The 72,089-nt window shown below is 37.5% G+C and overlaps 5 protein-coding genes, 1 long non-coding RNA gene and 2 pseudogenes across 9 annotated transcripts; 4 read left to right on the top strand and 4 right to left on the bottom strand.

The window, feature by feature from the left end:
• Positions 1-496: 496 nt before the first annotated feature.
• Positions 497-6,185, bottom strand: LOC148295595 (alpha-glucosidase-like; annotated as a pseudogene). The gene is made up of 5 exons (XR_015834541.1): positions 6,063-6,185; positions 2,976-3,538; positions 2,401-2,631; positions 1,675-2,318; positions 497-1,490 (listed from the first exon to the last, which is right to left on the bottom strand). The product of XR_015834541.1 is annotated as an alpha-glucosidase-like (transcript).
• Positions 6,055-7,665, top strand: LOC110745683 (mitogen-activated protein kinase kinase kinase 20-like). Its single transcript, XM_021945802.2, has one exon. It carries the CDS (start codon positions 6,336-6,338, stop codon positions 7,515-7,517), a length of 1,182 nt encoding a protein of 393 aa, XP_021801494.2. The 5' UTR covers positions 6,055-6,335; the 3' UTR covers positions 7,518-7,665.
• A 3,203-nt stretch (positions 7,666-10,868) lies between these two features.
• On the top strand, positions 10,869-12,308 carry LOC110746510 (uncharacterized). The gene has a single exon (XM_088250971.1). It carries the CDS (start codon positions 10,948-10,950, stop codon positions 12,262-12,264), a length of 1,317 nt encoding a protein of 438 aa, XP_088107097.1. The 5' UTR covers positions 10,869-10,947; the 3' UTR covers positions 12,265-12,308.
• Positions 12,309-27,388: 15,080 nt separating this feature from the next.
• Positions 27,389-34,051, top strand: LOC148295594 (mitogen-activated protein kinase kinase kinase 20-like). Its single transcript, XM_088251207.1, has 2 exons — positions 27,389-27,939; positions 32,982-34,051. Exons 1-2 carry the CDS (start codon positions 27,703-27,705, stop codon positions 33,924-33,926), a joined length of 1,182 nt encoding a protein of 393 aa, XP_088107333.1. The 5' UTR covers positions 27,389-27,702; the 3' UTR covers positions 33,927-34,051.
• Positions 34,052-39,783: 5,732 nt separating this feature from the next.
• On the top strand, positions 39,784-44,848 carry LOC110757932 (uncharacterized). 3 transcript variants are annotated; one of them, XR_015834589.1, is made up of 5 exons: positions 39,784-39,995; positions 40,569-41,641; positions 42,697-42,804; positions 43,150-43,333; positions 44,493-44,848. It is a non-coding gene; the product is annotated as an uncharacterized LOC110757932 (long non-coding RNA). The 3 variants fall into 3 exon arrangements; XR_015834588.1 differs by having other exon boundaries at positions 40,328-41,641; positions 42,697-42,786; XR_015834587.1 differs by having other exon boundaries at positions 40,328-41,641.
• Positions 44,849-44,974: 126 nt separating this feature from the next.
• Positions 44,975-46,375, bottom strand: LOC110757933 (F-box/kelch-repeat protein At3g23880). The gene has a single exon (XM_021959681.2). The coding sequence runs from the start codon at positions 46,287-46,289 to the stop codon at positions 45,168-45,170; it is 1,122 nt and encodes a 373-aa protein (XP_021815373.2). The 5' UTR covers positions 46,290-46,375; the 3' UTR covers positions 44,975-45,167.
• A 6,007-nt stretch (positions 46,376-52,382) lies between these two features.
• On the bottom strand, positions 52,383-53,319 carry LOC110757939 (antimicrobial ginkbilobin-2-like protein pseudogene; annotated as a pseudogene).
• A 5,411-nt stretch (positions 53,320-58,730) lies between these two features.
• Positions 58,731-59,656, bottom strand: LOC110757940 (antimicrobial ginkbilobin-2-like protein). Its single transcript, XM_021959688.2, has one exon. The coding sequence runs from the start codon at positions 59,624-59,626 to the stop codon at positions 58,901-58,903; it is 726 nt and encodes a 241-aa protein (XP_021815380.1). The 5' UTR covers positions 59,627-59,656; the 3' UTR covers positions 58,731-58,900.
• Between the last annotated feature and the right edge of the window lie 12,433 nt (positions 59,657-72,089).

The raw sequence follows: 72,089 nt of genomic DNA, 5'->3' as shown, positions 1-72,089 counted from the left end.
TTTATCTATAGATCTGGAAATTTGGATTACTACTACCTACTGCTACATGCATGTCGTGTGTCAGTTCTAAGTTTAAGCTGCTGTATTATTCAGAATTTATGTTTATTCAGTGTTCTAAATTTTTTTTATTTTTTTGTGGATGATCTTGAATGACTCTGCTTTTCTGTTCAGGTTGATATTTGTCTGAGTATACTGAACACTTCATCATTCTGGTTCAACAAATTTCTTTTATACTGTTGCATTTCCCCCTCCAGATTTCTTCCCTGCACTTTCAGTTTTTGGCAATTTGATAATATCTTATGTCATATTTCTGATAATATAATAAATTGATTTGTTGAATAGATAAAATGATGAAGGCCAGTAAAAATGTACTGGTTTTGGGTTTTTGGAGTTGACATCAATATGAGTGGTTTGCTGTATTGGTTTTTGGTTCAGTGTTTGGGTTGGGGTAACTGGTTGAAGTGCAATCCAACAAGTGTATGTCATTTCATTTTTGACTGTGTTTGGGTACAGGTGATGTATAAAACATGTCTTCCAGGGGAGCCATAAATCTGAATGGGATGTAACTTATTGTTCTCTCTAGAAGAGTGTTAATTTTCACTAGTATCAATACTTCAGCTCCAAGTTAAAATCTGCTCCTATAAGAATGGATAATCTGGAAATCTCTACCGTGACAAATCGCTTATTGCTGTCAAAGCTGGCCCTGATATCTGAGTGTCCCCCCTTCAAGTTTGCTCCCTTAGTAATGTTCAATGCATACCCTTCCAATCCATCAACCTTGTCCAACCCAATGATGGTAACTTTATCAATGACCCATTTTTGGCTTAAAGCAAATCCTCCATTGACAACCGTTGATCTTACAGATACACTTCCATTTCCTGTTCCACCGTAAAATCTCACTAAACTCCACTTGCCTCCCTCTCCTCCCATTTCCACTTCCTCTCCATCATCCAAGAAAACTTCTCCGGTACTCTGTCCACTGCTGCTAACAACCAAAAGTTCGAACTCAGTCTTTCGGGCTGCTTCTGTTGTCAAGGCCTTTCCTTGTAAGGCCAAAATGTTTCCTTCGCAGACATGTACATTGATATGATCAGGTGGTGCTTCCAGTGTAACATGCTCTCCCGATTTTACGCTTACTGAGTTTGAGTAGTTGAAGAGATCAAACCAGTTTCCTGCAGGAAAATATGCATCAACTGAAATTACTCCTGGCTTCAACACAGGTGACACCATTACACCTCTGCCAATCAGAAACTGAGTGTTGATCTCATAAGTTCTGATATCTTGAGGAAATGAGAAGAAAAGGGGTCTTGCAGTGGGGGTCCCCTTTTTATGTGCCTCATACATTGATGTGTAAAACAAGGGGAGCAACCGATAGCGCAGGCCAAGCACCTTCCTTGCAGTTGCCGCCACCGAGTCCCAAAGATAGAGCTCTTGACGGATTGTAAACTTCTCTGAGTGATCTCTTGCAAAAGGGTAAAAGGCCCCTAGCTACATAGAGACATAGCATCGTTAAGTTAGTTGCACATGTTCTGATGATTATAATTGACAGCATAGCAAAGTTCTAGGTAAAACAAGATGTATAATGTGATCTAGTTTTTGTGGAAGTGTTCAATTTGAAGGCTTATAAGTTACCTGAATCCACCGCCTGCAGAGTTCTTCATTTGTATCTCCTATGAATCCACCGCCTGCAGAGTTCTTCATTTGTATCTCCTATGAATCCACATATATCAGCTCCAACCATCGGAACTCCAAAGAGGCCAAAATTCAGAATTGCTGGAATTGTGTATGCCAGATCACTCTATTCTGCAGAATTGTCTCCAGTCCAGTGTGCTGTGTACGTACCAGAGCTTACAAAAGTGGATCTAGAAAGTATAAATGGTCTTTTACCAGTCACATTGACTAAGGCCTTGTTTGTTGCTTTGGATTCCAAGAGTCCATATAAGTTATGAGCATCATATTCTGTGATGTTACCGAAGTGTAGTGCTGATGCCGAACAGTAATGTTATTGATGGGACGCAGGACCCCGGCATTGTTAATCTTGTAAGGAGGGTCATCAAGTGTAGAAGATGGAGTGGGAGGGGACGTGATGAAATTGGATAGCTCATTCAAATCAAGCCAAAGACCATCGAAAGGCAGAGCATCTTGAAATATTTTTATCTCATTAGCCCAAAAATTTTCACTTTGTGGATGTGCAAAATCAGGGAAATAGACAGGGCCAGGCCAAACACTTCCCAGGTAAGGAATTCCGCCACGTTTTATAAATATATCTGCTTTCAGCCCTCTGTTGTAGGTTCCATAGCTCTCATTCACACTGATACCTGTGAGAGTCATAATACTATCATTTTCTGCCTCATCAGAAAAACTGCATGTAACATCAATTTTGCTGCAGAGTGAACATACCAGGGTCCAAGATGAGCACATATTTCTGATCATTTTGGTGAAGGGTGTTGACAAATTTCTTCATCTTATCCAATGGGAAGTTGATGGGATCAAGAGTAAAATCCTTGTATGCATCCATGTAATCAATGTCTGTCCACAGAACTTCAAGGGGGATAGCGGCTTTTGCATAGCCAGCAACCACACCCTCAAGATCGGAAACATTCTTGTAACCCCATCGACACTGGTGGAATCCTTCAGCAGAGAATAAGTGAACAAAGTCAATGTGATTCCAAAATAAGATGAAAATTGCAAGCATATTATGCTAGTAGGAAGGACATTTTTGGACCATGCTAATATCAAACAAGGACTATGTATGCACATTTCAATTAAAGAATTCGACTGGTCATGTGACATAGCGCTTGTCTACTAATAAGTGCCGATACAAAAACATGATTAGTTGAGATGGTACAAATGATATATACTCTTAGTCATAATAATTGATGTCACATGTGAAATGCGATTTGAGAAATGTGATAATATATAGTACCTGCCTAAGAAAAGTGGAATTTACAATATTTGAGTGCAAACAAACTTACCAAAAGACCAATAGGGCATAGGGGCAGGGCGACCAATGAGCTCTGTATACTGCTCCACCACCAACTCCGGAGTTGGCCCAGAAAAGAAATACAAATCCACAATTCCACCAATGGCCTTATAAGTAATTCTATCACCGCCGTATGTTATGTCCATGCCATTGCTATTCAGCAGCAACACTTCCGGCGCCGTTGGCCTTACCATCTGGAGAAGCTGACCTGACGTCCAGGTAGAAGGGGTGGGACCCGTAGAGGTTGATGTCAGCATTGGCGCTGGCAATGTCAGCGTTCCAGAGTGTCAAGGTCTGGTTGGGGGTGAGCTTGAAGGAGGACTTGGTGTGCTCGCCGAGGCCGAAAAGGGAGGACCTGGCTTTTGGGAGGGAGGAGGAGAGCTGGATGTATTGGTTCTTGAAGACCAAGAAGGTGTCGGGGTTTGATGGGTTCGGGGAGGCGTCGAAAATGACGTCGTTGGAGGATTGGCGGGTGACGGTGAAGCCGAATGGGGTGGTGTTGTGGAGAGTGAAGACAAGGTCGTTGGAGATGCTGTTAGGCTTTAATCTCTGTATCTATCTTCGCAATTGTTGTTTTAGTTCTTCGTTTTGATCATTTGGTACAATGAAATTCTCATTTTTTGTTGGGTCATATATTATATTGCTGTTCGTATGAAAGAGATAGAGCATATTATTGTTTCTTTAGCAGTAATTATGCTTAAGAACAAAATAAAAATCATAGGTTTCTTTCAGTCCGATTTAAATCAGTCAGTTGTGGATTCTGGAACAATATGATTTCAGGGTTCTATAAATAAGAATAGCTGTTTGCACAGATGTGAAAGAAGAGTGACTTCCAGCATTTTAACTGTTTGAAGTTTTCTATTATTGCTTAAGTTGTTGTCATAAGACTAGGGCATGGCATTTGTCCAAATGTCAGAAGTATGTGAACTTTGAGTTCATATCATTTGTTGTGGTGGAAATTCCTGTAATAGAATGGACAAATGCCAGAAGTATGTAAACTTTTTTTGTCAAAACCCCTGCTCTTAAGAATTAGGTTGCATTTCTACCCTTAAATTTCCTCGTGCACTCATTTGTGTGTTTGTAAATCAAATTTAAATTGTGCATTTTCATCGTTTCTTTGTTTCCATCAGGGTTTCTCTTAGATTTTGAAACCTAAAACAGAACAGGGAAAAAGCCATCGCAATTGTCATGGCAGGCCATGGTCAATTCCAGTCTCATGAAGGGGACAGCTTTCTTCATTCAAATAGTTTTGGATGAGAAATCAATGAAGCCCAAGTTTAAGGACATAAAAGGAACACACACGCACACACACACACACAATTATATTATCACAATTAATTCTTCTTGATAATCAGTCTAATGACAGAATTATATTATCACAATTTTGAAACGTACAAGTGTTCAAATTGAAAAGACCGTTATTACCAAACAATTTAGTTAAAAATTCAAGATAATAAATTGAAATTAACTCAATTTTTTATTTATTTACGGGTTAGAAAGTAAAGCTGGATTAACAATTTTTAGATAAAATGGATAAAGATAAGGTTTTAAGTTAATAAAGATGGTCAATGTCACTGATTTTCAGTCCATTAGGCAAAGCTGAAAAAGAGAAAAAACGACTTAAAGGGAGTAGCGACAAAAAAAAAACACTTTATTTCTTTAGAATTGAAATTATTAATTAAATGAGGATAATATGGTAAATTCACATTTTTTTTTCATATTAAAAAAATTAAAATTAAAAACAAAATCAGATAATAGATTCTACTTTTATGGAACATAACTACCCATGTTATCTTTTCTTAATTCTAAAAAGGAAAAAAAAAGAAAAAAAGAAAAACCAATTTCCAAGGGGCTAGTTACAAATAAAATAGAAACAAAAATGCATTGTATTGGTGCTATAAGTTTACAGCTTGTAATACTTATTGATTAGAGTAGCTTCAGATTTACGAAGCCATTTCAAATTTGGGCATCCCTAAACCCTAAATCCTAAACGGTGAATAGGACTTAGTGCATCCATGCACCAGGTTCACTGTAGAATTTTCATAGGTTTTGACGGGTTGAGAATTTTCTTTTAACCTACTTAGCAGGTTTTCAGGTTATCCCATTCAATGGTGTAGATTTGCCCATGAAATTTTAGTGAAATCTAACGTTCAATAGGATCTGGCGAATTCATGCACCAGGTCCACCGTAGAATTTTCGATGGAGGCGTATCTATTATTTTCAGTCTTGTATTTTTCTTTTTTCAAAAGAGGGTACAATTATAAGCCCGACACAATTGTTCTATACCACATCAGTTTTCAGTTCAACAGGAAATTATTATCTGCAAATAAAAAAAAAATATATGGTGCCTGTCCTCATGCCCATCAGTTATTACCATCATGTCATAGAAATGGGAAAGCTAAGAAAAATTTGAGTGGATGAAGAATCGAACAGCTTGGCTACCTTCCATGTGTCTCATTTTTAATGGACCAGTGCTTAATCAAATATCGCACGACATGTCGTCTTCATTTGGCGGGTTCATGGTTTAGGTTGTGTGAGTTGAAAATGGTTGAAACTGGAAATTGGTTTTGACTTTTCGCCTGTGCTTGCAAAGCCTCAAGCTTTCTTGTTCGAGAATGGTGTGGGTCTCATTTAACGGAAATATCAGATTCGGTATTTTCAGATATCTTATTTATCAGAGTCGGATTTTTTTTGGAAATATTCAGATCAAAATCGGTTAGAATTGAATTTTCCAATCTGACTTACACCCCTAATTCTAAAGTTTAATTAGGGATAAAAGAGAGTTTCCTAATAGTCCAATTTTTTTTAAAACGAATTAAAAACAATTTTTAGATAAAATGGATAATGTTTAGGTTTTAAGTTCATAAATACAATAACGACAAAATCTAAAAAGATTTAAATTACAAATAAGTTCACAGCTGTAATACTGATGAGAGTGACTTCAGATTTACGAAGCTATTTCAAATTTGACTTCAAAAACGAGAAAAATAATATATTTTATTGGATTATTAATTACATCGCAATAAATGGCCGCGGCGAAAGTAAAAGAAACAAATGACCGTTGGAAAGTTATATATACCCAATTTCCCAACGCAACTAGGAAAGGGAAACTTGGATTTCGAAAAACCCCAACAGCGTCAAGAATACCCAGATCTTTCGTAAAGCCTAAAGGGTTTCTTTCAATTCCAACTCTCTTCTTCATCATCGACTTGTTTGTTCATCAATCGATCTGCGATCTGCTTCCCCTGCTTCTTCTACAACCCACAAGTTCTGCTCTTCTTCTACAACCCAGAATCTTTGTATCTTCGGAAAAAGCTTTGTTCTTCACTTTTGAACAAAGTGTACAAAAGCAATGGCGGGTCTCAAGAGAAAAAGAGCAACCCATGATGAGATAATAGTTGCAGACGATTTTGCAGATCATGCAGATCATTACTTGACAGTTTCACTAAGTGGCTGCGAGTGGGTTCGAGGGCCGATGCTCGGCCAAGGCGGATTCGGGTCGGTTTATTTGGGTTTCGTGAAAAAACCCAGGTTGTGTTTGAAGGGTGTGCCGAGGATTGTGGCCGTGAAATCGACATTGGCCTCTCAGGCGCATGATCTGATGGGGGAAGATATTCTTCTTTACATTTTTCGTCGCTGCCCTTTTGTTATCAACTGCTATGGAGAGGATGAGACGATTGGCGCTGATGGCCGTCATTTATTCAATGTGTTCTTGGAGTACGCGGATGGAGGAACAATGGCGGATTTGATTGAGAAATCAAGGGGTTTTGGGTTGCGTGAATTCCAAGTCAGAAAGTATACTGAGTCGATTTTGAAAGGGATTAAGTACATCCACGAAAGGGGTTTTGTGCATTGTGATCTCAAGCCTGAGAATATTCTGCTTGTGTCTGAGACCGCTGGTTCCTCTGGTGGTGCTCGTTTTGTGCCGAAAATTGGAGACTTGGGGCTCACAAAGAAGGCAAATCAGAAGTGGGAGAAGCCTTCCTTTGGAGGCACACCAATGTATTTGTCTCCAGAAGCTGTGGTTTATGGAATTCAACAGCAGCCTTCTGATATTTGGGCGTTAGGTTGTGTCGTGCTGCAAATGCTAACTGGGAGGCATCCATGGGATTTCACACCTGGCGCCGTATTTGACGTTCGGGACCTGTTAACTGCCCTGCTTGGTTCAAGAATTCCTGCCATTCCTGGTTGGTTATCAAAAGAGGCTAAAGATTTCTTGCAATGTTGCTTTATGTGGAACACTTCAGAGAGGTTTACTGCTGCTATGCTCTTGAACCACCCATTTGTGACTAAACTGGATAATGGGGTTGGAGACGTTAAACCAATTAAGCAAGTGTCTTCTGCAGTGGCTTCCTCTGTTCCGGATTGTCCTAGCTTCATACCCCTTGGAAGTTGGAAGTCTGAAGATGCAGAGGAGATAGCTCAAGAAAATGTTGGTTTTTCTGAGCAGGAGATTCTTCCTCTGAAGCTCATGTCAAGGCATGTGGTTCCAAGCCCAAAACCATCAACTTTTGCTATAATGGGTGCAGCTTAGCTTAGGTTTATTGTTTACATATGAAACTCAATTGTATTTTATGAAAGCCTTTTTCATGAACTGGTGTAAATTGTAATACTTCATTATTCTATTGATTTTTTTGTACTCATAGAGAGCTAATAATGGAAATATGCCACTTTGATCTCTATTTTTGGGATCCTTTTCAGTTTTGTCTTGCTGTTTCACTGATGTACTTTATCGCACTATATTGGCAAGTTTGAAATCCTTTTTCATGAACTGGCGTTAGGTTTCTCTCTTTTTTCACTCTGCAAGTTGAAGTAGGGTTACATTTCTGCAGGTAATTCCCTTACTTCCAAGTCCTCTTTCACTGTTTTATGCTGTTAGGCTTTAATCTCTGTATCTATCTTCGCAATTGTGTTTTAGTTCTTCGTTTTGATCATTTGGTACAATGAAATTCTCATTTTTTGTTGGGTCATATATTACATGGCTGTTCGTATGAAAGAGATATAGCATATCATTGTTTCTTTAGCAGTAATTATGCTTAAGAACAAAATAAAAATCTTAGGTTTCTTTCAGTCCGATTTTAATCAGTCAGTTGTGGATTCTGGAACAATATGATTTCAGGGTTCTATAAATAAGAATAGCTGTTTGCACAGATGTGAAAGAAGAGTGACTTCCAGCATTTTAACTGTTTGAAGTTTTCTATTATTGCTTAAGTTGTTGTCATAAGACCAGGGCATGGCATTTGTCCAAATGCCAGAAGTATGTGAACTTTGAGTTCATATCATTTGTTGTGGTGGAAATTCCTGTAATAGAATGGATAAATGCCAGAAGTACGCAAACTTTTTTTGTCAAAACCCCTGCTCTTAAGAATTAGGTTGCATTTCTACTCTTATTAGAATGGAGGTTTGAGTTTCATTCAAGGGAAGGGCAAGGTTTCATGTGTCACATTACCTACAATTTAGGCTCATCCCCTTGATTATGTTGCAAATGGAGCATTTTTGTGCTATGTTTATGTAGAAGTAGTCTGTAGGCATAATTTATTTTTCCATGATCTGTGTCTTATTTGTAAACTAGTTCTTTTATCATAGAGTCACTGCTACAGGGGACTAATTCTAGGCCATTGTCGAAAAGAGTGTTGAGATACTGAGAAAATTGGGAAAGAGTGAATTGGTTGAATGGTAATGCGATTGGTCCTCTGCATAATTTGTTTGGACTATTGATTTTTTTATATAGGATACGTACTCTTTTTCATGTTAATGATATTTATGCAGTAGTGAAGCAATTGATGGTGCTTTGGTATTGTGGTTAAGGTTGGATGGTCATTGTTGATATTTTCCATTTCAAGTGGTGATTAGGGAAAGGGTAATTCCTTCAGAGGGATTACTTACTCTGCACTGTTGTTCGTATCAAAGAAATATGGCATATCATTGTTTCTTCTTTCAGATGTAATATGTACCCCCACCCCACATACTCCTTTCAAACTGGAGAACCAAACTTCCTCCAAACTTATAACATAAATAAGCATGCCACATATTGAAACAAGATGCTACTTCATGATCAATTTCCTACTTCTAGCACTAGCATTCACGCGAACGAAATCAAAGGACAATAGTTAAATGAATCTATTTAATGTACAGTAAATAGCTAGGAGATTGTACAGCTGAGAACAAGTAGGTCTAGAAGGTAAGACAAACCAAAATTTAAAAGAAAGGACAACCATAAAGAACCGAACATACCAATATAGTGAGAACCTCCTTAACAACAACACCTGCTATTGTTACAGTTGCAGCACTTGTTACTGAGACAAGAATGAATTCTGTTAATACCTGCAGCAAAAGGGCATCTTTGTCAGTTTAAATCAAGATTGTTGCATATAAATGGATATCTATATGTGTATGTATGCACGTCCATAACTATTATCTCCTAAGATCCTTAAATGAGGACCTGTTTTATAACCATTCGATCATATATGAAAAGTGGAGATAAATTGAACGCATCGCACCCCCTTTGCATCTCCGCCATCCATATCCAATATTGTAACCGCTATAGAAAAGAAAATCTTTATTTAAGGACCTTATTAGAGAACAAATATACACAGGCACACACACTGGGGTCACATATATCATCAAAGTAAGTGGATTATATTAAACCTAGAACAATTGAACAGAATTATTGTAAGAGTAAGTTACGCAAACTTACAGCATCTATACACTCCAATATTTGAAAATATAAGATTGTCAGAAACTGTCCTGATTGAGAACAAATTGTTCATATATACATCTATATACCACAGCTTTTCTAGGGCATCAAATTTCATATTTTAGTCATCATGAAATTGACATAAAGAAATTAGCCAGGTATAAACTGCATGTAACTGGACCGGATGCATAGCTATAACTTGAATTCACCAGTAACATGCTTCAGACAACCCAAATGATGGAAACAAGTTGATTACCATCTTTTAGCATCTTGAAAACGAAAGGGCAAGAGAAAGCATGACAAAAATGAATCCCCAAAAGTCAAATTCAGTATTCTTAGCAAACCAATAGCCACAAGGGCTAGTAGCATAACAGGCAACAACAATGGTAAGGGCTTGAATTGAGGTTTCAGTTGGAATCTTTTAATCACAAAAAACCTTTATATGTTTAAGCATTAGCAAACAATCTGCTAAACTGAAAAAACAATGAATTTTAAAAAATGCCCACAAGTTCAAGGCCCCTTTGCTATTTCCATCAATAACGGCAGACATTTTGATGAAGAAGGGAAAAACCAGATTTTAGGATAGAGTTACTTCAACAAAGAGATGGCAAAAAAGCCTAAAGATAAGTTCATGAAGATTAGAGGTACAAAATGTCCGGTTCAAGTTCCTTTCACTACGAGAATTGAAAAAAATATACACATATGAAAAAGAAATGAAACAAAATTAGATCTTAATACCTGTTAATAGTATTCCAATCTTCCAAGCAGAAGATTTGCATTGCCCGGAAGAACAAGAGGTCACAATCATAGAGAAAATGAAAATGACTTTAGAAACCCTAAAGTATTGTTGCTTACTTGCGCTCTAATTAATTCAAAGATATTTTAATTAATTATTATTCTGAAATCTAATAAAAGACTCTCAAGCCACTGTGATTACAGCTGGAATAAATAATTAAATTTAAAAATGGATAAGGCCTTGAAAGAATACGACAGTTTAGTATTAGTTGTTCCAAAAGCATCACGCAATCAAATAACAAGATTTGCAACGGTAACAAACCAGAACCTGGGCTTAGTGATATCATATGGGCCACGTGAAGAAAGCCAACTCAGCATCATTCCCTTCCTACGCTATATATACGCGCATCCCCCTAGTCAGAATTCCACACTTCACTTTCTTTGATCGATACTTCGTACTCGTTCTCATCTCAGTAGCCCTAAACTTTTTTTCTTTTCTTTTCTCTTCTCTTTGTTTGATCAATTCGTTGCCATGGCGCCTAATAATATTCCTATGGGTTTCAAGTTTCGTCCAAGTGATGAAGAATTGTTGGGATATTATCTTCCTAACAAGGTTCGTGGCTCATCGTTCAAGTATGAAAATGTTATTCCGGAATTTGATCTTTATGGTCAAATAGAGCCGTGGGATATATGGAACCAATTCGGCGGAAACAAATTAGAAGATGGTGAAGACCTTTATTTCTTCACCAAATTGAAGAGCTCCAGTGCCAAGAATACCCGCATGGCTCGCACCATAGGATCTGGGTCATGGAAAGCTGAGAACTCGGGAAAAAAGGTCCCCGATCCAAAGGATAAGAAGAACGATTTAGGTATGTGGAAAAGGTTACATTATGAAAACCCTAAATCGGATCAAAACGGTTGCTGGATCATGCACGAGTACAGTCTTCGCCCTTCATTGGTGAAGCCCAAACCAAACTCAACTCATCAGTTTGTGGTCTGCCGGATTCGAAAGAACCACTCGAGGAAGAGAAAGTTTAAGTCGACAGCTGCAAATGGCATTCCATCTCTACAATCTCAAAATAAGAAGCAAAGGCAACAAGAGACTAGCTTTGACGAATATTTAATTGGAAGCTCCACTCCCATGTCTCAGGCTATTGGAGGAGGGCCCACTCAAAGTCAATCTCAGCAAGACTGCCCTTTTGCATACCCAATAACCATGGTTGATGATGCCATCCAATTTCATGGTGATTTTCTAATGGGAGGTTTCTCACCTTCGGTGGACAGCGCACAATCATTCACGGAACAAGCAGAGTTCGGATCGTATAACCAAGAGAGGATGGAATGTATTGAATTTGATGAGCCTCATGCTACTCAACTAGGCCTCACCGACAACAATATTGGAGCTGCGGCAACAGAAGAATCAGGCTGTCAATTTGGTAGTGAAAACAGCCAGCCTGACAATGTCGACTTCTCGATTGATTATGGTTGGCTCCACCACTTGATCCAGGTTGATGATGATGATGTTACTACAGCCACACCATCGGGATCACAAAGCATCCACCAGTCTGCAGTTGATGATGAAGAGAGGCCTGCATCTGGTCTTTCCTCCCAATCACTCACCACTGAGTCTGCACTTGAATTTGGGATGTCATCATCAGAAAATCATACTGGTGCTCAACTTGGAGTTGGTACTGAAAGTGCTCAAGTCAATGCGTCAGAGTTCCAGGTTCACAATGAAGATATGCTCGATTTCCTGAACACTGCTAGTTTTGATCAACTTGTGGACATGTTCCAGTTTCATGATGATGATGAAGTGCAAGCTTTCACCACACAGTCATCAGTCATCTAGATTTAGCAGTTAATTTCCACGTTTGTGAGATCAATGTAACTGTTTTTTGCTACATGGATATATATATATATATACACACCTAATTAGACAGTTAGAAACTTCCTAGCTTGTGAAATTTCCACGTTTGTGAGATCAATGTAACTCTGTAACTCTTTCAGTTAACTGAACCTAAATCACTGTTAGTCAATTTCCTGTTAGGTAAATTTCATTGTCAATGAAAACCAAGAAACATTAGTTTCATTAACAGCATAAAACTTATATGAATGATTTTGAGCAGTGTGTGCAGCTTCTTGTTAGTCAACTTAGAAGCTAAAAGAACCATATTGAACATTACCTAATGACAACAAAATGGTTAAGAGAGATTTTTGTTAAAAATGGAAAGAATAATTTAAGAAAGCCTAACCAGAAATTTTAAGCTTCAATCAGTTTTCATGACAACTTTTGACCAAATTAAACTTCCATTCAGCAAACAAGTGATAACTTTTAACACTAGAACACTTCTAACATGTTACATACATGCATTCAGTTGATAAAGACAAATTGATGCACATTATCATGAACCGCATTTACAATAGATAAAACAAACCAGTACTTGATAAGTTGGTAAACATTCATTGAGCAGTGATACTCAACAAACTACTTTTCAAATATGATGAGAAATAGTAATGCATGTAAGAGAATGAAATGTTATAAATGAGGAAGAGTCAAAGAGTGGTACCTTTTCTGCATGTACTCAATTTCGGCAAACAAGAGCTAGCTTCTTGGATCACAAAAATCCATCATAAATATACAAGAGATACCTTCTCGGATCTGATTCTGCTGATTCCTTTCTCTAGTTCACTCTTCTCCTGGTTCTTCAGGTCCTTCATGTTCATAAAACTCAATGACTCGCCCATCATATGCCTGTCAAAGAAAAGGCTGCCAATTTGAAAATCTAGGATATGGGAAAGCTTTTGGTAACTAGGGTTGAACTTGATCCCTTTAAGATTACCTACTTGAGTTCTGCAAATTCGCTATCTGAGCGAGCAGTTTCGCAGCTTCTTGTTGGTAGTACTGAGATTTACATCCATAAATCAATGGTTAAAACATCTCATTAAAAACATATTCAAAATCAGTAAACACTGCTTTACTAGTTATGATGCATTAAAAATTCATTCTTAATTAGTGTTTTACCAATTATATATTCCACATAAGTTTGTGTGTGTATATATGTAATATATACAATTAGTATAAATTAGGGCTCCAGATATCTATTCATAAATTACAAGATATAAAATGTAAACCTTGACGGAGTTTCAATAAATTAATTTGTTTGCATGAGCTATATATGTCTTTAACCAGCTCCTATATATACAGCAATTCCATCAACTAATATATTAACTTCTTACCAATCTATTCAACTAAAAGCTCTAGCTTTACCGGTATTTTTGGTTGTAATACGAATGAACAGAACAACTCGATTTATATGGCTCACCCAAATTCCAGGATTGATATTGGCAATGATTATGATGAGACTAAAGAGATCCAAAAATATAAAAGGAAAACAAGACTTGTCTTAGTCATGGATTGGTTTTGTTCAAGATGTACGTATATAACTGAAATCAATTTCTAATAAGTAGTTCAATATTCACACCCTTAGAGAAAAAAGTATATGATAATGAAATCCAAAGACCAGAAAGAAGTAATCTCAATTTTAAAATCATTCCAAAATTATGAACTTTTCTGTCAAGTATCTGTCATCAGGGTAAATAATACCTGAGTACTAGCTTCGGAAACAGATCCGATATTTGTAGACTCTGCGCAGGCCTTCTTGTACCTCTAAATTGTTGCTTTAACACTCTATGGTATGCAAACATAGCATTAATATACTAAGACTCTAGAAAGTAATAATACACAACACTACTAGTTACCACAAAAGAATGGCATCTATTGCTACATAGATATACATATACACCTAATTAGACATTTAGTCCAACCAATTAATATGCATGAGACTAGTGCTCAAGGAAGAACACCAAGTTAAATATGTACCAAATCCTCTAAGTGGGCTACATCTATAGCATTGCTTAAACATATCAAACACGTACTTAAATAATCTCCAGAAATAATATGAAAAGTTTTCAGATAATGCATTCAAACTCAAAAGCGAAGTGTATAAGATGAACTTTAATAGACAAAGAATTTGTTTTGGAGTGAAAACTTTCTAAAATATGACCTTGTAATTTCTCGGAATCGTTATGATAGTTTGAACATAATGAAAAGGCTTACCTAGCAAAGGATTGTTTCTATTTCTGTGGCTTATTTCATCAAACTTTCAACAACAAGGCTTACCTCACTAGTTTCTTCCTAAAGAGAAACTACGGAATTAAAGACCAAAATATTAAGGAAAGGAATCATTTTTAATAAACTTTTAATGAAAGCATATAGGGGACATAAAATTCTAAAACTTTATGAACATGGTGTGGGAGCCTATGGTTGCTGTGATGAATTGATTATCTAGTTAGTGACTTTAATTACCTGGGAATAATATATGAACCATCATGATGCCACTAGTTCTTTTCTAAACCATAAGATATTACCATTTTCTGTTGCCTTAAGTAGTAATCTTCCTTCAAGTAATGGATATTTTACATTCTCTTTTTCAAATTTGAAATATTTGCTTTACCCCTTTTTTTTATTTTTTTTATTTATAATAGAAACTTTATAAATTCAAAGAGATAAACAAAGAAACAAGCAAGTGGTTAAGGAATCCACAAGAGCAAAACAAAAGAAAACAACAACCTCAAGACCAAAACAAACAAAGGAAATGAGGACAATAGCAAACAAAAAGGCCACCCAGGAAGAAAGAAAAGAGCAACACATCACTTCACAACCGCTAACAAATCTCACCTAATAGAAGAGACAGCCAAATCCTTAAAAACAAGGGTAACCGAAGCCCATAATGCTGCCCAAAACTTCACTCTATCCCACATATATCAGCCATATTTGCTTTAACCCCTTAAATAATAGGAGTAATTGGCTTAAGATATTTCTCAACTATTTAACATCCTGTAGAAATATAAGAAGAAACTTCCTAGCTGTGCTCATCCAAAGTAATGGATTATGGATAGATGCATGCTTATATCCAAATATGGTGTTTGCAATTAATTGTGGAGGGGGTTTACAAGTCCAACCACAGCTAAATTTACTGAAAACATATCATGTAGAGGGGGTTTCCAACCACAGCCAAATTTAATTTCCTGTGTTGGGAAAAGAGAGAGACACATACAGACAGACACAGAGAGACAGATATTCATATATAAAATTCTCTCAAAAAAATAAAATCAGAATATAAAATTAAATATATTATTATGAGAACACAACCTAAGATTTCACTTTATCCTATGCCTCTGATACCTTAAAATCCTCGACCTTGTGATTGGTTGCCTGTGCCACGATGGCGCAGCTCCCCAATATTACAGGCCATCAGTCTTGCCACTCATTACACAAGGGACATTGGCCTCAAGTTTACCTTATTACCCACCTCGAGTAATTCACAAACAATTAAAAATTCTGGTTTATTTATACTCTAAACAAGTGAGAGTAAATATATTAATATAAAATTTGGTCTTTTCTGTCTGAAACTCTGAGAACATCAAAAGCCGTCTATTTTATTGTCTCTGCTCACTTATATCCCTCCCACACTAAAAACTTGCATAAATATATCTTTGCAAGATCTTGAGCAAATGCAAAGCCCATTCTCCAATGCCCAGCAGTAACATATTCATGATGACCCGCTTGAGCTATGATCTCATATATACTCTCTTTCACTTCAAGAGCAATAATTTGGAAATATAATTCATAAAAGAATTTACCTTTGTGATAAAACCCAGGTAGGAAACCAGAAAGGTTAAAATTTAAGGGTTACCCACTAAAAGATTTTGGACAAATTGATTACCCAATGTAGTTCCTAATGAACCCTAATTTGGTTATGTTGAATATTCCACGAAAAGAAAGTGATATTTGGGAAATTTTAGAGGGGTTAGGGGAAAACTCTTCTGGGTATGAGTGGTTGTGACCTGATTTGGGTGTACAAGGGAGATTGTAAGATATTTCAAGCAAAACCCATCTGGGTGTATTGGAACCCTAATATGTGCTTTTTTTCAGAGAAGGTCTTGTCATTTTTATTTTATATATTGAATTCTACTTTTTCTTTCCTGACGTCTATAACTGACGAAGTGTCAAGGAGATTGGAGGTTGGGCTAATGGGAGTATGACAGCTTGTGTGTTGTAGGCCTTCTTAGCCTCATAGATGACATAGAGTCATGCAGAGAAAGAAAGAGGAGAGAGAGAGAGAGAGAGAGAGAGAGAGAGAGAGAGGGAGGGGGGAACAGAAAATTAACAACAATGGAGGGAGGTAAGGAGCTGATTTCAGAGGCCTTACTTCCATGATATGCTTCTTTTCCTATCTATTAGACCAGATCTATGTTTGCACCAAACCAAGAGCTAAGAAAATGATCATAAACAGAAAAGAAAAATAAATAAGAATACCCATTAAAAGCACACACAAGAAAAAAAACAAAAGATAAGAAAGAAAGACAAGTGAATCGTATAATTAAGTTAGAGAGATAGAGAGAGAAAGAACTCAATCTCAACTCAACTGAGTACCATTACAATGATTATGTTTTCCTGCTTAAATCCACCCAAAGATCTACTGCAGAAGCACAAATCTTGAACACAGAAACACCAACAAATTTTGCAAACAAAAAACTTTTAAGAGGAACTTTAAAGCAATACCTGTTGTTTGGCATACTCATAAAGAGACGACTATGAGAGCAACCTCTGCATCACAGAGTAGAGAGAGTTCATAGGGCCTTCTTGAGCAACCCATTGCGCCTTTTGCAGAAGGTGACTTGACGGTTTGTTGTGTCTTCGATCCGCTTGACCTCGATCTTTCCCCAAACCAATTTTCGTTGGGGAGAGTCCAGATACATGGATTTGTTTTCATAGGCCATAGTTGCATGCTGAATCAAGCACAAAGAGATCAATCAAGGAGCTAATTAATTAGTTAAAGACCCAGTACTTGAGTTACTCTCTATCTGCTTGATCATGAACAAAAAAGTTGAAGCAAGAAACATATGAAATGAAAACTTGGTGCAATACTACTAGTCTACTACTACAACAACAACTAGCTAGCTCTAGCTAGGTAGCTAGCTAGTTAAGCTCATGGATGATGATAATTAAGGCCAGAAACAGAGGTTTCTACCCTTTGGGTTTTCTTAGCTTTTTCTTTCTCACAAATCCAGACAAGGAGATATGCAGAAAATGGAAGCGAGGTGAGCTGCGAGGTAGGTCTCTACCCTTTGGGTCTTCTTAGGTCGGACCTTACTACTGTTGACTAGTGATAGTGATGTAAATAAACCATACACTATTTAATTTTTATAAACAAACCCAAAAAAAATTCCAAAAAAGACAACTTGCCATGTTGAATTTAATGTTGATTATTAAATTACTAAACTCGGTGGAATACAATACAAATATTTGTATAGAGGATGAGTCATTGAGATGTGGTAGCTATCAAAAGCATCGCACAACACCCCACAAAATTCTACACTTTCTTTGCATCTTTGCATTTTCAACTTCTAATTTGTCAACCTTTTTGAGCAAATCACGTATCACCATCTTTGAATGCAAGGGCGGAACTAGAAATTTTTCAACGGGTGGGCTAGCTAAAGTTATTAGCTTAAAGTTTAATGATCATTTTTTTTTGTACTTACAATTTCTATAGTCTTTCTAGAAATAAAAGTAAACATTAAATCATATAAATCATGCTAGTTCATAACTCCATAGACTAATTTTCAATAAGTTTTAACATTCTTTGAATGCAAGGGTAAAACCAGGAATTTTTCAATGGGTGGGCTAGCTAAAGTTATTAGCTTAAAATTTAATGATCATTTTTTTTTTGTACTTACAATTTCTATAGTCTTTCTAGAAATAAAAGTAAACATTAAATCATATAAACCATGCTAGTTCATAGCTCCATATACTAATTTTCACTAAGTTTTAACATAAACCAAATAGGGTTTAAAACCATAGTGGATTGAACATCTAAGGCTTTTTACCTAGATTGACCTTAGGTTCCTTCATGCATTCATATCATACATGAAAAATTATTTTATGTAAAAATATTGACTAAGTATGAAAAATGGGTTTTCGGAATAATCATTTTCTCAAAATAATTTTTGGCGGCTTTTATTCCTCACACATCAAATAAGAAAACTTGATTTTATGGGATTTTAGTATGAAGTATATATTGACTTAATGAGCCATCATTTTTAGCCTAAATCGTATTTTGCACTAAAATCGATTTTTCATAATTTGATTTTCTAGTGTTTTTATTTGAATCCAAATGGGGGGTACTCCCTTATTTACATTGTAAACTTAACTAAATGGAGTAATATAAAAATAAATAAAAGTAAAATGACAAAGACAGCCCACTGTAGCCCTTGGTGTGGTTCCGCCCTTGTTTGAATGCTCACACATTTCACCATCAACCTACTTAAAAAAACCCACATCCTCTTTCACCTCTTCCTTACAAACCAACAAAGAAAGAAAATTTTCAATTCTCATGCCCAACACAATCACACACAAGGTTGGAGATTACATGCTTACCTTTGCCTTTGGACACACTAGAAATCTGCGTCATAGGTTTAGATTTTTCCATGAAGTTTGAAACCGAGCAACATTGCCAAAGTGACAACGTTGTAATTAATTCAAATAGAGAGATTCAACTAGTGAACACGAGCAACCAATTCTATCAATTTATACAAATAGTGAACACTAGTAGTAAGTAAGAGCTATGAGAAGTCAATTTAAGAACTTTGACAATTAAATGAAGTCTACTAGGCCAGTGGCTATGGCTATGAGATTTTTTTTTGGGGGGGGGGGGGGGGGGGGGGTGCGGGGAAGGATGGCAATGGGTCGAAGAAAAATCAATAAAAAAAAACTACTTTGTTGAACGATAAAAAAACACTATAAGCGCAAACATATGTATCAATTCAATTGTTATTAACTAAAAATCTAGACTATATAAAAAAATTAATACATATCAAAATTACTTGTCGATACAGGTAGTGATCACACATCTCAATCGCACAAAGTGATGTTTTCAACTTCTTCAGTGTATGATCATTGGCACAAATAAAACAAAATATAAATTTTACAATCATGTAGAGTAGGATATTAAACATCACTATTAATTATATAATATAATTCGTATTTTACCTCATTCTCAACATCATTATCAGATGTGCAGCCCTAGGACAATGTTGTAGAGTTTGAACCTATTCACAATAAACATAAAAATTAGAAAATACTAAGTAACAATTTAATTTAATAGTAAATTTATATAACATATTTTCAATATCTTTTATCTCATTCCATAGCCAATCTCGAGCACACATCAAGGCCTCCACAGTTTTTGAATGAAGCTGATTATGATGGGGGCTTACAATTCTTCCACTAGTGCTAAATGCCGACTCCGAAGCAACTGTAGGCACATGAATGGCCAATAAATCTCTAGCAATATCATGCAAAGTAGGATATTTGATGCATATAGTAAAAGAGACTCTTCCAAATAATGGTCCAGCTCTAATTTAATGGGCTCAAGATTAGTTGAATTAGAAAGAAAAGATTCAAACTTGTGCATATAGTTCCCAACTCCAACTTGATATGCCATCGATGAAGAGGTAGAAATTGAAGATTGACAAAATTCATGAGTAACACTTGAATTAGACTTGGACTAATACTCTTTGACAATATCATAAGCCAATTTGCATATCCTCTCAATTTCCAAGGAAGATTTCTCTTTATACATAAGAGGAAAATAAAACTCAATCAATTTCATCTTAAACCTTGGATCCAAAATAATTGCCAATCCCATCATGTCATGCATTGTATCCCAATATTTTTCAAACTTTGTTACCATATTTTAGGCCATCAATTTCACTTCATCTTGGTCAGACAAGAGCCAATCATAATTTGCGAACCTAATCTCACAAATGTGTGGAAAATAAAGGTTTGATGTAGGATACTTGGTCCCAGAAAATAATTCAGTCACAGTATAACAAATTTGCAATTTGTTAGCAATGATACTTGCCTTCGTCCAATCTTGCTCACTAGGAATAATTTTATCTAGGGACTCATGTTGTCTCATGCGAGGAAAAATATTTTTGTATATCATTGTCGTCTTAAAAGCATCAAATAGGTAGAGTTCCACCTAGTTTTGCAATCTAGCTCTAATTTCGTAGTGCTCTCAATTTTCAATTGAAGGTTCGCCTCAATAAATTTTTCCACTCTCTTTGGAGTGGTTGTCCAAAATGCAACACTAGAACGAATTTTCTCAATGCTAGTGTTGATAACATCCAAGCCATCCTTAACAATCAAGTTCAATATATGTGCACAACAATGCATGTGAAACAAACTTCCATCCAACAACAATGAGCTAGAAATTTTTTATAACAGTGTTTCAATCATGGAATCATTACTTGTGCAATTATCTACAGTGAAAGTGGATAACTTACGATCAATGTTCCAATCTAGCAAACAATCCATCAAAGCACTAGCAAGAGTCTTAGTTGCATGTGGACATGGCACATATATAAATCTAGTACCAAAGAAAAAGTACACAAACTATAATATGCATTTCCAAGTTACAATGAAAAATATGTTAAAAGTTTTATTTCAAAACTAAATAAATTACCTCAAAAGTCGACTTTGCAAGTTCCAAGATTCATCAATGAAATGAGATATGATGGCCATATATAAATCCTCTCTTTTGGTTATTTGAGGTCCACATATTAGTTGTAATTGCAATTCTACTTTGATTTGTCTCCAATAACTTCATTGTTCTTTCTGTAACATCCCATATCGACCAACGGAGAGGGGGTGATGTGCCTTATATGTACATGCCCGCCTCCATCTAGCATGAGGCCTTTTGGGAGCTCACTGGCTTCGGAGTCATGGGAACTTTGAAGTTAAGCGAGTTGGGGCTAGAGCAATCCCAGGATGGGTGATCCACTAGGAAGTTGCTCGTGAGTTCCCAAAAACAAAACTGTGAGGGCAGAGAGGGGGGCCCAAAGTGGACAATATCGTGCTACGGCGGAGCCGATCCTGGGATGTGACAATTTGATATCAGAACCACTCTGCCGTGTGGTGCGAGTGTGCCAACGAGGACGTCAGGGCCTTAAGGGGGGTGGATTGTAATATCCCACATCGACCAACGGAGAGGGGGTGATGTGCCTTATATGTACATGCCCGCCTCCATCTAGCACGAGGCCTTTAGGGAGCTCACTGGTTTCAGAGTCATGGGAACTCTGAAGTTAAGCGAGTTGGGGCTAGAGCAATCCCATGATGGGTGACCCATTGGGAAGTTACTCGTGAGTTCTCAGAAACAAAACTGTGAGGGCAGAGAGGGGGGCCCAAAGCGGACAATATCGTTCTACGGCGGAGCCGATCCCGGGATGTGACACTTTCCCTCTCAAACTCAAATATTTTAAAGATGTCACTCTTAATTGTGTTTCGAGAAACCATCTTAAACAAGGGTTGCAAAGCCATTGAATATCTTCTAAAACCGACATGTTCAACCATGGACATCGGGTACTCATGAAAAGTAATCATACAAGCAAGCTCCAACCTTGCATTTTGTTGATCAAAATTACACGTACCAAGCTTGACACTCCCATCATTTGATTTAGTAGGATGCAACAAAGACTGCTTTATATCTCTTTGCTTCCTCTAGGGACATATTTTGAAATGATCATGCAAATGTGTAGTTCCCTTTTTGCTTCTAGCCGATAGCTTTTTCCCACAATTATTACACACTGCTTTCCACACATGTCCAATCTTTTGTTTTTAAAAATGATTCCAAACAACTGATCTTAACTTTATCTTATTTTGATTGTTATCATCACACCCACCAAAATCTTGGTTTGGGTCTTCATCAGTTCTCATCCTAATTCTCAACTCTTATTGAGCATTCAATTGGTGTCTCCACATTTGAAGAATCTTGTTGTTGAGTACCACCGTCAAAGTCCAATACGTTCTCAAAATAAATGTCCATATATTAATAGGTAAATATAATGAATAATGTCTAAGCATAAACTTGGTAATTCTTATTTCAACTAACAAATTTAGTAATATATTAATATATGTTTTTACCTACAGTAGTCATGTTAGATAATATGAAAACTAAAAATAGAACAAAAAAATATTATCAATGGTTAAAAGTTGGAATCGAGTACCTAGGATAGTGGTGCTTGCTGTATGTTGATAATCTACTTCTCTGACTTTGAAAGAAGGAAGGGTGCAAGTGGTCCAAGCCTATGTGGGAGAGAGCCTTAGATGTCGACTGTAAGATTTATAAACAACAACACTAGGGCAATATAATGAATATACTTATATATCTTATAAGAATGTTTGCAAAAATTACATATTGGTTGGAGGTGTGGCTTAAGATTCGTATGATAAAGTAAATAAATATAGAATATAATAATAGGAAACTTCAAACTTGGCCGGCTCGCACAATCTCTTTAATAATATATTTATATATAATAAATAAATATTCTTAACGGGTCGGGTTCGGGTCGGGGATTAAAATATCATCCCTGCCCCTCCCCGAACACCATACCCGATAATTTCCTTATACCCCTTTTTTGTCCTTCATACCCGAAAATTTCCATCCCTAAGGAAGGGGGGGAATGCGGGAAGGGAATTTGGGAAAAGTTAGGAAACCTAACCTAACTTCATTTTCGTGGCAAAGCACCCTTAATGGGTCCAGAAGGGTTAAATGAAATAAACATCCAAGTATCATTCTACATGGCGTCTACATCACCACTTAACGACTCATTCCACAAAATAGACAGAATGAGGTAACGTGACTCACAATAATAAAGTTAATGGGGTATATGTGTTGATTTTAAAGTTCACGAACCAAATTGAGACAAAATTAAAAGCACATGGGGCATTTTGAAAAAAAAGCCTTTATTAAATAATAACAAACAACTAAAAAATAAGCCTTAATTAAATAATAACAAATTGAATCAGAAGCCACAGGTTTCCAAGCCTCCAGCAGCCTGAAAGGTATACTCCTCCCCACGACAATCTTAGAATCGACACTTGGTTTGGCAACAATGTTGAGCTAGTTAATTTCAATGACAATGAAAGGAGGGAAGTATTTTTCATATTTTACTACTTTTATCTTCTTTTTTTTTTCTACAAAATATTTTATTTTTTAAAATATATAATTATTTCTTATCAGTCATTAAAAAAAAAACCCTTAAAAGAAAAGTCACGTGCTTGTCATGTGACGATTTTAACAGAATTTTTAATTGAAGTTAGTGGAGGCGGCATATTAGCACTAAGAGTGACGTTTGGGTGGCAAATTGATAAAACTTTTTCTTTAGGTGATATATGTGCAAAATTCCCTGACAATTATATGGTTGAATTTTCAGTTTGTGATTACAATGCAATTCGATCCTTCTCTAATTCAATACTCTGTCATATTCTTGGGATATGGTAAACTTGTGTCAAAATCTCTAATATGACATCTCTAGATTATATGATTCAATTTGATGAAAATGCAAACGTTCTTGTTTCAATTTCCATCCAATACTTTGGCCAAAGATTCACGAATCATATCTTTAGAGTATTCTCTCTTCTTACTAAGAGCAGAGATTCCTTGTTGTACATTCACTTGTCTCTGCGTACATGCTGAGAATCCTGAGGAACACCTTTAAGTCACATTATTTTGATACGACTGTATAGTGCTCTCAAAGAGAAACAACATATACACAAGACAACTGTAATGTCTCAGGTCTAAGGATTAATTTGCATTATCACAACTTAGAATTTTTTGTTTGACACCTGTGACTAAGACTTCCATACAAGAATTCTAGAGTTGATCGTGTTTAGTGGACTCCATCTTCTACAGAGCACCTACACATCTGTTTCAGTGTTTCTACACGAATGACTTGAGACTAGTCATCCTCCCAATTGAGCAGACATAGTGTGTACCAGTCTTTGCGGGTCACCATTGTCCAATTGGTGATCCTATGACTAGGAACATTTTAGGATACGATATTCATATGTATGGAAAGGTCTCGTGCACCTAACTTCTTTAGACCACTTTCCATTTATATATTAATCCCTGGACTTGTTACTTTGTGTACATTATGTATCTAAAGTAACGTTCTTGCCCCTTTGATTATTATATATTATTTACTTAGAATTATCCATTTTTATATTGGCTTCTAGGGCATATATCTAACAATCTCCCACTTGCACATAAAGCCAATCAGCCACACAATGTGTTTGACCTTGAGACGCTTATCAAGCCATAACTGATGTGTTCTAGGCTTTTGCGATCTTTGCTATATCAACTTTCTTTTGCAACTTAGAGACGATTGACGTCATGAGTATACAACCAACATTTTCTCCGAATTTTGGATGCCTTATGAGACTTGAGTTCCTCGGCTTGAGCTATTGCCCCATGAGAATTTCTCTTACTACAAGAGCATTAATCTTTCATGGTAGGAAATACTCCTATACATGATATTTTTCTTTTCATCCAAAAGGTGTTGACGTATCAACTTCTCTTGCATAGATATGTATTGCTTTTGGTCATGAACTATGTTACAACATCCAAGATTATCTAGAACAGCTTTCTAGAGTTTGTTTCCTATAATATAGGAATTAGGATCTGACCAGAGTCACTCAGGTGTACACTTCCACTCTGATGCTCTAATACTATTCTCTTCGCATATTTCGCCTTTCGTCTTATTTATGTTTTTCTAACATAAAAGACATACTTATTAGTTGTCCAGGTTCTGATCCTAGGGTGTCATCTTGTTGTCCTTAATATACTCTTCCATTAAGTGCAACTTGCTATAGTATCACAACCCCATACGATGAACTGCTTCCTTATTCCAAAATACTTGTGTGAGGACATACAACAGCAATTGGCTAAATATTATTGGGGTGACCAAAATGATAAAAAAACGAATTCATTAGTTAAGTTGGAATAAACTGTGCGCACCAAAGCGGGAAGGTGGTTTAGGTTTTCGAAACCTCTATGCTTTTAATTTGGCCCTCCTGGCTAAATAGTTATGGTGCTTGCATCACAACCCCCACTCTCTGGTTGCTAGGCTCCTTAAAGCTCCCTATTATAAACATTGTTCTATGTGGGATGCATCTGAGGGCTATTCCCCCTCATATGTATGGCGCAGTTTATACTCGACTCATATGGTTATTGAACGAGGAAGCTGGTGGCGTATTGGCACTGGAGATATGGTTCGAGTTTGGTAGGATCGCTGGCTCCCTCTGCTTGACTCTTTCCAGGTGTTTTCTCCCCCTGTGCATGCTCATGAAGAGGTGTCTGAGCCAATTAATTGACAATTGTACTATGCAATGGCGTGAGGAGTGTTTGGGGGAGTGGTTCTCTCCTGTGGAAGCTGACCTTGTTTGAAGCATCCCATTAAGCTGGCGGCGGCCTTCTGACTGTCTTATCTGGCACTTTGAGTGACATGGTACCTATTCTGTACGCAGTGGATATGAAGTTGCTCGTCGGCTTTTGGTTTTGTAGGACGATGCAAGCTCCTCAAGTGGTGAATGGTTTCAAGGAGTTCATACCCGTGTATGGAAGAAAATCTGGCAGATGAATGGGCCCCCCAAGGTTCAGATGCTAGTCTGGAGAGCTTTGTTGAATATTCTGCCCATGTAGCAAAATCTAGCATAGTAGTGTGTCCATAAGGCCTCTGGGGGTTGTGTTTTTTTGTGGTGAGTTGGAAACGGTTGGGCATGCTCTGGTTTGGTGTCCTCAGGCCCAACGATTTTGGCATCTTTTTCCTTTTCCTATCTCTGCCCAAGTTGAAGTGGAGAGTGACATCAAGGAGTGGTTCCAAGTTTTGGCTGCTAAAAGGTCTAGCTCCCAACTTGAATAGATCATGGTTGGTATCCGGTCATTATGGCATGCGAGAAACCTTCTTGTCTAGAATGGGCAACGTCGTAGCTCGGAGGAATCACTCAACAGTACTATGCTTACCCGCGTGACTTTTACGAACATAATGGTCTACCCAAACTTGCTGTTTCATGAGCGAAAGCCCATTGGCAACGCTCTCCGCTGGGAGCCATCAAAATCAACATTGATGGTGCTTTCCGAGCGACTGGGAGTTTGGGTGGTTTTGGCCTAGTGGCACGCAATCACAATGAAGGTTTTCTAGGATGCAAGATGGGTGGTTTTCGTGGTATGTCAAATCCTATGCATGCAGAGCTACTGGCGTTACGTGAGGGTCTGCATTTTGCGGCAAAATGGCAAGGGCTCCGCATTTGTCTTTAGAGTGATGCACAGGGGATGATCAACTCGGTTCTCCATCGCGGGGTGGATCGCTCTCCCCTTGGTTGCTTGATTGAAGACTGTAAAGAGCTTTTGCTTGCTGCAGGTCAGTGTTGAGCATGCTTTACGTGAGGCGAATAGTGTGGCTGACCGCCTAGCTCACTATGCTCTATCGTCCCCTGCACCTGATGTTGAAGCTGAATGGTTGGAATCTCCCCCTGTTTGGCTCTCTGAAACTCTTATTCAGGATTTTGCTTGAGTTGTGAATTGATGTATTATTGGCATGCGTGTTACCCTTTCCTACTCTGAAATTTTATCCCCTTGGGTTTTCCTCAGGAAGATTTTAACGAGGCCACTCTAAACATGTCCCGTTGTGTGTAAGCCATTTTCTACTTGAATACAATTCGATGGCTTTCTTTAAAAAACATAAAATTGAAATTGACCAAATTTGGTTTTTTTTTTTTTTTTTAATAAACGAATTAGAAACAATTTTTAGATAAAAATGGATAATGTTTAGGTTTTAAGTTCATAAATACAATAGCGACAAAATCTAAAAAGATTTAAATTACAAATAAGTTCACAGCTGTAATAATGATGAGACTAGCTTCAGATTTACGAAGCTATTTCAAATTTGACTTCGAAAAAGAGAAAAATAATATATTTTATTCGATTATTAATTACACCGCAATAATGGCCGCCGCGAAAATAAAAAAAAGACCGTTGGAAAGTTATATATACCCGATTTCCCAAAGCAACTAGGAAAGGGAAACTTGGATTTCGAAAAACCCCAACAGAGTCAAGAATACGCAGATCTTTCGTAAAGCCTAAAGGGTTTCTTTCAATTCCAACTCTCTTCTTCATATCATCATCATCAACGACTTGTTCGTTCATCAATCGATCTGCGATCTGCTTCCCCTGCTTCTTCTACAACCCACAAGTTCTGCTCTTGTTCTCCGTCGTCTCTTTTGTTTTTGTTAGCCCACAAGTTCTGCTCTTCTTCTACAACCCAGAATCTTTGTGTCTTCTGGAAAAGCTTTGTTCTTCACTTTTGAACAAAGTGTACAAAGGCAATGGCGGGTCTCAAGAGAAAAAGAGCAACCCATGATGAGATAATAGTTGTAGACGATTTTGCAGATCATGCAGACCATTACTTGACAGTTTCACTAAGTGGCTGCGAGTGGGTTCGAGGGCCGATGCTCGGCCAAGGCGGATTCGGGTCGGTTTATTTGGGTTTCGTGAAAAAACCCAGGTTGTGTTTGAAGGGTGTGCCGAGGATTGTGGCCGTGAAATCGACATTGGCCTCTCAGGTGTTAATGATGTAGTCAATTAACATGTGTTAATTATGTAGTCAATTAATGTTTGGCACCTACTATGTTTGGCACCTACAATATTTGGGGGGCTTGACTAGGTTGGTTGCCTAACTAGGTTGGTTGCCTAACTTGGTGGGCTTAGGAACTTGTATATATATGTGTTGATTGTAAGTAATGAAAGACATAAGAAAGAATTCTAAACCAGAAAATCTTTACACAAATCTCTACACTTTGTTTGGCATGGTATCAGAGCAATCGATTTTGGTTGCCTCTGCATAACCTTGTTCTTACCTTGTTCTTGCCTTGTTCTACCTTGTTCTTACCTTGTTCTTACCTTGTTCTACCTTGTTCTTACCTTATTCTTGCCTTACCTTGCCTCTACTTAATCTTGCCTTTACTTCTTTGCTCCTATATTGTTCCAACACAAAACTTGTGTTGAGTTCCCTTGGTTGTTTTATCCTTCCGCTGCATATACTTATCCCGACTTATCTCATGGGTGACGCCTCCGACTCCTCCAAGGCTAACTCCTCTACTCCACCAGTCCGCTCCTCTCACGACTACCCTTCTCAAATCACTCCAGATAAGTTGGATGGGTCCAACTACTCTGCATGGTCTCGTAGTGTTCGTTTGGCCATAACAAGTCGGCGTATGGCTGGTTTCATTAATGGTAAAAAATCTGCCCCTGCCATTGATGACCCCAGCTATGACACTTGGGATGAAGACAATTGTTTGGTGCAGTCATGGCTCCTCAACTCCATGACCAAGAATGTTCGTGCCTTATTTGATCACTGCCCAACAGCTTGTAAGGTGTGGGAAGCAGCTCAGAAAACCTATACTGTTACTCAGAATAGCTCTAAGTTGTACCAGCTCCGCCGTCAGTCAGTCACCACCTCTCAGAATGGTGAGCCTGTGAGTGTTTTCTATGAAAAATTGCATCTAATTTGGCAGGAAATCGACGTCCTTCGTCCTTGTAAGCACACCAATCCTGATGGTGTGGCGCTTCACCAACAAGCACTCGATGCCGATCGAGTGTACGATTTCTTGGGAGGACTCGATCCTCAATATGATTCAGTCCGTAGCCGGATCCTTGCTATGAACCCAATACCACCTGTCCTTGAAGCTTATGCACTTGTGATGGAGGAAGATAGTCGCCAATCCTCCATGATTGGAAGTAGCAGTGCCATGGCAGTCAAGCCCTATCGGGCACCCCACCGTGCATCCTCTGGGCTGCCCCCTCGTGGCCTTAAACCTGATGATGCAAAAGGAACTCGAAAATGTACCCATTGTGGTGGTGATCACCTTGTCGAAAAATGCTTTAAACTTCATGGTTATCCTGAGTGGTGGGATACACACAAGACCCGCAATATGACACCCAAAGCTGCTTGTGTCATGACTACCGATGCATCCCCGTCTCCTGCCTTGCTCTCTAACTCCAACCCCAACTCAGGTACGCATCCCACTACATGGATAATTGATACTGGTGCCACTGATCATATGACTTTTGACTCTAACCTTTTTTCTAAACTGTCTACTCAGTCCCGCCATCCTTACATTACTAGTGCCAATGGGGTCCCTTCTAATGTTGCTGGAGAAGGGACCATATCACTTTCCCCTTCTCTAGTTTTACCCCATACACTCTTAGTTCCGTCTATTAATTGCAATTTATTATCAGTTGGAAAATTACTTGATTCACATAATTGTTATGCCACCTTTTATCCTTCTCATTGTACATTTCAGGATCTTTTGACTCACGAGACGATTGGGCATGGTAAACGGAGAGGGGGGTTGTATTCTTTGACAGTCTCACCACCGCCACCACCACGTGCCGCTCATACTCATGTTCCAAACTCACATGCTCACCAACAGATTTGGCTCTGGCATCGTCGCTTAGGACATCCATCTTTTGCTTATCTTCGCCGGTTGTTTCCATCTTTATTTCGAGGTCTAGTTGATCAAAAATTTCAGTGTGAAACGTGTGTATTGGCCAAAAGCCATCGTGCCGTATTTCCCACAAGTGATAATAAAACAGAATTTCCTTTTGAGTTGGTTCACTCTGATGTTTGGGGTCCTGCTAAAATCTCTTCTAATGGCAAAAGATGGTTTGTTACATTTATAGATGACTGCACCCGCATGACATGGGTGTACTTGCTCGCCCATAAAAGTGATGTTACTACCACAATCCGGGAATTCCATGCTATGATCACCACTCAGTTCCAAGCATCCATCAAAGTGTTCCGGTCCGACAATGGTGGGGAGTATGTAAATGGTGCCTTAGCTCAATTCTTCAAGGACCAAGGCATCATCCATCAAACCTCCACACCCTTCACTCCACAACAAAATGGTGTCGCCGAACGGAAGAATCGCCAATTACTTGAAGTTGCCCGTGCCTACATGCTTGATAAATCAGTTCCTCACCACTTATGGGGTCATGCTCTTCTCTCTGCAGTCTATGTGATTAATCGAGTGCCTAGTAGTGTTCTGGATTTCCGAACTCCACTAGATACCTTGGCTCATCACATCTCTCTTCCTACCATCCTTAAGTTGCCTCCTCGTGTGTTCGGTTGTGTTGTTTATGCTCATGTTCCTTCTCATCAACGGAGTAAGCTGGATCCGTGTGCCCTCCGATGTGTGTTTGTTGGATATGGCTTGAATCAAAAAGGATACAAGTGTTACCATCCTCCTACTCAAAAGCTCTTTGTCACTATGGATGCCACTTTTCATGAAGATTTGGCCTACTTTGTGGTTTCCAAGACCCCTTCTCTTCAGGGGGAGAGGGGGAGTGAAGAGAAGGACTCATCATTTGAAGAGACGATCGAAAAATATACTGAAAAAAATGGAGAAGTGCCTGAGGCGACCAGTCACGAAGAATCCAGCGACCAGTCGCGTTTTCACAGAGTTGAAAATCCTGAAGATCTTGATCTTCTCAGTTCTGACCTCAGTGAAGACCTTGAGACTATGGAACCAGAAGGTGATCCAGATGCCCCAGATGATCAACTACAAAATACAACCCCTCTTGCCCTGCCACAGCATCATTCGTCTAGTGATGAAGAAGTACTTGAGGTAATCACTGAGCCACCTAATGTTGCACCATATATACTTCCACCTAGATCCACTAGGGGAAAACCTAAACCTCAATATTGCCCTGACCTTAATGCTAAATCTAAATACCCCATCAATAACCATGTGTCCACTCATAGATTGTCAAAGTCATATGCATCATTTGTCAATCAATTATCTACTGTATGTGTTCCAAGTAAGTGGCAGGATGCTGTGACAGATTCTAGATGGATTGAAGCAATGGCAATTGAAATGGAAGCTTTGAAAAAGAATTCTACATGGGAAATGGTTCCTTTACCACATGGGAAGCAACCAGTTGGATGTCGGTGGATATACACTGTTAAATACAAAGCTGATGGATCCATAGACCGATACAAAGCTCGATTAGTGGCCAAGGGATATACACAAACATATGGAATTGACTACCAGGAGACGTTTGCACCAGTTGCCAAAATCAATACTGTACGTGTTCTCATATCCTTGGCTGCAAATCTTGACTGGCCACTACTGCAATATGATGTAAAGAATGCATTTCTTCATGGGGACTTACAAGAAGAAGTATATATGGATCCACCACCAGGGATTCCTATGACATCCGGTCCTAATACCGTATGCAAGCTAAGAAAATCTCTGTATGGGCTAAAGCAATCACCCCGAGCCTGGTTTGGGAGATTTACTGATTCCATGAAGCGATTTGGGTACACTCCGAGTAGCTCAGATCACACATTATTCTTAAAGCATCGTGGTGGAAAGCTTACGGCCCTGATCATCTATGTAGATGATATGGTGGTTACCGGTAATGACAATGAAGAGATGCATAATCTACAGAAGCTCCTTGGAAGTGAATTTGAGATGAAGGAACTGGGTGAGTTACAATATTTTCTTGGCATTGAGGTTGCTAGATCTAAACATGGCATATTTCTATCCCAAAGAAAGTATGTGTTAGATTTGTTGACAGAAACAGGAATGCTGGATTGCAAGCCAGCTGACACACCTATTGAACAGAATCACAAATTGGGAATGTATCCAGATCAAGCTCCTACTGATAAAGAAAGGTATCAAAGGTTAGTTGGGCGATTGATTTATCTATCCCACACACGCCCTGACATAGCTTATGCTGTGAGTATGGTAAGCCAATTCATGCATCAACCAAGTGAAGCTCACATGAATGGAGTAATACGGATAATGCGATACTTGAAGACTGCCCCTGGAAAAGGATTGATGTTCTCCAAACATACACACATGGATCTTGAAGGATACACTGATGCTGATTGGGCAGGGTGTATCACGGATAGACGTTCAACTTCTGGATATTTTACATTTGTGGGTGGCAACTTAGTTACTTGGAGGAGTAAGAAACAAAAAGTTGTAGCAAGATCCAGTGCTGAAGCTGAGTTTAGAGGAATGGCTCAAGGAGTATGTGAATTGCTTTGGTTGCGGAGATTACTAAAGAATCTTGGCATTAAACAAGTGAATGCCACAAACCTATATTGTGACAATAAAGCTGCCATCGAGATAGCACATAATCCAGTACAACACGACCGTACTAAACATGTGGAAGTCGATCGACACTTCATCAAAGAAAAACTGGAAAAAAAGATGATTAAGTTTCCGTTCGTAAACTCAGAAAATCAACTGGCTGATATTCTGACAAAGGCAGTGTCAAGTAGAGTTTTCAATGAGTCTATTGACAAGTTGGGCATGCGTGACATCTTTGCACCAACTTGAGGGGGAGTGTTAATGATGTAGTCAATTAACATGTGTTAATTATGTAGTCAATTAATGTTTGGCACCTACTATGTTTGGCACCTACAATATTTGGGGGGCTTGACTAGGTTGGTTGCCTAACTAGGTTGGTTGCCTAACTTGGTGGGCTTAGGAACTTGTATATATATGTGTTGATTGTAAGTAATGAAAGACATAAGAAAGAATTCTAAACCAGAAAATCTTTACACAAATCTCTACACTTTGTTTGGCATCAGGCGCGTGATCTGATGGGGGAAGATATTCTTCTTTACATTTTTCGTCGCTGCCCTTTTGTTATCAACTGCTATGGAGAGGATGAGACGATTGGCGCTGATGGCCGTCATTTATTCAATGTGTTCTTGGAGTACGCGGATGGAGGAACAATGGCGGATTTGATTGAGAAATCAAGGGGTTTTGGGTTGCGTGAATTCCAAGTCAGAAAGTATACTGAGTCGATTTTGAAAGGGATTAAGTACATCCACGAAAGGGGTTTTGTGCATTGTGATCTAAAGCCTGAGAATATTCTGCTTGTGTCTGATACCGCTGGTTCCTCTGGTGGTGCTCGTTTTGTGCCGAAAATTGGAGACTTGGGGCTCACAAAGAAGGCAAATCAGAAGGGGGAGAAGCCTTCCTTTGGAGGCACACCAATGTATTTGTCTCCAGAAGCCGTGGTTTATGGAATTCAACAGCAGCCTTCTGATATTTGGGCGTTAGGTTGTGTTGTGCTGCAAATGTTAACTGGGAGGCATCCATGGGATTTCACACCTGGCGCAGTATTTGACGTTCGGGACCTGTTAACTGCCCTGCTTGCTTCCAGAATTCCTGCCATTCCTGGTTGGTTATCAAAAGAGGCTAAAGATTTCTTGCAATGTTGCTTTATGTGGAACACTTCAGAGAGGTTTACTGCTGCTATGCTCTTGAACCACCCATTTGTGACTAAACTGGATAATGGGGTTGGAGAGGTTAAACCAATTAAGCAAGTGTCTTCTGCAGTGGCTTCCTCTGTTCCGGATTGTCCTAGCTTCATACCCCTTGGAAGTTGGAAGTCTGAAGATGCAGAGGAAATGGCTGAAGAAAATGTTGATTTTTCTGAGCAGGAGATTCTTCCTCTGAAGCTCATGTCAAGGCATGTGGTTCCAAGCCCGAAACCATCAACTTTTGCTATAATGGGTGCAGCTTAGCTTAGCTTTATTGTTTACATATGAAACTCAATTGTATTTTATGAAAGCCTTTTTCATGAACTGGTGTAAATTGTAATACATTATTCTATTGATTTTTTGTATCTAATATAGAGCAAATAATACAAACATGCCACTTTGATCTCTCTCTCTCTCTCTCTCTCTCTGAAAGTTGAAGTTAGGCTACATTTCTGCAGGTAATTCTCTCACTTCCATGTCCTCTTTCACTGTTTTGTACTGTTAGGCTTTAATCTCTGTATCTTCTTCGCAATTGTTGTTTTAGTTCTCCATTTTGATAATTTGGTACACTGGAATTCTCATTTTTTGTTGGGTCTTATATCTGTTCATATGAAAGAAATATAGCATACCTTTGTTTTTTTAGACTAGGGCATGAATGAAATATATCTGTTCCTTCCACAGATCCAGAGAACAGCTGTTTGAACGGATGTGAAAAAAGAGTGACTTCCAACATTTTAACTGTTTGAAGTTTTCTATTATTGCTTAAGTTGCTGTCATAAGACTATGGCATGGCATTCGTCCAAACAATGAGAAAATTGAAACGGGAAACAAAAAACATCTAAACAATTGTGTCCACTCAGACAAAATAAAAAATAAAAAATTGTGTCTACATAAAATATACCTTTGTTTTTTTAGACTAGGGCATGAATGAAATATATCTGTTCCTTCCACAGAGCCAGAGAACAGCTGTTTGAACCGATGTGAAAAAAGAGTGACTTCCAACATTTTAAATGTTTGAAGTTTTCTATTATTGCTTAAGTTGCTGTCATAAGACTATGGCATGGCATTCGTCCAAACAATGAGAAAATTGAAACGGGAAACAAAAAACATCTAAACAATTGTGTCCACTCAGACAAAATAAAAAATAAAAAATTGTGTCTACATAAAATATAACTTTGAGTTCATTCATTTGTTGTGGTGGAAATTCCTGTAATGGAATGGATTGTAGTTATGGATAAAGGCCAGAACTATGTATAACTTTTTTTCTCAAATCCCCTGCTCTTAACAATTAGGTTGCGCTCAATTGCAGGGTGAGGTTTCATGCATCACATCATCTACAATTTAGGCTCATCGCCTTGATTATGTTGCAAATGGAGCTGCTGCAACCACATGATTTAAACATTTTTGTGCTATGTTTATGTAGAAGTAGTTTGCAGGCATAATTTATTGTTCCATGATCTGTTTCTTATTTGTATACTAGTTCTTTTATTCTAGACTCACTGCTACAGGGGACTAATTCTAGGGCATTGTTCAAAAGGGTGTAGAGATACTGAGAAATTGGGAAAAAGTGAATTGGTTGAATGGTAATGTGAATGGTCCTCTGCATAATTTGTTTGCACTGTTATCAGTAGGATGCAGGAATCTCTCTACTAGACACACACTTGCACACAGACATATGTTGATGCTTCCGATAGTGTATTAAGACTCCATATTCATTAGTTTATGATGAGAACCAGAGTTGTTGCAGAGAGATAGAATTGCACCACGGAATATTTGTTGGTGTGAGTTGATTAGGACTTGGAATACAAATACTATATTTAGGAAAAAAAAAAAAGAAGTTATCCGTTCCAAACCATTCATCAATGACCTTGTTGTTGTGTGCAATCCAATAACCGGTGAGTTTATACACCTTCCTGAAGTTTTTAAGCTTTGAGTATCTCTAGTGAAGAGTTGTTTCATAAATACGCATCAACTTGAAATTCTTTTTTATATGGATAATCATGTGTGCTTGGATGCTGTCTGGAACAAATATGAATTTATGTAGGATACATGTTCTTTTTCATGTTAATGATATTTATGCAGTAGTGAAGCAATTGATAGTGCTTTGCTATTGTGGTTTCAGAACTAAGTATGCAGAGTTTCAGGCTGGATGGTCATTGTTGATATCTATCATTCAAGTCGCAATTAGGGAAAGGGTAATTCATTGGGAGGGATTACTTCTCTGCATCTTCCGATGCAGAAACACTTTAGTTGACACTTCAATTCTCATCCTAAGCTTTCTTGCTTGGTAGAACTGTATATATGATGGGGACATTTTATTAAAATCTCTCATGTATAATGATGGTGGCAAATTTCAGATATTTTAGTTGACTAATGATGCATATTGTTTGAGACTGTCTGAATGCACAGGCAGTAACTTGTTAATGCATTAAAAAGGATTGAATAGAAGTTACTGTTTTATTGGTGCCTAAAGTAACAAGAAATAATCTGTTCTGAATTCAAATGTTAAAACTGTTTCTTTTGTTTTGCCTTTTGAATTTTAGTTTGATGTTTTACATCGCTAAATCCTTACAAATTAAATTCTTTGATGGAAAGTTTGACCAACTGCTTCTAGTTTACTAGGCTTATATAAATTCCAGACATATGCAAATGAATCGGGCGTTAGGTTTCTCTCTCTCTCTGTGTGTCTCTCTCTCTCTGTGTCTATGCAAGTTGAAGAAAGGCTGCATTTGTGCAGGTAATTCTCTCACTTCCAAGTTCTCTTTCACTATGCTATACTGTTAGACTTTATCTCTGTATCTATCTTCGTAATTGTTGCTTTAGCTTTTGGGTTTGGTAAACTGAAATTCTATTTTTTTTTCTTTGGGGGTCATATATTATATCGCTGTTTGTATCAAAGAAATATGCATTTAAAAAAAATCATGTGCTTCTTTCAGATGTTTTTGCTGATTCCTGTGTTTGATATGCTGGTTTCAAATAATGCCTGCAGCTGAAACTGAGATATGTGGTCTGCTTTTTGATCTTTAAACAAATTGCACGTCTTGGTTTATTTATATCAACTTCTTTTGATTTCCATGTTAAAATGCAATTTTTCATGTTTTGTACAATTGGGTTTCTATATCATTTGTGACATGTACAAATTGTGGGTCATGATCATTTATGGAACCTCTTTTTATTTTTCAGTTTTAAACTAATAAAAAAACAATGAGAATGAAAATACCAGATGAGGAATAATAACATTTTGAGTAACAGTGAACAAGGTGAGTTGAGAAATGGAATTGGTAACAGGCTTTTTGAAGTTTGTTTTGATCTGGCATAGTATGTTTCTGAGAGTAGGGAATTCGATCAAACCGACAACATCTTAAATTTAGATTTTCACATGGTTTTTGTGGTCAAGACTCAAGAGAAGCACAGTTATGAATTTATTGTGAGGTTGCCTTTCAAGGATCACCCTGTGTCTTTGCTTGTGTTTCTGAGGATGTAACTGTGGAATTGATGGCTGATTCCTGTCATGTTCGATTTTTAACGAACAAGTCGTCATTTTGTAACTGTAATCTTGAATACTTTACGGATCCTCCCCTTAACCTGAATGAAATGCAAATATGTAATTTGCAGAAAAAAAGTTTTTTTCCTATACTGAAACGGGAAGGTTTCATACATCACATCCCCTACAATTTAGGCTCATCCCCTTGATTATGTGGTCAATGGAGCTGCTGCAACCACATGATTTTGAAAATTTTTGTTCTATGTTTTTTTTTTTGGTAGAAGTAGTTTGCAGGCATAATTTGTTGTTCCATGATCTGTTTCTTATTTGTATACTAGTTCTTTTATCATATTTTCACTGCTACAGGGGACTAATTCTAGGCCTTTGTCCAAAAGGGTGTTGAGATAAAGAGAAGATTGAGAGAAGAGTGAATTGGTTGAATTGTACTTCGAACGGTCTACATAATTTTTTTTGCACTGTTGTCTGTCTGGATTCAGGAATCTCTCTATTAGACACACACTTGCACAAAGACAAAGTTGATGCTTCTGATCGTGTATTAGGCTTCATATTCATTAGTTTATAATGAGAACAAGAATCGGTTCAGAGAGATAGAACTGCAATATTTCTTGATTGGACTTTATTAGGACTCGGAGTACAAATAAAGAGTCAACTACTATACTTAGGAACAGAAAAAAATTGACGGTAGGCCTTCAATTGTCGATTTTTAAACAATCGGAGTTCTTAATTTACCGAAACAATTGTTAAGCGGCTAAATTGACAATATGCAAATAATTCATGGGGCAAAATCGCAGAAACCCAAAAGAAAATGCTTTTGTATAGATAGATAAAAACTTTTAAAGCTGCAATTGGAAAAGATATCGTTTGGACTTATTATTAGGCTCAAATTGCAAGTCCATTGGGCTAAAAGAAAAGGTCACCGTCTTCTTCTCTTTTCCCGCCCAGCACGAACCTCAAATTATAAATCAGGCGTTAGGTTTCTCTCTCTCTCTCTCTCTCTCTCTCTCTCTCTCTCTCCGCTGGATGCCGGATTGTGAGTTTATGATGTCCTAGTGTAAAAGTGTCGAAATGTTTTTAAGAAGAAAATAACACTAAAATATATAAAGATAGTATTTCCATTCATAATTCATGGCAAAACTAACAATACAAGCTACAATTGTCCACGACGAATTTTCATATTTTAAAAACGTTGCATTATAGCTTCGTTAACAATACAAACAAAAACATAACTCTCAATGCAAATAACCAAGCTATCATTCAACCATTGATCTTCCATTCTGTTGCGAAGTAGATTTTAAATAATATTCATAACAGAAAATGACCTCTCCACTGAAGCAGTTATAATTGGTAAAACCAAAGCCAATTTAATAAGCAAAAACACATTTTTTCACCATTTATTTATGCATCTCTTTCTCCACCATTTTTTTTGCAAGCATGTTAATCCATTGTAATTCAGAAAAATCACTCAAATGCATATGATGAACATAAACCCCAAGCATTACTAAAGCTCTATTCGAAAAATCTTTCAATGTGTGCTTTTTTATTCATCAGATTGTAAGCAGCTTCTCTAGCTTGGTTGTGAACACTGCTAACCGGTCCAACATGAATGTTAAACCTTTCTCTCCCCTTCTTCCAGTTATTGAAGCCTATCCCAGTGAATGTGTCACCACCCACTTGATCAAAATTAGTTTTAAAGAGATAGCAATGGAGGCAAAATGCAGCATCTTTAACTATACTATACTCCAACCAATCAAACTCATCAAGCCATTGGGCAATAAACCGTCTATTATTTCCTGACTGATTAGTTTGTGGGAATCTATAACCTTTAGGTTGACAAGATCCTTTTTGAAGATATGCTCTACGGATCTCATCTCGATGATTAGGACTATAATCCGTCATTTGAGTTCTTAGTCCAAGGTCTGCCTGAAGATTAGCCAATATTTCATCTAATTCAATAGGTCTTGCTCTTGCACTTGAACTACCCGGATTAGACTCACCATCCATAGGCACTTTTCTCTTAAAGTATCGTTCCATGATAATTTTTGTCTACACATAAATTAATTTAATGAATCAATTATAAAGAATACTCTAATATAATCCAAATAATAATATCAATCAATGTAAACTCTAATACAATTATCCAAATAACAAAATCATTCAATATCAAAATATCAAAAAATTCTAATTCATAAAGAAAATCAATCTATTAATATAAATTCTAATATAAATAGGAAAATCAATCAATTTCACCACACCAATAAATTATAATTAATGAAAGATATATCAATTTCATTAAAATTATCCAAAGCCCAAAATAATATATGTAAAATTATCACTCACTTGAGAAGCGATGGCAGCGGCGGCAAGAAGTCGTCGGCGACTGCGGCGGCTTGTATTGGTTGGTGGTGGTGTGGTGGAGGTTGGCGACTAGTTAGGGTTTTGAGAGAAGAGGGAATTTTGAAAAAAAATTGGGTCTTTTTGGCAATGAAGGGCTGCTGGAATCGGGGGGGAAGATAAGCCGCTGTTGGCGATTTTTATTTTTTAAACCTGGCTTCAAAACGACGTCGTAAGCCAGGTTTAAAATAAATAAATAAACGCGGTTTAAAAAAAAATATAGCTAGCGCGGGCGCTGCGCGCAGGCTACTTCGTCCTCTGCTGGGCATTTCGTCGAGCACTTGGTGTGCGAGGTGTGCGACCCAGCGCGCCATAGGGTCGCACCGGAGCTTCACCACTACTTTTCCCGGATGCCATAAGGTCGCCTGACCCCATTTGTCACTCTGTGCGTCCGCCCTTGTCACTCTGCAAGTTGAAGTAGGGCTGCAGTTCTGCAGGTAATTCTCTCACTCACTTCCAAGTCCTCTTTTGCTGTTTTATGATGTTAAACTTTATCTCTGTATCTATCTCCGCAATTTTAATTTAGTTCTTCGTTTTGATCATTTGGTACACTGAAATTCTCATTTTTCGTTGGGTCATATATTTTATCGCTCTGCATATCATTGTTTCTTTAGCAGTAATTATTCTTAAGAAGAAATTAAAGTCATAGGCTTCTATCATCAGTCCGATTTAAATAGTAAGATGTAGGATTCTGAAACAATATGATTTCAGGGTTCTATAAATACCGATGGTTTCCTTTTCATCCATTCATTTTTTGTCCATTTCTCAGACCCAGAGAATTGCAATGAACAGGAAAAGAAAGCCAGCAGATAATGTGATAGAAATAGGCAACAAAGAGGAACAGATTCAAGTAATGAGTTCTTGTATATTTGATCTTCCAAAGTCTATTCTTTACATTGTTCTACTAAAGATACCAACTAGGAGCATTCTCATTTGCAAATGTTTATGCAAGACTTGGCAAGATCTAATTTCAGACCATGAATTTACTAAGCGGCACTTTGCACAAGCAGAGTCCTACCCTTTGGTCCGGCCCTCTAATCCAACTTCTGTGTCAAGAACCCTTTATCTGGTCGAGCCTGAAGATAGCTCTGATTTTGATTTCGAGCACAGCAACTGTACGTGTTATGATGCCTCTGACTTTCTTTTTAATGAGTGCAATGGGCATCAGTTCCACTTGAATCTTGCCAAATATAAAATCCCATTGCGCAATGCTGAGGAGGTACTCAATACCCACAATGATGCCAATAGGAAACCTGGAACTAAAAAGAAGCTTTGCATCAAGGTCTGTTGAGCAGGTCACAAGTATGAGGTGGTGAATTCGTGTGACGGATTGCTTTGCTTGTCTAAACCATTCATCAATGACCCTGTTGTTGTGTGCAACCCAATAACCGGTGAGTTTATACACCTTCCTCAAGTTTTTAAGCTTGAGTATGTAAAGGGATCTATTGATTGCGGATTTGGTTTCAGTCCGAAGACTAACCAGTACAAGGTGATAAGAATCTCCGAGCAAGGATCACTGGATCCCTTTAGGGTAGCCAAGGTATACACACTTGGGAAAGGCTCATGGGAATGTTTAGGTTTTGCTCCCTTCTTCAAAAATAAAGTAGAATTCACCACCTATCTGAAAGGAGCGCTTTATTGGTTTTGCCGTTGGCTTTCATTGCCTTATATAGATTCTTTTGACTTGGACACTGGGAGTTTTCAGTCAGTTCAGCCACCTTCTTTTGAACTGCAAAGGGAGCATCGGGTTAGCATGGGAGTTTTAGGTGACTGTCTTTGTGTATGTGAAGTTGCTTTTATGTATCCTATGAATGTGTGGGTACTGAAAGATTGTGGTGAAGAAAAATCTTGGACGAAAATGTTTTCTATTGATCCAGGTTGTCATGAGGAGTGGCCTTATGGCTTATATCAACCGATGAAAAGCTTTGAAAATGGACTATCACCCAGAAAACTACAGATTCAAATACCTGAAGCTTCGCTGGTTTCAGTCAAATTTTGAAGCAATTAATCATGTTCCAAGCTTCATTTCACTCAAGGAAATATTGAAGGGAAGCAACATAGAAGTACTGAATATAAATTCAAGGTAAGGATGTGACAGCAGTCTAACTTTTCTTTGTACCATTTAAGCTTCAGTAGATTTTTTTGGTCTTGGTTTTTTGAGCATCGATCACACCACAAGAAACTTCATAGAATGATTTTGAGAGTTGTTCCGTCCTAGTCCGTAGTTATCTCTAGTGAAGAGTTATTTCATAAATGTGCATCAACCTCAAAAGAACTTTTATATGGATAATCATGTATGGTTGGATTCTGTGTAGCACAAATGTGAATTTTAGTAGTTTTAGTTGCTTTCACTTTCTAGATATAATAATTTTTATAGGATACATGATCCTTTTCATGTTAATGATATTTATGCAGCAGTGTAGCAATTGATAGTGCTTTGCTATTGTGGTTTAAGAATGAAGTATGGCAGAGTTCTGGGTTGGATAGTTATTGTTGATATTTTCCATTTCAAGTGGCGATTACTTGCCTGCATCTTTCGATGCAGAAACAATTTAGTTAATTTTTTAACTGCCATCATAAGCCGTCGTGCTTATGTAAAACTGGTGCCACCTCCATTCTATCGGGGAAATTTTATTAAAATCTTTAAAATGTAAATGATAATTGAAATATTTTATTTCGATATTTTATTCAGTTAATGATGTATATTGTTTGATACATTCTGAATGAACAGGCACTAACTTGTTAATGCACTAAATAGGACTAACCATGGTTACTACATTGATACGAATAGAAGTTACTTATGTTGCATTAGTGCCTAAAATAAAAAGAAACACTCTTCTTTGAATTTAAATGCTAAACCTTTTCTTTTGTTTCATGTTTTGGGTCTGCAATTGATGTTTCACATTGTCAAAAGCTAACAAATTCACTTTGTCTGACATGATGAATATGATGATGGAGGTTCATACAAAATACACATATATAAATGCCTGATCTTTTTCATGTTAATGATATATATGCATTAGTGAAGCAACTGTAATGCCTTGTTATTGTTCTTTAAGACTAGGGCAGAGTTTTGGTTGGATGGTGTTGTTTATCTTTTGAATTCCAAGTGGTGATTATGGAATGGAAATTTCACAGGAAGGATGACTTCTTTGGAACTTCCAATACAGAAACAATTTAGTCGACACTTCAACTCTCATCATAACCCTTCTTGCTTGTGTAAAAGTGGTGCGTGGAATTGGGGAGGTTTGATTTAAATCTCTCATATATAAATGATGGTACAAAATTTCAGAATAATGAAGCATATTGTTTTGAGACTTTCTGAATAGAAGTTACTTATTGGTGCCCAAAGTAACAAGAAATACTCTGCTCTGAAATCAAATGTTAAACTGTTTTTTTTGTTTTGTCTTTTTGGATTTTAGCTCTGAATTCGAAAAAAAATAGGGTGCGATGACAAAAGACTAAACTCTCTTCAGTCATGGCACTCTATTTTTTTATTTTTTTATTTTTTATTTCTAATAATTTAAATTGTGTGGAACAACTGATATATGTTGAAAGCCTTTACCTTAAACATCACAATTGTTAATACAGGTGTGCAGAATACAAGCCGCTGGGAGAGACTAGAGCTCTGTCTTTGGAGGAAGAACAAATTCTCAGTTGCTTTCCGAAGGAAGTGAAGAAGGAAATAACCTCAGAGGTGGTGTCAATGTCGTATAGAAAGCAATGTGAACTCGAAGAGGCTTGTAGAGTCAAAAAACCATTTTGTTAATGGCTTGTAAGTACCCTTACCTACTCTCTTTTTTCTCTTCTCATCCACTTTAAACCATCATTCCTTCTCCTCTCCAACTGTCACTCGTCATCAAAGTTAGCTTGTGAGAAAGTGTTCGGAAGTGAATTTATCTTTCTGGATATTTGTTCTACGTTTTCCCATCTATAGTGATTTAGATTGCTTGCCCTAGTTTTCAGTCTTTACATATGTCATTGAGGGCTGTATAGACAATATGATCTTACCACTGTATTTTCAAAAATTTCACATTTAAGAGATTAAATAAGAAACAAAAGAGTAGGTCATATCTTTGAAGGCAATTAAAAGGCCATATCATCTAACCACTCTATTTTCTAGTTAGGCTCCATATAGAATGCGACGCAGTACTTATCATAGTGATAAAGACCACTAAGTGAGATGCTGCAATGACAGAATGTGTTGCACTTTTCTGCCCTGAATTTTATGAAACCATAAGCATCACTGTTTGTTTCTTTGCTGGTTTGTTTGACTCTGTCAAATAAAAGAATTATTCTGAAATCTAATAAAAGACTGCTAACAATTTGAAATATCTTTCTGTAAATCTCAAGCCTCTGTGATTACAGTTTGGAAACATCATGTAACTGCTGAGGGCATTTTAGTTTATTGGTTTATTATTTTTTTTGGTGTTTCACTTTTTCTTTAATTTACACCCAGATTTTTGTTATAACACACACACACACAAAAGGGTTAACTATATAAAACCCCATAAATTATTAGATATTTTTGAAGTTCACACTTTTGGTTAGACATTTACAAACTCATACATAAAAATATTACATTTACGAAGCTTGTCGGGGCATGTGTTTTTGCCTACGTGGCACGGACATGTGTTTGCCTATGATGTGGACAAAACAATTAGAGGGCCGCATGTTGGCCCGGCACGACTAGTCAACCAATATACCCGAAATGAGCCCCAAATCAACAACATTGGATCCATAGTACCTTGTTTGCAAATTTGAGAATGGAAATGGACGCACCCGGGGTTCAATGTGGAAATAAATGGTTTTTTTTTTTTATGACTTCATGGACTGAAGATAACTTGGGAGAAGATTTTGGGGGCTGTGCATAAGTGTATCGAGCTCTTTTGTTTACCAAAGTTTACCTGTGTTTTTTTTCTTTCTTATTTTAGTTTTCACATTCTTTGACTGGTATGATCCAAAGATATGTGAACCCTCCGAGAGTTTGATACTTGAATTTTTGAAAAGATTGAGGAAGGAGGAAGATGAAAACAGAAGACTAAACATGGAGGTTAGAGCTTCTTCGAAAGGAAAGTGGAGTTCCCAAGCTTGCCTAGTGATTCATTGGATGATTGTTATTGTGTTGTTGGGGATGTTGCTAGAGGAAGGAGGGGCGAAGGCTGGATTGGCACTTGAGTTTTAGGGGTTATGGTGGTGATTGAGTTATTTTTGTGTCCTATCATTCCAAATTCATTTTATTTATTAGGAAACTTACATCCCGAATTATATTTATTAATGGTTTGAGACATTTATTAACAAAGTCGTATTCTTGCTGACCTGACACATACATATATATATATATATATATATATCTCATAAACTGGAAACTTTTGTGTCCAAGATCATCATCTAACATCCAAACTATAACCAAATCCAACAGAAAAAGGAACTTCTACTATTTTGTTTGTAGAACGCTCTCATCATCAAGAGACAAACACACATAAAAGAAACTTATAATCCGATAAGGAAGCATACAGTATTATATCAAGATATAATGAACATTAAAACAAAGCACCTACATTTTTCGGTTCCTTCCTCTTCTTCCTCCTTCATGAAATCTGCATCGATCAGCTCGTCTTATCGAGTAAAACTAGGCTTTCTGTGTAATATACAATACATGAATACCCTGGATCTGTGTGAATTCCAAGACACTCATTTGTGTTGTTCTTGGGATCATGAGAGATGAACTCTCCAATCCTTCTTCCATGGTCATACCTTTCTAATAGAAACTCACCATTATTCTTCCTACAGCCCAAAACCTGCAGTACTCTGAAATTGGGAGTGACATGTACATCAACAGAGACTTGCTTTTCCCAAGATTCCACGACCCCATACTCTCTCATAACCCACATAGTATGTCTATTTTGATCAAAGTGCTTTACACAAATGGACTTGCCGGCAGCTGAAATGGCCATGTACTTAGTTGGCAACTCACAAGCTAAGTCTTCTGGCAGCTCAATCTCCTGGAAAGTCTCATTACTCATATCAAAGGACAAAACCACATTGCGAAAACAATTTCCTTTCTTACAAGACGCAACCCAATGGACAGCCCCATTGACAAAAACTTGAGCCCAGAAGTTTTGAGCAATCAGATAACTGGGAGCAGCTGATGTAATGCTTTTCCAAGACCCTGAGTTTAGCGAATAAAGCTCGATTTCTGGGCAAGCTTGGCCTTCATTTTGGCGGACATACACCAGTCTTACTACCTTGTAATCATTTTTTTTAGAATCAAAGCCAAAGCCATGAACAGAATGATGGGGAGATTTTGGGACATGAGGCTTGGCAAGTGTGATGAACTTTCTAATGGAGGGGTTCCATAGAACAAACATGTTGTAATCTGTGAGGTAATCATCTGAGAGGAGAATCAATCCGTTGCACGAACCTACTATTCGGAAACACTCATTGAGGCTCTGAACTGGAAGCTCTGGCTTTGAGTGTTCTTGGAATGAACCATTGTCTGAGTGTAGAGAATAGAGCTCTCTAGTGGGGTCCTTGGGGCAGTGCCTGAGAAGGAGCAAAGGGGAATTGCTTGTTTTGTCTAAATTGAGGTTAAGGTGGTTGTTGATGAATCTAGTGTGTTTAATTAGGGAGTTCCAAGATTTGCAGATAGAGGTGCACTGAAGAAGAGATTTGATGGGTAGCCTTAGAAGAATTTGGGTTATGATTTCTGGAGGTAGGTGCTCTGACATCTTTATCTTCTCTTTGTGCTTGAGAATCTGAGGAGGTGCCTAAAAATCCTAGAGAAGTAGTATTAAACTCTTCAAAGTCAAGCTTGTGAGAGAAATTAATTTATATCATTGAAGAGGTAAAAGGATTGGTCAGGGCATCATTTTCATGCCGGCCAAGATTTGTGGACAAAAATAGTAGCCAGTTCAAACTTGGCTTGCTCATGTTCAAAGTCAAGCTTTTGATGAAAAATAAAAAATAAAAGACCCCAAGACCAAGATTGTTTAACGACCAATGGGTGCATCTCTGAAAAAGGTAGTCTACTCTGAAGTTGGAAATTTCCTTTGTCCAAACTCATAGCAATTATGATAGAATTAGGGATCTGTCGATAGAATTAAGGATGGTAACTTGGAACCGAGCCTCTGCATTAGGGAAGTTTTTATAAAAAATAGTTAAAATCTGAACACTTGATTAATCAAGTATTTCTTTTTTATTTTGGTTAAAATCTGGTTGTATGGGCATAAGGTACCTGCACGCCAATAGGGTCCTTGACTTGCAAACAAGAGGTCTCAGATTCAAATCTCCACGACATCATAGTTGTGTGAGTGTGTGAGAAATCCCCCTCCCCTGTAGTTTAGCCTATCACTTGTACTAAAAAAAGCATGGTGTTCAGTTTGTTCTCTATTTTATGCACTTACCTTACCCCATACTAATATGATTTTCACGATATTATGTACATTATGGGCTCGTTTGGTACGCAGACTATACTGACTAATTTCTGTCGGAAGGTGTTTGGTGTTGTTCCGAATAAATAGTCTAACTAAGTTATACTGTGTTTGGTGCTGTTCCGGATAACATCGGATTAGACTATTTAAAAAAAAATATTCTTTGATATTTAAGTGGAAATTGAAATTCAAATGACATGAATTTTTTTTGGTAAGATTCATATGACAACATTTATTTTTCAATTGTTTTTGCCAAGATTTTTTTTTTCATATAACCCATTATCATAATTGTAGTATCTCATTAAAATTCCGACATACTCGCATATGTTAATAAAAACAGTACCAAATAATGTATAATTCAAAGTGAGCACATATTAAGGTGATAAGAGCAAAAGGGAAAGTTGTTCATAAACTAAACTACATCAAAGAGTTAATCACGACTCCCTCGTCCAAGTAAGAGAAGAACAAATGCTTTAGCACCATTCAATGTCAAGAATGTTCTCTCATCACTTGCTTTCTCCAAAATTAGCCGTAGTGTCTTAATTTGGTCATTAATAGACAAGTCCATCTTTGCCAATTCAGCAGCAATATTAGGTCTTGGTTATGATCCTTTCACCAAAAAATTAGTTATAGTTTTCAATTGGTCAACAAACTCAGAAATCATCTCACCAAATGCTTTAGCCATTTCTTTTGAATATTAGTATCCGCATTTCGTTTGCGGTTTCGATTGCTTGAGCCAGCTGAGTTTTGTTGATTTGATCTTGGCAAAGATGCAAAATGATCTGGTTCAACCTCAACTTCCTCATCATCATCATTGACATCAATGTTATGCACAAGGTCATTCATCATTTCAGTGGGAGTTGTAGACCCTCTACCAGTTGCCCGGTCCTTCCCAAATACATTCTTCAACCTATCATATATTAGACATTGTTTCCCCCTCCAACCGTTAGCATCCTTGTTATGTGTGGGGGTCTTTTTCTTCCGGTAGCTACAAATGGGCTGTGCTGCCGTAAGGAGCGAAAATGGGTCAAATTACCCCCTGTGTCTGAGTTCAAAGATCAAGCCCCAAGAATGCTTCGAAAGGACAGTGAAGCCTTAGGAAACACCTTGGTTACCTTTACCAACAAAAATAACAACAGCTTACAGGTAGATTCTTAGCTTGGCATGAGAAGCTTGTGGCATAGGAGCAAAACCATCATGAGTTTAGCATAAACAGAGAGAGGGCTGTGAATTCCTATGAGAAACAAAGGTTCTAAGGAAAGGGGGAAGGTATTTTTGGAAGGATTTGTTGAAGAAAGAGAGAAAGAAGAAGGAAGGTGGGTGTGTTGAGCAATTTCCGTCAGCTCGACGAGAGCTCTGTCAAACTTTGGAACAGTCTAATAGGAGCGAAAATGGGAGGCAATGGAAAAATTGGGCACGAAATTGTTGGGCTTTGGTGAGAGAGGAAGCTTGCTATCTGGTTGTGGTTGTTTTTTGTTGGGTAGAAGAGGCCCTATTTATAGCCGCTGGAAGCCATCTTTTTCCAAGAAACCCTAATGGCTTCCATCCCATTTTGCCAAGTCTTTCCTTTCCTTTCTCCCCTCATCCCTTCAATCATCCTATTTTGGTGAAATCTACTCTACTCCTTTGCACAAAATCAGGGATTTTGGGAGCTCAACGTCCCTTTCCCGCAGTTGTCCCAGTGGGGAATGCCCACTTTCAGCTACCTTTCTTCCTTCTTTTCTCCCTTCTTCTATGGCTAGATCTGAAGGGGAGAAAGAAATGGGTATGCACGCTGGTTTGAAAGGTGTTTTGCCCAAGTATCCTTTGGTTTTTTGGATGACTTGTGTTGGGATTTGTTTTTGGCCATGTGTTGGAGGCCCCCAGCAGCTTACATGCATGGACAGCTTTGGTCTTTGTCGTTGTTTTTGTCTCCAGCCATGTGCTGGAGGCTTGTAGATATTTTCTTGGTTTTCTTGGGCTTTCTTAAGGTAATAAGTAAGCCTACTAAGGGAATGGGCTAATTTGATAGGCTATTTTATTGAGATGATGAGCTAATTTTTCCTAAAGTATTGGGCTATCTCTTCTAGAGTATTGGACTTTTTTCTCTCTTTTATGCTTACCCACATATTTGGGCTCAAGAAATGAGCTTGAGTTTCGGGGCTCCCAAGCAGCCCAAAACTTCCATTTCTCGGTTCATCAGTGGGCCTCATGAAAACTCGTAACCATCCATACCACAACTCACTCAGCAAGCCCCAGGCATTCGCGTGGCTAAATCTGAACCATTTAAATGATCTAACGATTTACACTAAGCCACATTAGCTAAAGGATAAGTTTGTAAATTTCTTTTAAAATTGACAGATAACGTGTTCATCCTCTCTACTTCTCTACAAGACCTCATGGCCTCCAGCCACGGATGCATCGATCGATTTGTTATTTTGGTTTTCGTATTGTGCTCAGTCCAATTGTTGATTGCATGAGAATGGTCAAGAATTGTGAATGGGGCGTTGTGACTTAAGCAGACAGAAATACATGGCTTTTAGATATAGTTATTTACATTGGCACCTTATGAGGTCTGTAGTCTTTTCACAAAACTGCTTCAAGTTTTAGAAATTACACTAAAACCCTCTTAAAATTTCAAATTATTTTCACAAAATCCCTTTCTTTAATTTCCTGTCCAAAAAATTGATGATTTCATTATAAAAAAAAAACTTTTTCAAATTTAAATGAAAAAATTAACCTCAACGATTAGACCTCGGGTGTATGCGCAATCTAATTTGTTAGGTTAACATTGTCATTTGGAGATTTTTGTGTGATGACATCAACAATTTTTAGGTGGAAAACCAACGGGGAGGGGTTTTGAAACAATTTGAAACATCTCGGGTGTTAGTGGAATTTCCAATACCACAAGAGATTTTGTGAAAAACACAAAAACCCTAAGGGGGTGTTAATTAATGTGAATAGCTCTTTTATATATATGCTTCCTTTTTTTCAACTTAGGATTGCACCAATCTTATCAAATTAATATATATATGTCATCATTTTGATGGATTTTAATTTTGTCTCATACATTAATCTCAAGGGTTATTTACTCAAATGGTCCTCAAATTTATATCTAAGTTGTATTTTGGTCCCTCAACTAAATTATTCGTTCAAATGGTTCACCAACTCTATATTAATCGACGAATTGGTCCTACCGTTACATTCTGTCAATGTTGTTGTCAAATATAGAGGTAAAACAGTCCAATTTAATAAAATACTAAATAAATAAAAAAAACTAAAAATCAAATGAAAAGAAAACCTCTCTCCCTCTCCCACCTCCCAGCCCCTAGCCCGATAACCATCACTCGCACCGGCGGAACTACTTACAGGCTACAGTGGGCTGTAACCCAAGTAGCTTTAAAAAAAAAAATGAATTAAACCTAACAGTAGCCCAGGTAGCTTTAAAAAAAAGAGGAATTAAAACTATATAGCTCATCACATGCCGTTCTCACACAACCCACTTGTGGCAGGGCCCTCATCCATTTTGTGGTCTTGTTGGCTTTTTTTCATCTTCTAGTTGAATTTTATATATGAATAAAGTATTCTAATGTAATAAAGTCTTCTATGAATAAAGTCTTAATTTAATTTCATCGTTTGCATTTTACAATTTGTATTTCTTAATTCTTGTAGATAGTGGAGTGAGCGTGAGAAAGGGTAACAATTTACATGGAATTGGCATGACTTTAGGTTCCCATATAATAAAGTATTCTAATATGACCTCAATTATAAGGAAGTATCTAGTATCCTAGTTTGTATTTTGTGCTACCAAAATCGATCGATTTCATCGCCAAGATAAGTGTAAGTCCTTAGCCCTAACTCACCAATTTTAATTTTTTTAATTGATTTGTCTCCATTGTTCTTGTGTTTATAATTAATATATATGTGAAACCTAATAAATATTTATATTTTTGCACTTTGTATTTGTGAAGCTTATTCAGTTGTTGCCACAAGATGGAAAATGAGTTTCTAGCCGATTCTATGATTGTCTACCTTGAAAAGAACTTATTGACAATATCGATTTATATGGAATGCCAAAAGATTTCAATTATCTCAAGGTTCGCAGGGCACAACTTCAATAAGTACACTTTTAATTATATTGTTGAACATATATTCATTTTGATAATATGTATTTTTTTGTTGTTGCATTTAATATGTATTTGTTTTATGTTAAAGCTTATTGGACATTAGTCAATGAAACTATGAATTGGAGTGGTTTATATAATTTAATGTACACTTTTATTTTAGTTAGAAATTTTAGCTAACCCACTCGTCGAAAAATTCCTGATTTCGCTCTTGATCACTCTAGCGCCGCATCATCACCTCCCCCCAAGCCCCATTTCTCTCTTCCCCTTTTCTCTCTTCAAACAAACCCAGACCCTTGTAGGAGCATCTGTAGCCCCTTTCTCCCTTCGATTTGACACAGACAAACTAACGTTTTTTTTTTCTTCTCTTATTCGTTCAACACCCATTCAAGAAAGTCCCCATCATAACATAAATTCACTTAATTTGGGTGAACTTGATTATGTGCCTTCTTGGTGGTATGGTGGTGGAGTTACATGCCTGAAACTACCCACTCAAAGACCTGCAAAGAGGACTGAGAGATTGTTGTAGACCTACGATTCCAAGATTTCATCGGGTCGCCTAGCCATGGTGGTTTTCTCGGCAACGGTTTTGATAGAGATGGTGACAGGAAATTCTCTATTTAGGAAACTGAAGGCCGAGGGGAGGGAGAGAAAGGAGGGACACAGAGAGAAAGAGGTTGGGAGAGAGGTTTGGTGGGATGGTTGTTTTTTCTTTTGTTACTTTTTGTTGTTGTTGTTTTATTATTTTATACTTTTTAATTAATTTAAAAAATAAAGAAAATTTTGTATTAATTTTTAACCGTATATTTAATTATTTTTAGTTTTCAAAAGTCTTATTTACTCTCACAAATATATCATGTGCTGCTCATATGACTAAATTTAACAAAAAATGTAACGGTAGGACCAATTCGTCGATTAATAAAGAGTTGGTGGACTATTTGAACGAATAATTTAATTGAAAGACCAAAATGCAACTCGGGTATAAGTTTGAGTTTTTTTTTTTACTTTTTTAGTAACCTTAATTAATCTCCATCGTTTTGAGTAATTTTCATATTACTGCGCCCCATCGAGTCTCCTAAGGAGAGCTTCTAGAATGCAAACTAGGGCTAGATCAGCCCCATTAATTTATTTCAAAATGCCTAACAAGTTAGTAGTGCCAAATCTTTTTTAATTTGAAGAATTCAATATCCACTAAAGTTGAAAAAAGAAGATAAAAATAAATAATAAATTTCTGGTATACGTGCATGGTCAAATATATATCAGAATGAAGAGGGTTGAGGCTGATAAATTAGGCAACAGAAGTCCCATGCATATCACTTCATTTATTTGTAAGCATAATATGTAATAAACATTTCAGATTTATAACAATTAACATGTTTTCTAAACATGTTCTGAACTTATTGAATTATAATATTGCTGCATGGTCATAACCGACTGAGAGCTATATAATCTAGTTAAGGACCAACAATGGGGTAAAGTTCATATCGAAAGTTACAACTCCCACCCACAACACGCCCACCTCGTTTTGCATCACAACAATTTGGTAATTCACTTATTGCACCATCAAGACACTTCTTACAATCGGAACTAGAGAGGTCCCTCGTGCATTGAGTCAAACCATATAGCGTTTCCGATGAGCTGAGCTCTAGCTCACCAGTAGCATAAAACTTTGGATTGTAAGAAGCTTTAGTAGATAACCCGCTTAACAATTCCTTCACTTTCGCATTGAATGGCGTGGGATCATCTACTTCTTGGACATTCCACATATAAAACCTGTTGTTGTTATCAACTTTCCCAGCAAAATTCAAATTTGAGTACTTGAACAGGCAGTTGTCGTACCATATTATGGCTCCTTTTCTACTAGGGCAGCGCTCACCAAGCTCTTTGCTTGCCTCAACGACACAAGTCTTGCAATCTTGGCTTGAGACATCCCCACGACATAGGGCTAGCCCATTCGCTTGGTTTTGGCCTTCACCAGTTGATCCAAGGCCAAATCCAGTAGGAGGAACTTTTGTGTACAGAAGATTGAACAACTGAATCAAGTTAGCACCATATGGGCTATTGGCAGTGTAGTTTTCTTTGCTGAAACAAATATGGTAAAGTGGTGAAGCACCAAGCGCTGCATGGTGTAAAAGACAGAAGAATAAGAAACAGAGAGGGATTGATTTGGAAAAGAACATATTGGCCGAAACTGAAACTCAAAGTTGGTAATTTGTTTCGTTTATTTATGCTTCTGTCCAGAACACACTATAAATACACATTTAGGAAGTTTCTAATAGTACCGGTTATATATGGCCTAGTTGAAATTGCTGACTTTTTAAAGTGGGAACCTAGTCAAAAACAAATTAAAGTCGGCCGCGAATGAAAAGTCAAATCTGGAAAACAATCAAATTTTCAAAGCATTCTATTATAATTAATGACAGTTATTCTCAACACGCAACCTCACATGTGGTATCACTCAAGTGTAATACATAGACAACATATATTGGATGATGTGGGACTAAGAGTGGAACTACTCCAAGAGAGGGATAAGAACAAAAATCAAACATATATATCTAACTTGTTTTATAAATATCCTAATATGTACTAGCCTATTAAAGTCGAAAAAAGTCTTAAGTCTTTACGAATTTAGTTGCAGGGCATCAATAAACATACACATTAAAAATTAAAATAGGTACACTTTCAAGTATGTTGTTGAACATATTTTCATTTTGATAATGTGTGCTTTTTGGTTTCATTTAATATGTATTTGTTTATGTTAAAACTTATTGGAAATTAACATTTACCCTTGCACTCGAAGTCTCCAAGTTCAATTTCCCCTTCATCCAATATCGCTTATTAAAAAAAGAAAAAAACTTATTAGAAATTAGTCAATGGAATTATGAACTAGCGTGTTTCTAAAAATTTAAAAAGGAACAAACAATAATCTAAATTACAAGAGGAGGAGAGTTTAAACCCGAGACCACCGGTGGGCAAGTTAAGGCCTTTTTCCATTTGGTTAGACCCCGTTGGCGAACTAGCGTGGTTTATATGATTTAAATTTGAAACTAATAACTTTAGCTACCCTACACGTTGAAAAATGTATGTTTCCGTCCTTACATGAAAGCATGTATGGTTGTTTAATCCAATACGTGGATAGCTATCTAATACCATAAAGGAAGTTGCGATTTTACCCGAAACCAAGCAGGTGCTGCGCATTAACAATAAAACTAATTGCGCTGAAGTTGATCTCAGCCTGTCCTACGTTTTCTTTTTCGCTAATTGCTATAAGCCAAAGTGGAAGCTTGAATCACTTGCCGACGTAGAAAAGTAAAAATGGCTAATGCAATGCCAAAATATTCATAGAATGAAGCTGATCAGCAACCCGACAGAAGACAAAAACTAAGGGCTCACCTCCACTAAATATCTTCGTTAGCAATGAAAAAAAAAAAATTCTAGGAAATGGATTGTAGGGGTTTCTTGTGCGGTGTTGACCTCAAATTTATATAGGCAATCTTCTAGATGGAAGTTGAAAAAGGTTGCTCTGGAGGTTGTCTTTTTGCAAAGGAAAGGTGTTTATGTTTATAAAATTCAAATTTTTGGAAAGTGATTGACTCATATTGGCCAAGTCTAGTTGGATGAACTGTGGGTATAATGTATTGAACCAACACATGCATGTTGTTGGAAATTAAACCAATCTCACCTACTCAGACCAAAAAAACCAATCTCACGCCCAACTGTTAGGTTTACTGTCTTATCAATCCACCACACGTTTAAAATTCTAGAAATTTCTATAGTGAATTGAGTTTAGAATCATAAAATTCATTTTAAATCACCTACAACTCTTTTCTTTATTTTTCTATTTAAAATACCCTATTTTTAAATAATGTATCTAGTTTTTTCTCTAAATAATGTACCTATTTTTTTCTCTAATAATGTATACCTAATAAAACAATTTACCTAGTATAATGAACTTATTTTTTTCTTCTAAATAATGTACCTGTTTTTAATTTATAAAAAATTTGCATAAATTTCAATTATACAACGCACCTATTTTCTATAAATTATTGTGTACCTATTTTTAATTTATGAAAAATGTACAGAAATTTCAATTACAAAGTAATTGACCATTTTTTTTGGGGGGGGAGGGTAAATAATATACCTATATTTTCATACGTGTATATTTATATTTATATTTTTCATATATACATTATTGGATATGTAATTTACATTTTTTTATTGGTTTGCAATTTTAAGGGGCGATATATTAGAGGGAATGGCAACCAAAAGAAATGGGGCAGTTGATATGTTATTAATAGGGAGTTTTAATTAAAATTATGGCAGTTAATGAAATGCTTGAAATAAATTAAAAATAAAATATGTCTGATGGCAAGGATGTAAAAACATAGGAATACTGTGACTCTTATGTCCTATTGGTTATTTTAGTTTGAAATTGGGTTTTACACATAGATTTATAGAATGATGGGTATATGTCTAGGAAATAGAAATTGTAGGGACCTATATTGGGCAAACCCAAATTTCTATTCATCTTTTGTACACTTAAGTTCTTTTCTATGCTTGAGGTTTGATTGTTGTCTTTTGGGTTTTCTAGGCAAGTGGGGTGCCGTCCAACACAAGATAAAAAAGCTGTGTATTCTGCTGTGGTGGTGATCAAGGTCTTAAATATGAAGAGTTTAGGAAATATCGATATAGGTAAAAATGAGATAAATTGTGATAAAAACATGGAAATTTTTAATGAAACCAAGGAAGAGAGGCCTCTATGTACCCTATGCTTGTTTGTCAAATCTTCCTTTTTTCAGTCAATTGTTACTAATGCATCTGTACTTGACAATTAGACATTTTGAGTTATGATAATTCTCTTATTTTGTCTAGATTTTAACAATAAAAGTTACAAATACTTTATAACCTTGGAAATTTGGATTAACTAGAGTAAACTCCCCAAATTACAGGGGCAATTACAAACTCATACCCTATGTTTATTGACTCGTTTGACCAGTACACAAACTTTACAACAGCTTTCAAAAGACACCCTCTGTTACCCAATCTGTTAGTAGATCCGTTAAATGTTGATGTGGCAAATGTAAATTCTATTTTTTATGCTGACATGGCACCAAAAAAAAAAAATCCTTTAAAAAGTATTAAAAAAATAATTAAAAAAACTAACCCAAAAACACCATAAACCGTCAGCTGCTCTCACCAACGCACCCCTAGTGATCAGTTCTCTATCCCCATCCGGAACCTCCACGACTAACGCCACCCTCATCCCAGCCACCACACGACCGTACCTACCAACCTCCCCCGCCCTCATGCCCAACGACCCATCGTAACTCTCAATCTCTCTTTCACTCTCTAGTACGTACTAAGAGAGACAAAACCCAAATTTAAATGAGTGAGACAAAAATTACAAAACCTAAAGTCATCCCTTTCTTCTTTGCCGACTCCCTGCAATTCAGATAACTGTTAGAAATGTGCCCTAAGAGCCAACACATTTGATGTAATCTGCTTAGAATACATTTCGTATGTATATGACAAATAAAGAGCAAGTTTATTTGGTTATCTTTTGTATCGTCTAAAGAAACAAATGTCCAGGGTATGCTAAATAAGAGATAAAGTAATCTAAAGAAGATTAGATTGGGGAGATCTTTAATCTCTAACTGTAGTATCTCAAATGTTCATAATCATAGGATTATGAAATGAGCACTGATAAACCGTCTAGATTAACACGTATTATGTATGCTCAATTATTAGGAGGATGGTTAGTCTCAAAGAATTTGTGGAGATGACATTAATACAAGTATCATGGCTATCTTATGATGCATTATTGATCTTTGATAGCTTGCAAAGGCAAGTCGTAAAAGATTTTCCTTATGCGTTATTGGGATCTCTTAATTCATCATGGGGGCATGTGAATGTACAATAAGGAATCTCTATATTTGATAAAGAATGAGAATGTTTCAAGATATGATTCAGTTTTCAAGTTGCATACCAAACAAGTTTTTGAATCTTAAAAAATGAATTTGAGAACTCCTTATTTTTAAGAAAAATCAAAGTTTTGAGTTCCATACTTGAATAGGATACCAAACACCCCCAAGGAAACACATTCTTCCAACCCCATAAAATGACACATCAATATCAAACCACAACGTGGGAGCAAACACCTTTTTTGTTTGACTGTTGTACTTGTGGATAATGCAAGGGCTACCTTTTTTCTTTTCTTTTAAGGGTATGAAGTTCACTATATCTATTGGGCTAGATATTTTTAAAAAATTCAAATTTTGGTTTGGACTATAGCCCTTTTTAGTCAGGCCCAAATAAATCATATGATATAAATCCATGTGGCCCTTTTAGAGCACTTCCAGCAGCCCCCTAGGGCAAGGGCTGGGGGGGGGGGGGGGGGGGTAAAACTCCAAAACCCATTTCCAGCAGCAAAGTCCAGCCCGGGCAACTACTGGGGTCCACCTGCCTGGGCAGGCCCGAAGGCAGAATCAGCCCGAGTGCTGGCCCGAAGGCTGCTGACGTCATCTGCCACAGTGATGCTACAGTGCTATGCTACAGTGCTGCCAACAGCACTCTGACAAGTGTCGCGTTCTGAGCTCTCCGATCAGAATTTTTCCTCCAATCCAACGGCAGCCAATTTTTGTGCAATAAAAAAATGAAAAAAAATCGAATTTTTTTTAAAAAAATACCCAAAAATTCTGTAATTTTTTTCTATACCCAAAAAATCAAATTTTTTTTAAAAAAAATACCCAAAACTCTTCACTTTCAACACCAAATCCTCATACATTTTCTTCTACTTCTACTATTATTCACTTTTACTCAAGTATTGACAAGTACGAACCCAAAAATTTTATCCGAAAATATTGTCCAAATTAATTGTTTAGGTAAACAAATTTGTGAAAAAAACAAAAAATTGAATAGTACTTGCCCTTTGCCCGGGCAACTGCTGGAAGTGCAACTTACTATTTACAAGGGCAGACACTATTGAGGTGAATAGTGTCAGCCTTAGCCCCCCCCTTGCCATGGCAAGGGGTTGACTGCTGGAAGTGCCCTTAAATCTTATAAAATCTTATGATACAATCTTTAAAATCCAAAAGTTAACAATCCTGATTATACAATCCATCAATAAAATCCTATAAGTCATTAAATTCTAATTAAATCCATTGAAATTTTTTTATTATCCTTAAATAGTCTTAAATATCTCTTTTTGTTTCTGATTGTATCAATGTATTCATTATAAAGAGTGGATATAAAGAAGCTTGATTCCGCTCCTTTATTCTTTACATTTTTACTTACCCGTGCCATTAATTTTGATATTCCAGTATTGCGCTTTTTTTAATTTTGGGTAAACGAAAGTTTAGGGGAGGGGATGCTAAGGCCAGGGCATACAAAGGCCTCTTTGAGGACTTACAGAGGGTCTTAGGCTCTTTTTCAGTTTTTACAGATTACCCACCAAGAGGGATTGTCGGCAACGGGACTCAAACATAGGCCTTGATAACGAAGAGAACGATCCTTACCAACTCAACCAACTCTTGTTGGCATTTTGTTCATTTTTTTAAACTCTAGAGTTTTAGAATAATAAATTTCTGGTAACGTGCACGTATGGTCAAATATATATCAGAATGAAGAGGGTTGAGGCTGATAAATTAGGCAACAGAAGTCCCATGCATATCACTTCATTTATTTGTAAGCATAATATGTAATAAACATTTCAGATTTATAACAATTAACATGTTTTCTAAAATGTTCTCAACTTATTGAATTAATATTGCTGCATGGTCATAACCGACTGAGAGCTATATAATCTAGCTAAGGATTAACAATGGGGTAAAGTTCATATCGAAAGTTACAACTCCCACCCACAACACGCCCACCTCGTTTCGCATCACAACAATTTGGTAATTCGCTTATTGCACCGTCAAGACACTTCTTACAATCGGAACTAGAGAGGTCCCTCGTGCATTGAGTCAAACCATATAACGTTTCCGATGAGCTGAGCTCTAGCTCACCAGTAGCATAAAACTTTGGATTGTAAGAAGCTTTAGTAGATAACCCACTTAACAATTCTTTAACTTTCGCATTGAATGGCATGGGATCATCTACTTCTTGGACATTCCACATATAAAACCTGTTGTTGTTATCAACTTTCCCAGCAAAATTCAGATTTGAGTACTTGAACAGGCAGTTGTCGTACCATATTATGGCTCCTTTTCTACTAGGGCAGCGCTCACCAAGCTCTTTGCTTGCCTCAACGACACAAGTCTTGCAATCTTGGCTTGAGACATCCCCACGACATAGGGCTAGCCCATTCGCTTGGTTTTGGCCTTCACCAGTTGATCCAAGGCCAAATCCAGTAGGAGGAACTTTTGTGTACAGAAGATTGAACAACTGAATCAAGTTAGCACCATATGGGCTATTGGCAGTGTAGTTTTCTTTGCTGAAACAAAAATGGAAAAGTGGTGAAGCACCAAGGGCTGCATGGTGTAAAAGACAGAAGAGTAAGAAAAAGAGAGGGATTGATTTGGAGAAGAACATATTGGCAGAAACTCAAAGTGGTTAATTTGTTCTGTCTTCTGTCCAGAACACACACTCTATAAATACACATTTAAGAAGTTTCTAAAAGTACTGGTTATGTATGGCCTAGTTGAAATTGCTGACTTTTTAAAGTGGGAACCTAGTCAAAAACATGAGCTGCCGAATTTATCTTTGAAATTAAATAATGCTCTTGTACAATTGGATGGGGATACAAATGATGCTCAAAGACAAATTAAAGTCAGCCGCGAATGATGAGTCAAATGTGGAAAACAATCAAATTTTCAAATGTGTATTATAATGACGGTTACTTGTGGTATCACTCAAGTGTAATACATGTACAACATATATTGGTTGACCTAGGGAGCAAGAGCGAAAGTACTCCAAGAGAGGTTTTGCGGATAACAATAAAAATCAAACATATATATCTAACTAAAATAGCCCACTAGCCTATTAATTAAAATCCAAAAAAGTCTTAAGTCTTTATGAATTTAGTTGCACGGCATCAATAAACATACACATTAAAAATTAAAATATGTACACTTTTAAGTATGTTGTTGAACATATTTTCACTTTGATAATACGTGCTTTTTGGTTTCATTTAATATGTATTTGTTTATGTTAAAGCTTATTGGAAATTAACATTTACCTCTACACTTGAAGTCTCCAAGTTCGATTTCCCCTTCACCCAATATCCCTTATTAAAAAAGAAAAAAACTTATTAGAAATTAGTCAATGGAATTATGAACTAGCGTGTTTAAAAAAAAAGAAAAAGAAAAGAAAAGAAAAAGCAATAATCTAAACTACAAGGAGGAGGAGGATTTAAACTCGAGACCACCGGTTTGCAAGTTAAGGCATTTTTCCACTTGGTTAGACCTTATTGGCGAACTAGCGTGGTTTATATGATTTAAATTTTAAGCTAATAGCTTTAGCTAACCCACCGGTTAAAAAAATTATGATTCCGTCCTTACGTGAGAGCATGTATGGTTGTTTAATCCGACACGTGGATAACCAACTCTAATACCATAAAAGAAGTTGCGATTTTACCCGAAACCAAGCAGGTGCTGCGCATTAACAATAAAACTAATTGCGCTGAAGTTGATCTCAGCCTGTCCTACGTTTGCTTTTTAGCTAATTACTATAAGCCAAAGTGGAAGCTTGAATCTCATTGCCGACGTAAAAAAGTAAAAATGGCTAATGCAATGCCAAAATATTCATAGAATGAAGTTGATCAGCAGCCTCACAAAAGACAAAAACTAAGGGCTCACCTCCACTAAATATCGTCGTTGAATGAAAAAAAAATATATTCTAGGAAATGGATTGTAGGGGTTTCTTGTGCGGTGTTGACCTCAAATTTATACAGGCAATCTTCTAGATGGACGTTGAAAAAAGTTGCTCTGGAGGTTGTCTTTTTGCAAATGAAAGGTGTTTATAAAATTCAAATTTTTGGAAAGTGATTGATGTCATATTGACGGCCGCAGAATCGTGTGAGTGAACCGATTGGCCAAGTCTAGTTGGATGAACTGTGGGTATAATGTATTGAACCAATACATGCATGCGTGTTACTGTCTTATCCACCACACGTTTAAAATTCTAGAAATTTCTATTTATCTTTGGCTTATTTATGTACATACCCATGTACTTTCAAACTTATCTCAGATTACCACCTGTGTTTGCAAATGTCTCAAATTACCCCCCAACCTTTGAAAAACGGTCTCACGTTACCCGTTCCGTCAGTATTATAGACGTTCCGTGACGTGCCTTGGGCCCCACTTCATTTTAATCTTTAACCTCTGCGAATAAGGGTTTTTCAGTTCTAAGAAAGGGGGAAAATGGGTATTTGGGTGAGAAGGGGAGATTTGGAGAAGAAGGCTAGGGCTTTTGCAAAATCTGAGGTGGGGTTTGAATTTTGAAGAATTTGGAGAAGAAATCACTGTTTGGCGTTAGACTTTAAGGCTAGAAAGTGCGAAGATGATGGTGCTTAGAGAATCTGGAGGTTGTCAACCCATATGTAAGTGGACCCATTCTCACTCGATTTTCTTGATTTTGACATGTGCATTGGACTGTTGTTGGATTTTTTTTTTTTTTTTTTTTTGGTATACTTTTTGACTCTGTGCTGGTCCTAGTGTGGCATTGTGTGGTCCCTTGTGTGTTGCTAGAGTTTTTTTTTATTTTTTGGTATACTTTTTTACTATGTGCTATAACTTATTTAGATTGAACCTTACAAACACCTTACAAAGCACCTTGGTATTCAGACTGAACTAAAATCTGTCAAATATTATTTTTTGTTTCATGGTATACTTTTTTACTCTGTTCCATGGCCTATTTAGACTGAACCTTACAAAGCACCTTACAAACACCTTGGTATTCAGACTGAACTAAAATCTGCCAAATATTATAGTTGTTTTGTATTTGTTACCTTTGTCAATTTGTTAAGTGAATCTTCCTCTTACACAGATAAAGATGCTGACGAGGTTGTTACATTTAAGTTTTTCCATGGAGGTAAACTAGTTAAAAATAGAAGGGACAATGAATGGTCTTATTTGGGTGGTGAAGTCAATTGGTTTGATTATTATGATGTTGACTATATGTCCATGTTAGAGCTATTTGGAATGGCTAAAGATTTGGGATATGGCGATGGGTATGTGTTGTATTAATAACTGACACAAATTAATGTGTGAACAACCAATTAAAAATACCCGCAAGTGCACAAATTTATTGAGGTATAGAATATGTAAGTTTGGGGTCGATCCCACGAAGAACTGTCGGCTTCCTACAAGTTCTAATTTGAGTACATAAAGAACACTTATTTAACACACCACAAAAGCACAGTACAAATTGGAAACTAAAAATGAGTAAAGAAAGGTAAAAGAAAAGAAACAAAGCAAGAAACCAAAGAAAAACACAAACAACACTTTCTATCACCCTTTTATCACCACTGTATCACTTGTGAACAGTGTGCATATTAACAGTGCCACCGGTTGTTTTCTCTGTTTTTCAGATTTGACCTCTGTCCAAATTTTGACCTATAACTTTCCAACCGTTTGTCCAAATTTCACGTTCTTTATACGATTGGATTCAGCACAGAAAATGGAAGAATACAAAACAGACCAAAAGTCAAAAACAATTACAGAAACAAACAAAATTTAGTGAAGAAGACACACAATGTTTCAAACACACACACACACACATTTTGGGGGGGGGGGGGGGGGGGTTGTGTTGAATTGAGTGACCTAATTCTAATGCTTGAAAGTAAATGAACTTTAAATTTAAATGAGAATGACAGAGATGAGTTATCAAAGTGTGAAAGTACAAAGTAACAAACACTAGGGTTTCGGAATCCACCCTAAACAATCCTACTCAAGTTCGTGAATACTCAAGTGATGAACTCTAAACGTGTTAATGAAGATGTTCGCAATCAAGACCGGGTTTAGTGGCTCAAGATGCATGATTCTCTCTAAAATAAGTAGAGTGCAGTGATCGGTGCATATTTATATATCATTTTGTACCATTCTAACTTATGATTTGATTATTTTTTGAGTTAAACTTGTGCTTTTAATAAATTTTATGTTTGTTTCAGTGTAATATGCTTGAGACTCATTAAATGCATTTTGGAGACAAGTTAGCTCAAAACGGTGTCTGCAGATCAATCAACTTCACGAATTGGACTATACTTGCTCAGGATGAACCAGATTCTGAGCCCTATATCATTGGAAAGATGCAGAAGTCTAGTTTCTGGAGCATTTTACGGTTCATGATTCCGAGTCTCCTATAGGAAGTTATGCAAGTTTTGGCAGCTTAAGGTCAAATTCGGCAGCATCTGCGTTATTGGGCCAAACATGACATTTGAAGGTCATTCCGATTTTTTCTTAAGTTGGGCTGCATATGCTTGGAACGATAATTCAAAGGGTTTGAAGATCCAGATTTTTCCAGATTTTGTAGGAGGGAAGATCAAGCCCAAAATAAGCCCACAAGCTGACTGCAATGCATTGTCAATTCTAGTCTATTTTCAGCAGTCAACTTGCAAGGCCCAAAACATACACTTGTACTACTCCGATGCGAATACATTCTTCATAAAATTTGTTCCAATGGGTCACATTATGACATATCCAAATTTGAGCCCCATTGGATACATATTGAAACCTCAGGCCTTCCTACACCAAGCCTGGTTCAGAAGAATCCTTTTTTCTAGCAAAGGTGAAGAAAACCCACATGTGTTGGCAGCAAAAGGCAGCCACAATTGAACACCTTTGAAATCCCATGTGAAGAAAGCTTGATGTGCAGCAAAAGAAGTATGAGATGAAATTGATTCCAACCACACTAACATAGACAAGATGAAGTGGGAGTTATGGATTGTATTAAAAGAGGAATGGTGGTGTTGGATTTCATCATGATGTTCCTCCATTTTAGCCCTATAAATAGAGAAGTCTTCAAGCTTCATAAAACACCCCCAAAGGGGGGAGCTCTCAAACACTTCTCTAGAGCTCCCCTCCATTCTCTCCCTCAAATTCTCTTAGTTTCTCTTTCTAGTTTTCAATTGTTGTAATGAAATCTTTGTGCTGAAATTCTCCTTAAGTTTTTTTTAGTTCCACTTTATTTTTCATTGTTATGTAAATTCTTTTCTTTAGTTTCAAGTTTGATTAGTTTCCAAGTTTCAATTATGATTTTTGTTCTTATTCATTATGCTTATAAGTTAATATGCTAGTTTGAATGATTGATCACCATTTAGGCTTGCATGTTAGCTATCTTGGTTTGAATTAAGAGTAGACACCATGCTTTAATTCGAATTGAACTATGAATAGGAAGAGTATGTATGGACATTCGACAACAGGGATTAGATACATACTTGGTTGTTTAAAATGTTCTTCTATGCTTAATGGATTCCTAATGCTTAGTTTAGGTTAGACAACAGATGATCAAATTAGGGAATTAGGAATACAAGGTTAGGACCAAACACCATCGCTTAATCATACTTTAGCTAGAATCAATCCGTTAATCTAATTGAACTTGAGAACTTATCTGCTTGAGTTATTTTCTTCTCTTTATTTATTTATTTATTTATTTTCTTTCTTGTTTTTCTGTTTTGTGTAGGAAAACTGAATTGAATTATTCAATCACCAATCCCTGTGGAATCGACCTCGCACTTACATATGCTATACTACTGAACGGCTCCTGCACTTGCGAGTATCACAAGTTGAGGATGCAACTGAATCCATTTTGGTGCAGCTGAATCTACGCAACATGCAGGGTTAGTGCTACAATACTCGTGCCCTCCCCATAACCGAACCTAGTTGTGCTTAGTACTTCGATTCAATTACAAGGAAAACCCATTAAGTTCAAAGAGAATATGAACATCATAAGAATCCTAATAGCATGGTGTTTACATTAGGCATTCAAGAAACCAATTCACATGGATGGTTCTTACTTCATCCATTTGTTACTTAGGAAAATATGAAGAATTCACACAATCCCAACAACCTCAAGAAGCATGCTTTCAAATATGATCAATCAAAGAAAAACATACATCAAGGATAGATTATAAAAGTGAAATGTCATTCATCAATAAAATCTAGAGATTCATACACTCAAGCATCAAAACAATAGAGTAATCATGCTTAGGGCTTCAACCTAAGCCCTAGCTATGGAGTTTAGTTGCTCATACTTAATTCAACTACAAATTCAAAACAAAACTAGGAAGAGTTTACAGATTTTGGAAGTGATGAAAGCTTGAAGTCTTCAATGGTGGAAGTCTCCTCCCTTCTTCCTCTTCTAGCTCCAAAAACCTGCTCTCTTACTCTGCAAGTTCTCTCCCATTCAATTCCCACGTTCAAAGGCTGATGCAAGATGCCTCTCCTCATTCTTCATCCCTCTCTCTCTTCCTTTCCATCATGGCACTTTAACCTTTGCCTCTTCCTTGTACCCTTGCCATGATGTGTTTTTGTCTTCACAAATATCATCATTGTCTCAGAAAATCCCACTTAACTAAAGTAATTTATTGTTACCAAATGGCATGGTAACAAGTAGAAATAAGATGACATCAAGTGGAGGTCAAACGGGCCCAAAACAGATTTTCAGAGCTGTGGTAACATGCTGGATCAGTTGGATAGGCTATACTTATCCAATAGAGCTCAAATTTGGATATGTTGTAGTCAACATCCATTGGAACAGGTTTCATGAAGATCTTCACCTCATCCGAGCACCATAGCATGCTGATCTAAGACCAAGAAATTGACCTACGAAAATGAACAAAAACAGAATCTATAACCAATAATGCACTTTTAGCTCATTTTCATTCTAACCAAGGTAAAACCTATTAAAACATAAAAAGGAAGTAAAACGCTATAAAATGTCAAGAGCTAACTCAAAATATTAGGTGAATAACATGATAAATCACGTGTAAAAATGAACCAAACAGTATGATGTGAGTTTTTATGGTGAAGAGTTTGGAATTGGTAGACTCATTCAAATAATATCATATAATACGCTTTTAGCTTGTATGAGCACGGTACCTAAAAGCAATAGCAAGGTGATAGTTTTGTACTTGAAATTCGTGAGCCTGACTTCAAGCCAAGTGGGGAATGATAGCAGTGATCCAGAATATTCTTGTTTTGAGGATGATGATAGCAGTGATCCAGACTTTGAAGACAGTGACTATGCACAGAGTGATGAAGAGTTTGACTTATAGAAGAAAGATGACAAGTGGTTTGAGGGTTATGTGGATCATAGTTGTACTAACAATGATCCTAATGCAGAGGAAAAGGATGAGTCAGACAATGGAGAAGAGTCACCTACACTTACCTGCCCAAATAGCTTTTCAAGTGAAGATGAAGTAGTAGGTGAACTAAGAAGGAAGAAGAATTCAGACCTGAAATTGATATGGCAAACCCAGGTTTCAAAACAGGTTTAAAGTTTGCAACTGCCGAGATGTTTAGAAAAGGTGTGAGGATATACTCCATTAATTATGGAAGGGAGTTGATATTTATGAATAATGACTGTAACAAAATAAGAGTAGTATGTGAAGAGGGCTGTCCTTTTGTTATCCATGCTTCAAGTGTTAGTGGTAGCACTTACCTGCAAGTGAAAACCTTTAATCCTACACATATTTGTAGTAAGGGGAGTAAAAATATACATGCCACTGCTAGCTGGTTGGCTGAAAGATATTCTAGGTAGTTAAGACTCAATCCAAATTGGACTGCTTCTTCTTTTGCAGAGCAAGTTCACCAAGACTATGGTTACAGACCATCTAGAGCAACTGTGTACAGAGCAAGAGCCATGGTAGTTGACATTGTAGAGGGGTCTTACAGTAAACAATATGAAGTATTGTGGGATTATAGTTATGAGTTAAGAACCAGAAATCCCGGAAGTATAGTTATCATTAAATCTGAAATGGAAGGTGATAGGCCACGGTTTCAGAGGATTTACATCTGTCTTGTAGCATGCAAGAAGGGGTTTTTAGATGGTTGTAGGCCTGTGGTTTGCTTGGATGGGTGTCATGTCAAAGGGCCTCACCCTGGGCAAGTGCTTTCTGCAATGGGAGTTGATGCAAACAACAGAATGTTTCCACTTGCCCATGCATATGTAGAGATTGAGAGCAATTCAACAAGGCTGTGGTTTCTAGAATTATTAAGTGGTGATCTGAATATTAGGAATAGCCATGGTTATGTATTTATGACTGACAAACAAAAAGGTTTAATAGATGTTGTGGATGCTCTATTTCCTCATGTAGAGCATAGACATTGTTTGAAACATTGTATGGAAACTTCTATTTGGAACATAGAGGTCTTGCTTTGCAACATCAAATGGAGGCAATTGCTAGGGCCACAACAGTGCCATGGTTTCATGCAGAGATGAGAAAGATGTTGGAGTTGTCTAAACCTGCACATGATTGGCTTGCAGAGAAAGATCCTAGGCATTGGAGTAGGGCATATTTCAAGAGTGATTCCAAGTGTGACATGATTATGAACAACCTATGTGAGGCATTCAATTGTAGCATAATGGATGCCAAAGACAAGCCTGTTTTGACTATGCTAGAAAGAATTCGGTTGTATATAATGTTGTTGATGGCTGGAAGAAGGGTTTTCTGTGAGAAATGAGATGGACAAGTTGGGCCAAGAATTAGAAAGATATTAGAGAAAAACAAAGGAAAAGCTCAGTGGTGCATTCCTAAGGCTGTTGGACAAAATGGGTTTGAAGTCATGCACCATAGTGGCTGCAACTTTGTTGTTGATTTGAATACCCACTCTTGTTCATGCCATGCCTTGGATTTGAATGGAATACCATGTTTGCATGCTTGTGCTGCAATAAGTTGGTTTCATGGGAATCCAGAGGACTTTTGTGATGCATTGTACAAGAAAGAGGCTTATTTGAAAGCCTATGAACCAATGCTTATGCCTATGACTAGCTAAGATCAGTGGATGAAGATTAATTTACCTCCATTACTCCCTCCGAAATACCACAAGCAGCCTGGTAGGCCTAAGAAGACAAGAAAACAAGCTTTTGATGAACCTAAACAATCTGCTAATCCATATAAGCTTTCTAGGTATTGCATCCTTTTAAAATGTGGCAATTGCGGTGGAGGAAGGGCATAATCGAATTAGTTGTAAGGTATGTGTCATTATCCAAAATTGCTTTACATTTAAATGTATTTGATTTGGTTTCTGACTTGATGACTTTGCTTATTAGGAACCTAGAAATCCCAACATAAAACCTACTAGTAAGAGGAAAGTTGCTAAGGAAAAACTTGTAGTAAGTGCCACGGTTTCAACTATGTTTTCACCAATCAAAATTTCATAACATGGAAACTTCTAATTATTATTTGTTTTAGGTAAGAAGGAGAGATGGTGGAGACCAAAGTAGCAGACAACAGAGTATGCAATTAAGGCAAAGGAAACAAGCAAGTGGTTCCCAAAGGCCTTCTCAATCCCAAGCATCTGAAGTAGCCCAGGCTTCTCAATCCCCAACCATCTCAAGCAGTTGGTGCTTTTCAATCCCAACCATCTCAAGTAGCTCAGGCTTCTCAAACATGTGATTCATCTCAATCTGCCAAACTATCTCAAGTACAATAACGTAGGAGGAGGATGAAAGATCAACAGATGAGCCATTTTGTCAAAGATCCTTTTTTTCATCCTTAGATGTGATGATGTTGAACTTTTGCAACCTGTTTTTGAATTAGGATAAACTCTTTTTGAATGGTTTGAATGTTGTGGAATTATAGATTCTGCAATTATGTAAGACTTTAATGGTCCAAAAATGGTTGCAATTGGGTTATTGGTTTGTGGGATTATTCATGTCTGTTATGGTTGGTTTTATTAGGCTTTTATGTCTGTGAAGGTTTTTGAGTCAGGTACTTAGATGTAATTGACCATTTGATATGTAATGTGATGGTTGGAACCTGTTTTGGTTTGTGCTTATATTGATTAGGTTTTGAGATGTAACCATTTGATATGGCATGAGCAAGATATGCTTGTGAGTAACTTGTTTTTGTAACCTGTTTTTGGTATCCAATGGACAAGATATTGTTGCAACCTATTTTTGGTATGATGCTTATCATTATGTCACCATTTGTAACCTCTAAACAAGTTACCATTCATATCACAGATCAAAGAAAACTCTGAACCCTAAACAAATTACAAAGAACAAACTTAACTGCTACCACATTACCTTACATTACATTACACCAACTTAACTACTGCCAAAGTGCCTTACATTACATTAGCATTTGTTCTCAAAAATTACATTGCCCACTGAACTACTGGTTCTCAATCACATTACACCCACAACAAAACATATTACTCTTAATTCCTCCTAATTCCTCCTAATTCATCTTCATGGCAAACACCACCAACCAGGAAACTGCCCACAATATTTTTGACTTTGCTCGAATCTTTGCATTTTCCTTCTCCACTCTATCAATCTTCCTTAGCAAACCAGGTATTAAAGACTTTGAATGCTCACACATTTCTGCATCAAACCACTGAAAAAATCTACATCCTTTTTCTCCACTTACCTGTATCAACCAAGAACAATGACTGAAAAAACACCAACAACTCAAACATTTCCCCAATAGCTTCGATCGTCACCCTCCCATACCCAACCACCAACACCACCACCCACCACCCTCTCTCTCTCTCTCTCTCTCTCTCTCTCTCTCTCTCTCTCTCTCTCTCTCTCTCTCTCCTCCAACAAAACCTAACACCTTCACCCTGTTTGTGCCTGATAAATCACGGCCATAAGCTGGCCGAAGGAGCCCCTTCTCTCGGCCCTGGCACTTGTTCGTAAAAACTGAAACGCAGCGTTTCGCCAGGGTACTTCGCCTTCCTAAAGACAAAAGAAGAAATGCTAAGGCATGATCATCTCGGCCTCAAGCGCAGGCCGAGGCCGAGGCTGAACAAAATCACGGCCAAGACATTAAAGGCAAATCACCACGTGACAGCAGGGTCCCAGGCTTCATTTAATGAAGTAGTGCCTGTTTAATGCAGCAAACCCACTGGCCACAAAGAAGCATTTAATGCATGAGGGAAGGTGGGAAGTGACTGAAGTCAGGATTTGGTGATGAGGATCAGAGTGATTAGACGTGGACATTCTCACAAGAATTCTGACAGCCTGAGATATTGGTTCACCAGCTATCCAGGCCATAAATGCGTCTCCACGGCCAGAAGCTCAGAACCCACGATCAAAGAGCGGCGGCCGAGATTCACCGGGATTTCTGGGGTCACACCACCATACTTCACGATCCTAAATGTCGATTGGACTGCCCACTTGCTCCAATCAGGCTCCACCATGCAGATTTTTAGCCTCGATTACTCCTCCAGAGACTCTTCCTATAAATACAAGACTCGAGCTACATTCAAAGGGTTCAACACCAAAACAAAGCCTCCCACGGAGCAACTTATTTTTTCCTTTAATGCACTTTCAATATCTTTACTTGCTTTCCTAGGAGTAGTGTTAGATTGTAAGGAAAATCCATTCATCAATATATCATACGACCCTTGATTTTCAAGGCGCCGGAGCACCATCCTTGTTGTTCATTCACTCACCCCATATATCACACGACCGTCGCTCCCTGAGCAGCGCGCCGGAGCACCGCCCAAAACCCACCACCCACACCATCACTCAACGGCCTTGTAGTTCAGGCCGTGAACCTAACAGTCGAGACCAGTTCCTCTCTCGGCTACAATCATTTGATTAGGAAGACGAGTTCAAACAGGCGCACCACTTATCCATCCAACACTCATCAACACATCGACGCACGGTAGACCGTGCTGGCACGGCCGCCCACAACCGCACCGCACCCAAAAGCAGGAAACCGTGTGTTAACGCATATCCCCTCGGCCCGGAACTCCAGGCCGTGAGATTTGCGCGGCAGACACACCCCAAACCCCGACTAGATTTGGACTTGATATTCTCCAACTTCAACCAATCATTTGCCTCCAAATGGTTGGGATATGGATGATGATGATGATGGTGACGACAACATGGGTGGGTGTGGCTTGCGGGGGTTGGCGTGGTAGTGGGATTGGGTTGTCAAATGCAATTCATCTTCCCACTTCTTCAATGTGTTGGATTAGTAAGTTAGGGAGGGGAGAAAGGAGGGGCCACGATGGGGAGGGGGATGGGGGGAAATGTGGTTGCGGTAGGGCGGTTGGAGAGAGGGAGAAAGGGAGGAAGGGTTGCTCTATAAAGTTCTAAAAAAAATGTGTTTTTAAAATCTTTTTATTTGGGTTTTAACTTACAAAATCATTAAAATGCTTATTAGTTATAATGCCCCCTGAAACTTTGGTCAAATCTCCATGAAATTGGAGATTGGGTTTTGCGTTTCACTTTTCGAGGGTAACTTGGCAAATTGTGGAGCCCACCTCTATTCAAAGGTTAAAAAAAGGCAAATATTAAATGTATTGGTGCAAGGGGATTCGAACCCGTGACTAGAATACCTAATAATGGGTCCTTACCACTAGGGCAAGTTGTGTTCTTATATAATCTAGGTACGATGATAGTATTTATTATACTCTTATAAAAATTTTAAAAAAAAGTTATATTATTCCTTCTCCAACAACCTACTTTCTATTTTTCTTTTTCTTTTTCTTTTCTTTTCTGCTTCTTCTTCGTTTTCTTTTCTCTGGTTTCGACTTTTTCTTCTCTTCTTCTTAACTTGAAAGCCAAATTTGGGGAAGAGGGGTGGGAGATAGTTGGGTTTGTGTAATATGGGGTGGGTTATCAATTGGGGGTTGCAATTTGGGGCGGGGGATCAATTGGGGTGGCTGGGTAAGGATGGATTTGTTGGAGGTGGTTGGGTGTAGGTTGGTGTTTTGGAGTTGTGCGATTTGGAGTTATGTGGTTTAGGGTTGGTGGATGAATGTGCTAGAGGTGATTGGGTGGAAGTGGATGGTGGTTGTGCAGTGATGGGGTTTGTCCGAGAAGAGCGGTTGTGGGATGAGGTGGGTTTCGTGGGCTGAGAGAGATAGGATAT

This window comes from Prunus avium, chromosome 3 (genome assembly GCF_965620075.1).
Source record: "Prunus avium chromosome 3, drPruAviu1.hap1.1, whole genome shotgun sequence".
NCBI classification, from domain to species: domain Eukaryota; kingdom Viridiplantae; phylum Streptophyta; class Magnoliopsida; order Rosales; family Rosaceae; genus Prunus; species Prunus avium.
Note: the sequence above shows the minus strand (reverse complement) of the source record. Positions and strands in the feature narration are given on the sequence as shown.

What these genes read in the sequence shown, in the direction of transcription:
- LOC110745683 (XM_021945802.2), top strand. Translation starts at nt 6,336, where the DNA reads ATGGCGGGTCTCAAGAGAAAAAGAGCAACCCATGATGAGATAATAGTT.
- LOC110746510 (XM_088250971.1), top strand. Translation starts at nt 10,948, where the DNA reads ATGGCGCCTAATAATATTCCTATGGGTTTCAAGTTTCGTCCAAGTGAT.
- LOC148295594 (XM_088251207.1), top strand. Translation starts at nt 27,703, where the DNA reads ATGGCGGGTCTCAAGAGAAAAAGAGCAACCCATGATGAGATAATAGTT. An exon ending in AATCGACATTGGCCTCTCAG is followed by an intron (nt 27,940 to 32,981) that starts GTGTTAATGATG and finishes GTTTGGCATCAG; the next exon opens with GCGCGTGATCTGATGGGGGA.
- LOC110757933 (XM_021959681.2), bottom strand. Translation starts at nt 46,289, where the DNA reads ATGTCAGAGCACCTACCTCCAGAAATCATAACCCAAATTCTTCTAAGG.
- LOC110757940 (XM_021959688.2), bottom strand. Translation starts at nt 59,626, where the DNA reads ATGTTCTTCTCCAAATCAATCCCTCTCTTTTTCTTACTCTTCTGTCTT.